Source organism: Primulina tabacum, chromosome 14 (genome assembly GCF_025594145.1).
Source record: "Primulina tabacum isolate GXHZ01 chromosome 14, ASM2559414v2, whole genome shotgun sequence".
Taxonomy (NCBI): domain Eukaryota; kingdom Viridiplantae; phylum Streptophyta; class Magnoliopsida; order Lamiales; family Gesneriaceae; genus Primulina; species Primulina tabacum.
The window spans coordinates 16,546,286-16,618,374 of NC_134563.1; the positions used below are offsets into that span (position 1 = coordinate 16,546,286).

At 38.8% G+C, this 72,089-nt stretch overlaps 1 protein-coding gene across 1 annotated transcript; it reads right to left on the reverse strand.

The window, feature by feature from the left end:
* Window positions 1-6,936: 6,936 nt before the first annotated feature.
* LOC142523809 (uncharacterized) lies at window positions 6,937-38,777 on the reverse strand. The gene is made up of 8 exons (XM_075627539.1): window positions 38,404-38,777; window positions 37,735-38,014; window positions 36,053-37,436; window positions 35,819-35,931; window positions 35,295-35,504; window positions 33,822-33,940; window positions 8,142-8,258; window positions 6,937-7,098 (listed from the first exon to the last, which is right to left on the reverse strand). Exons 3-8 carry the CDS (start codon window positions 36,058-36,060, stop codon window positions 6,937-6,939), a joined length of 729 nt encoding a protein of 242 aa, XP_075483654.1. The 5' UTR covers window positions 36,061-37,436; window positions 37,735-38,014; window positions 38,404-38,777.
* Between the last annotated feature and the right edge of the window lie 33,312 nt (window positions 38,778-72,089).

Genomic DNA, 72,089 nt, shown 5'->3' on the forward strand with positions numbered 1-72,089 from the left:
GATGAGCCATGGACCAAGCCACCAAAAGGACAACTTAGTCACGTCTTATACATGCTAGGGGAGTGATCCAACCATGGCTAAGAGCCCTTAGGGCAGCCAAGATCAGATCCAACCCCTTGACATAAAAACTGAAATTTTTCGAACTCAAAAAGGGACACAAATGGTGTTGCTGTCATTTCTGTTTTTCCAGCAAGCATGGGACTGAAATAAACGTTCTAACATGGCCCTAAAATGTCCTAGTACATGTCCATATGCAGCCTCGAGCCCCTGGAACGATCCATCCCTGAAATCGAAACAAAACATACCAATCGTGAAGCATGGAAGTCGATAAAAAAATCTGTGCAGAGTTTTCGTTTCTTGTCTACTGAAAATTTCGGTTTTTGAAATGATAAATCTTGATCATGTACTGAAAAATAAATGATAATATGACTTGATTGAGGTTTTGAAAGAATCTAGACATGCTTGGTTTCGTTTCGAAAGAAAACGAACGAAACGACGACGACGCGGCACGAAGGAGGTGGAGCGCTTCTCTTTTCTACCTTACCTTGCTCTCGATTTTTCTCTCTTCTTCTTGGCTAGGTACCTCACGATTTTTCTACTGAAAATGAGTGTGAATTCACTCTGATCTTTCTAAAAGGAGAGGGGGGGAAAAATGGTTATGAGGGGTGAGGAGAAGGGTGCACAATATAAGGAAGAATCAAGACCAAGTCCACTCCCATTTGAATTTTAAATTTTGAATTGATATCAAATGAGTTGGTAGATGCTTCTAGGAGGTAGTGGCCGAAATTTCTCTTGTTCTAGACTAGGATATGTCCATTTATTTAATTAAATTGTGCTCCCAAAAATCCTAGAATTATCCTACTAATTACATGCAAAGAATTGGTCAAAGTTGATGAGTTGGAAAATGAATCTTCTAGCACTTAGGGTGGCCGAAAAATGCATAATAAAACAAAGGGGAATGTTGATTATCTAGTCAACTAATAATCCTTGAAAGCCTTACTAATCCTTTAAATAATTTAGTGAGCTAACCCCTTAATTTAATAACTTAAATGAGTTCATTTCTTAATCACCTCAAATAATTAAATTAAATCCTCAAACCTCCCTTTCTAACTTAAATGAACTTGGTTGCTGGCTAAATTAACTTCTGAAATATTTCTCGAAATCTTAAATTCTATCTCAAAACTCCAACTCCGGTCCGGCCTCACTGAAAATACTGAAATGCTAAAAATCAATCTACTGAACTGAAATAATAAATAATTAACTTAAAATAAATGCATCATGCAATGAAGTCAATTAAATTTAAGAAAACCTAGAATTATGCATGGCTTATACGTCTACTAATTTACGGGTTCTACAGATATCAATCAAACCCTGGTCTTCCACACTGAAAAGCTGTGAAAGACATCCTCAAGTATTTTAGAAGGACCAATAATTTGTTCTTGGTTTATGGGGGTGGATAACTGAAATTGGAAGGCTATACCGCTCTAGATTTCAAAGCGATATCGATGACTCAAAGTCAACCTCTGGGTTCGTATTCATTCACAATGGTGATGTTGTCTATTGGAAGAGTTCCAAGCAAGACAGTACTGCAGATTCCACCACTGAGGCCAAATACATTGCTGCATCAGCTGCATCAAAGGAGGCTGTTTGGTTAAGGAATTTCGTCCAAAAGTTGGGCTTCATTCCTAATGGAGTTACTCGTGTCCCGGTTTTTTCTGACAACACGGGAGCCATTGCTCAGGCGAAGGAGCCAAGGTCTAATCAGAAATCAAAACATGTATTGAGAAAGTACCACATCCTCCTAGAGATTGTGGAAAGAGGAGAAGTGTCGATTGACAAAGTCGGCTCCGCAGATAATGTTGCTGATCCACTAACTAAGCCTTTACCTGGATCATTATTCGAGAAGCATCGCAAATCGATGAGTTTGAAGAATATGGGTAGTTGGCTCTAGTGCAAGTGGAAGATTGTTAGAGTAGGTGCCCGTCGAGCCAAGTGTTGGCCGAGGGTTAATGTTTAAACTCTATGTATAAAAAATATTTATTTTAATAATATTTGAAATTATTTCTTTGGCACATATTAATTTGTATACACATGCTAGTTGCATAGATAAAATCCTTGAAAATAAAAATAGTAGAAATAATATGAGATCCTCATATGATAAGTATCTTGAAACTCATATTTTGAATACTGTATATTCTAAACAGTTCCTAGTCGATTCAGCCGCCGTTAAGAGGGATAATGGCCGCTCGAGTTTGAGACTAGTATCTGCGATGTGAGTACCATGTTCCATTGGTAGGGGACATTGTGATGTCCAAGCATGCAGATAGGTGCTCGTCGTAGAGTGAACTGAACAACCCTCCATAAAGGACTTTCCAAGTGGTTCTCACTTATCGATTGGAAACGTCCTAGTTTATGACTGTGCACCATTAGTCCTTATGACCCAGGACAACATTGTGACTCTATATGCTAGCATTGCACTTTGACTTGTTTACCGACTCATATGGGGTCATCAGGTGGCAAGGTTGGGTGTTCTATCGAAACATATATGAGTCTATGTATTGTAGTCGGGGATTCACTGCTTACCTTCGAGTATGGATATCCTATGTGATCTCATGTGTATGCAGTTTGAAATCTTTGATCAGAGTGTTGGTGATAATTAAGAAAGGATCATCGATGCAACTACGACATGACACATAGTATCGATTCTTTGACAGCTCTCGATATACCAATAGTTGTCGAATCGGTCTGGATATATGAGATGAAGGGACCATACTGTACGCTAACAATAATAGAATGGTTCTTGCAGGCACTATCATTTGATACCTAAGGAATCATGTAAGCGATGCTTCATGCTAGGCGTTTAACATGATTAATTCGGTACGATCAGACTTGAGTTCTGACGTTCTTATTATCAAGGAGTTGACAAGTAAGAATGGAGCAACTGGTGTATTCTCATATAAGGACTTGTTTAATCCTGAATCACATTGATATGTGAACCCACGGCTAGTTGTATTATTGAACCATTGAGGGCCACACAAGTACTAGCTTTCTAGATCCCATTGAGAAGTAAAATAGTTCAATGTGTTGAACAACTTATAAAGGAGTTTATAAGCACAAGGAAAATTAGAAGTATGAGTTCTATGTGAGAATGTAGGTTTTAATTTGTTGAAGTGTCCCTAAATTAAAATTTGGTTCAAATAAATAATGTATTTGAAAATTGTGATTTTCATAAACATTATTATAGAGTAAATTAAGTTAATTCAAGTGGTAAATTAATTAAACACTAGTGGACCTAGTAGAGTCCAAATAATTAAATTAATTCAAGTGTTGGATTAATTAAATAACATTGGGTCTAGTAGAGCCCAATAGGATATAATTATTCAATTAATGGGCTTGAGTAAAATCAAGTAAAGTTTAAATGGTCTCAAATGTGTTTCAGATTTTTAAATAAAAGTCAACGGGCTTTGTAATTGTTATAAGCACAAATAAGATGCATGCTTGAAGGTGAAGGGTTGGAGGAAACGTTTTTAACAAACTACGCATGGCATGCACAAGCAACTTTTTACTTTTCACACAATCAAGAAAATTTCCTCCCCTTCTCTCCTCACATGCTATGGCCGAAATTTGTCCCTCATTTTTCTTCCAATTTTTGCTCCTTCAATAATTGAGAGCATTCACTTCTCAAAGAAAAATTCTCTAATTTTTCTAGTGCAAAATTAGAGCGGATCTTCATAGTTGGTGGTGGGATTGATTTTTGAGCAAGGAGTGCTCAAGGAAGGCTTGTAGATTTGTCTATCTCACAAGAGCTAAGTTTTTCACAACTTAGTTAGAACCATCGTCAATCCTTGTGATTGATAGGTAAAAATTTCTAAACACTCTATGTATGACATATTTTGTGTTTTTGTTATTTGCTACACAATATCTTGAGGTGCTCAGATTTTTCCTCGTGAAAACATTATTTTAAACTTCTGTTGCGCTTCTGGGCACCGTAACCTATCCCTTTTCAAGAAGGCCATAGAGGGAACCCATTTACAGGAGAAGGCCACAGAGGGAGCTCGACAATCGTATTTCTATCAAAATAATAAGATGATATGTAAGGCCAATGCTCAGTTGACGGGTGAGAGTGTCGCTGATGTCCCCGTCGCCTGGTACCATGATTATAAGTAGATGACTCCATTGACCTACAGCTGAAACGAAGTCACAATTGTTGGTTTGAATTAAATAAAAAGAAAAACGTATACATATATGATGAAAGAAAATATTTATGATGAAAGAAAAAAGTTTAAAGTTATGCATATTCATGAAAGCTATTTTTATTAAAAATATTTTATTGATGCATGTGATTGTATATATACTACTTGTTATCGTGATTAAGGTTTGTTGAGTCATTAGACATACTAGGAGTGATCGATGCAGGCGAGCCTGATGTTGATGGAGGAATTGATGGTTGAACTAGCTGGACTGATGGTGCACATAACCCGATGACTTTTGCTAGTTTTCCACATTATGTTTATGATTTAAGTTTAATTCAAAGATTTTATGATTTTTATGCTTTGAGTTTTTTTTTTTTTGAGAGGATTTAAGAGTTTATGCTTTATTTTGGAAAATGTTAGTTTAGGTTTGGTGACGTTTACGATTTTATGTTTCAAATTGAGTTCTTTTCGATTTTAATATAATAGGTTGGTTGGTTATATTAATAGAAAAAACAATTATATATATATATATATATATATATATATATATAAATATATGTATGTATGTACGGCCGAGAGTAGTAAAGAAAGTAAAAAAAATTTCTATTATATTTTAAAGAAAAACGGGTAGTGGAAATTTCAAATTTGAAGCTACCAAACAAACTGGTACATTAGATTGATTACTCCAACTGACCTTATATATGTTGCCACATCTATTGCGTGTCATAATAATGCAACTAGTTATGTTTTTAACAATGCAAGCATGTTTATTAAACTCAACTGAATATTTGTGATCACATAGATGACTAATTCTAATCAAGTTATATTTGAGGTTGTCAACAAGTAGAATATCATAAATAAAATTGTTACCGTTGATGATATTACCCTTAGCCCCGGTTCTACCTTGTGAAGCGCCTCCTGAACTTATTTTGGGACTTGAATACTTGACCAGTTGTGATATCAAATCTGCATATCCAGTCATATGTCTTGAACATCCACTGTTCAAATACCAGACTGAATCTTTGGTCAGTTTACCTGCAACCTGCAATCATAGATAATGAATATACTTGATACCCAAATTTATTTGGGTCCTGAACTGATTATTCCTTTAGGAACTTATGCTTGGATAACTCAAACTTAATTTCCAGTCGTTGTGTTCCAAATTGATTTACGTAATTTTTGTGTGTGTGGGGTGCGTTGTGTACAGTTGATCCAAGACACGTTTAAGCTTTGTTTGCCTTGTTGTTCATCCAATATCTTTTTTGAAGAAGAGTTTGAGCTCTTTGGCCTATAACCAATCCCATGTCTATTAGCCTTTTTCATCTTTTCCATCAGTTGGTCAACCGGCTAACTTATCTCAGGTTGTTCATGTATCATAACTGATTTGACAAAGTGAGTGTTTTTCCCTTTGCATATGTTCAGTTCTTGCTTTGTACCGCTTGATGATGGTTCACTCTGGCTGTTAAAGATTAAACAAGTTTTATCTCCAACTGATTTCTACAATCCTTGCATCTCAGTCAATGTAACTGATGATTTGTTCTAGACCTTGATCAGATCATATAGTCTCGAATTTTCAAATTTTAACTGTTGAATCACAGACTGGTTCTCATCCTTTTCAGCTATCAGCTCAGCAATTTCCTTTTTGAGATTTGATAAATCAATTGATTGTGAGCAATAAGTTTCAGTTTTGTCATCTTTAGAATTAATTTTCTTTGCTTTAGCTTCCTCAAAGGACAGAGCAAGCTCCTGGTACTCATTTACCATGTCATGCAATGTTGAAATAAGTTATTTTCATGCAAAGTCAGTTGAACTGAAGTCAAATACCTATCACTATTTGATTCCACCGCAGAATCATTAGCCATGAGAAATTTCACATCTTCTTCATCATTGGATCCGCTTGAGCTCTCAGAGCCGGATGCGTTACCATCGGTTTCTGCCCATTTGGACGTATTTTCTTCAGCCACTATAGCTTCATGCTTTTTTTTGAATGATTTCTTGTCATTCTTAGATTTATTTTTGTGTTCAAATGGCTTCTTTTCTTTTTCAACTGATATTTTGTTGTCCTTCTTCGGCTTGTGACAGTCAGCTATAAAGTGACCAGTTTCTCCAATGCTGTGGCAATCATTCGGTTCATCCTTGGATTCATTCATGTGATAGTTCTTCTAGAATGATCCTCGATCTCTCCTCATGAACCTCCCAAATGTTTTGACAAACAATGACGTCGCGTCACTGATTAGTTGTTCAATAGTCTTCTCAACTGAAATGGTTGGCTCCAGTTTTATAGCAATTAGGGCATTTGGGACTGGTGTAACGGGTTGTTCACCCTATATTGTCTACATCTCGAATTCATATGCTTTTATATCAGCAAACAAGTCATAAAGTTCCACTTTTTTCATATCTTTTGATTCTCGCATGGCCATTGTCTTGACATCCCACTCTATGGGAAGACCACACATCATTTTTAGTGCAATTTCTTTATTTGAATACACTTTTCCCAGTGCATTCAGTTCGCTGACAATGCTACTGATTTGTTCATCGAGTTCATTCATCGATTCACTAGATTTCAGTCTGATTTTGTCGAATTTCTATACAACAACTGAAAGTTAATTTTCCTTAGTCTGCTAGTTGCCTTTAAATAACTGAATCAGTTTCTCTCAAATTTCTTTGGCAGATTTACTCATCTTTATTTTGCTGAATGTATTCATTTCCAGCGTCTTGTTTAGTATGTCTTTGGCGACATTATCTAAGTTGGCTTTTCTCTTTTATTCATTTGTCCATTCATCACGTGGTTCTCAATGCGATGAGGTGCTCCATCAATTAGATCTACAGAATTTGCTTTCATGATTTTCGTTGGTCCACCTGTTATGACGTACCACATGTGATCATCTTGTGCTGCTAAGTGAGCCTGCATTATAATCTTTCAATCATCGAATTCTTATCTGGAGAACATAGGAATTTTATTGAAGCAAGTCATGGTTATCAGATATATGTATTTTGAAGTATTCAAAAACAAGATTTAACCTTTCTGATACCACTTGTTACGATTTATTAACTTAGGTAAAGTTTTTAAGAGGGGGTTGAATAAATACTTGGGCTTTTGAGTTCTTTTTAGAATGTGAGTCGGTTCTTCGAGGAACTGGTATTGAAATCTTGGATGTCAATATCAATCAGTTACCTAAAAATAGTGCGGAAATAAACTAATAAATATATTTGAATATTTTGTCTTGGATGCTATAAAACAGAAGGTTTGAAATAGTAAATAAGAGAAATGAGCACAATGATTTTTATAGAGGTTCAGAGACTTCAAATTCTCATACGTCACCATTCCTATCTCAAGAATATATTTTTACTAAAATACTTTGATTAATACAACAAGATGTAATATCACACTTCAATTTGCACTTAAACACTACATGTAAAGACCTGAAATCTTGCAACGGGAAGACTTGTTTATGTCATAGGAAATTTCAGCTCATTTTGGCACAATGTTTTCGAGTTCCATACAATCCTAATCTTGGAAATTTAAATAATAATTTTTCCCCTCATTATTGACCATTTATCACCATTTAATGACTAAATTAAACCACAATAAATCATTCATTAAACTACCTATATTAAGAGAAAAATAATGATAATTAAGAGGAGGTTAATGGCCATGAATAGATGTTTTAAATATGAGGATAATGGTAATGAATAAGAGTCATTAGGAGGTGGTTAATGACCATGAATAATGACATTTAAAGTGAGATAAATGACATTGAATGTGTGAAGGCCCTCGAACTACTTGCTTGGAAATTTTGCGGAAAATTAAAAAAATTTTCTTTTTAAAAGAACTTAAATGGCCTCATTCATAAAATCACTGGTGAATCAAGTTCAATATTTCAAAATATTGCAGCGGAAGAAAATCAAAGTTTTGCCAACAACAACGATTTAAAAATATCCAACAACTGATAAAAATTGTTTGCGAAGAAAATAACAACTGCTGCTCTGAGGTCCTCGGGTGCCACTACTGCCGACCCAAGCTGGCTCACTGGTCCCCGCCCTCGGCCCTGGCCTCATCAGTACCTACAACAATCAAGTCTAGTGAGCCTAAAGACTCAGCATGCATAAATCGCAGGTAACGAGTAAAAATCTGAATTTAAAATATGCATGTGATAAAATATCCTGTCCTGAGGCATACTGAAAATAATCTGTACTGAGCAATTATAATACGTGCATAACTGAACTGGAAATCACTGTAAAAATATTTGCTCCTTGGAGCCTGTACTGAAATATCTGGTAAAATTTTCTGTTGAGATTATGTTTTACGCCTGTGGCCACTGCACTAAGCTGAACTGATCGGTAACTGGCTACCGGGGAGGCTGAAACTGATCTGAGCTGGCCGGTCACTGGCGACCGGGTGGTACCATACTGAACTGATCGGTCACTGGCGACCGTATAAAATAACACTCCCACATAGTGAATGAACCACAAGCCATATCGCATAAATCTCAAAAATAATCATTTTCTATTTAATGCACGTAAAATAATTAACTGGCATAATGAAAATTCCTGTAATTTTACCAACTGGATTGGATTGGATCGTTCCCAGGCTCGCTGCAACCTAACTGTGCCATGAAAAATATGCAATAGCTTAAACATGACCAACTATGCAATTTACGTTCAAAAGATGCGACTATGACGCCTAATGACTTCGCATTTAATCATGACTCCGAGCCAACCTGAACCGACACTGAACCGACGTATAGTCATGATTAAAATACGCTGAAAAATCATAAAATAATGTTCCTAAAATGATAGGGTCGAAATCTAGGTGAAATGGAGGCCAAAACACGAAACGCTCTTTCGAGAGTCAATTTGGCACATTGCACCGTAAATTCTCGTACGACCTCAAAAATGATCCAAATGACGAACGGTCGAAAACATGACCTTCCCAACTCAATGAGGCACTGTCCAGTCCAAGCCATGGGCTAAAAGCCAACCAAGAACTCAAACGACGCTTCTGAACAGCAGCATACTTGCTGTCAAAAGATACAGCAGCTGCGCACTTGTTTTTCCTTGTGTCGTTTTCGAGGCTATCGGCCATTGGGGCGTGAACCACCGACGAGAGACTCTTACCAACATCCCAAGGAATTATTTGAACCATGGCTAAGGGCCATAGGCCAGCCACAATCCGCATCACACCATATCTTAACCGAAGGGTCCAACCGAGAGCAACATGCATGCGTGTGTGGTGTTTATGCTATGATCGATGTCTTGCGTCGTTCCAGTGGCCATTTGATTGACCATGGCACGATCTAGACATCTAGGAGCATGATATGAACCGTGGCTAAGGGCCATAGGCCAACCAAGATCCATACCAAGCAACAAAAGGGACGAACCAAAAGCTGAACAAATGAAGAAGCCGAATGGGGAAAGGGGCTGTTCTTGTTGATTATTTAAAAACCGATGAGCCATGGACCAAGCCACCAAAAGGGCGACTTAGTCACGTCTTAGACATGCTAGGGAAGTGATCCAACCATGGCTAAAGGCCCTTGGGGCAGCCAAGATCAGATCCACAACCCTTGACACAAAACTGAAATTTCGAATCACATTTCTGCACTTATGGGGAACTTGCTGTCATTCTGAATTTCCAGCAAGCATGGGGCTGGTTTGAATGGATCAACATGGTCCTAATGCATCCTACTACATGTATACAAGCCGCCTTGGGAGCCTGGAGTCGATCCAATACCTGAAACCATCAAAACTCAGAAAAACGTGAAGCTTGCCATGAAGAGCCGAAAATTCTGCATGTGTTTTCCCAAAATATTTTGACATGTATCTCGGTTTTTGCTTGCTAAAACATGATCATGTACTGAAAAATAAATGATAATATGACTTGATTGAGGTTTAAAAGAAATCTAGACATGCCTGGTTTCGTTTTGAAAGAAAACGAACGAAACAACGACGACTCGGCACGGAGGAGGTGGAGCGCTTCTTGTCTACCTTTCTTGAACTCGATTTCTCTCCCTTATTTTCCTACTAGGATTCCCACGGTTCTCAGCTTAAAATTTCACTCAGATTTCGAAAGAAAAGAGAGGGGGAAAAATGGTTAGGAAGGTGAGGAGAAAGGGTGCAAGATATAAGGAATGAATCAAGACTAAGTCCACCCTCCTTTTGAATTTGAATTGTTGTTTGATATCAAGTCTTCTTGGGGATAAGGTGGCCGAATATTGGCTTGATTCTAGTCTAGGATATGTCCATTTATTTAATTAAATTGTGCTCCCAAAAATCCTAGAATTATCCTACTAATTACATGCAAAGAATTGGTCAAAGTTGGTGAGTTGGAAAATGAATCTTCTAGCACTAAGGGTGGCCGAAAGATGCATGATAAAATAAAGGGAAATGTTGATTATCTAGTCAACTAATAATCCTTGAAAGCCTTACTAATCCTTTAAATAATTTAGTGAGCTAACCCCTTAATTTAATAACTTAAATGAGTTCATTTCTTAATCACCTCAAATAATTAAATTAAAATCCTCAACTAACTTAAATAATTCCTTAAACTTCCTTTTTTTTTTTTTTTTTTTTTAATGAACTTACTTGCTAGCTAAATTAACTTCTGGAAATATTTCTCAAATCTTAAATTCTATCTCAAAACTCCAACTCCGGTCCGGCCTCACTGAAAATACTGAAATGCTAAAAATCAAACTGCTGAACTGAAATAATAAATAATTAACTTCAAACAAATGCATTTAAAATAATCATGCAATGAAGTCAATTAAATTTAAAAATCTAGAATTATGCATGGCTTATACGTCTACTGATTTACGGGTTCTACAATCCTTCCCCCCTTAAATAAATTTCGTCCTCGAAATTAGAACTCACCGAATAACTCAGGGTATCGACTTCTCATCTCCGGCTCAAACTCCCACGTAGCTTCCTCCTCTGAATGGTTGAGCCATTTGACTTTGACTCGCTTAACCAACTTGTTCTGAAGTTTCTTCTCCTGTCTGTCTAGGATCTGCACGGGTCTCTCCTCATAAGATAAGTTCGGAGTAAGCTGCAACGGCTCGAAATTCAGCACATGCGAAGGATTTGCCATATACTTCCTCAGCATGGAGACGTGAAAGACATTGTGTACTCCGGCCAGATTTGGCGGAAGAGCCACACGATACGCTAGCGTCCCAACTCTGTCGAGGATCTCAAACGGTCCAATGAATCTCGGACTGAGCTTCCCTTTCTTGCCAAATCTCATGACACCCTTCATAGGTGCCACTTTCACGAAGACATGATCGCCCACTGCAAACTCTAACTCTCTCCTTCGCTGATCGGCATAACTCTTCTGTCGGCTCTGGGCAGTCCTCATCCTATCACGGATCTTGACTACTACATCTGCTGCCTGCTGAACAATCTCTGGACCCAACTCTGCTCTCTCTCCTACTTCATCCCAATGAACAGGAGATCTACACTTGCGACCATACAGCGCTTCATACGGAGCCATACCTATGGACGACTGGAAACTGTTGTTATAGGTGAACTCTACCAATGGTAAGTTCGACTCCCAACTCCCAGAGAAATCAATGACGCAAGCACGGAGAAGATCCTCTGAGATCTGAATAACTCGCTCCGACTGTCCATCTGTCTGCGGATGGAAAGCTGTGCTAAACAGCAACTTCGTACCCAAAGTCGAATGCAAACTCTTCCAAAACGAGGAAGTGAATCTGGGATCTCTGTCGGATACGATAGAAACTGGAATACCATGGAGTCGGACTATCTCTCGGATATACAGCTCTGCATACTGAACCATGGTGAAAGTCGTCTTAATAGGCAAGAAGTGCGCTGATTTGGTAAGACGATCTACAATCACCCAGATAGCATTCGATCCTCTGGCTGACCTCGGCAATCCGGTCACAAAGTCCATGGTAATGTTCTCCCACTTCCACTCGGGAATAGAAAGAGGCTTGAGCAAACCTGCTGGTCTCTGATGCTCGGCCTTCACTAACTGGCAAGTCAGGCACTCGGATACAAAACGCCTGATGTCCTTCTTCATTCCTGGCCAACAATACAGTAGCTGCAGATCTTTGTACATCTTCGTACTCCCAGGGTGAATAGAGTACGGGGACGTATGGGCCTCTGATAAGATGTCTGCTCGGATAGAATCACTGCTGGGAACCCATATCCTATCTCGGTATCTCACAATACCGTCGCTGACTGAATACAAAACACTGCCCTTAGCTTCATCTCTCTTCTTCCACTGTGCCAACTGCTCATCTGCTGCCTGACCGCTGCGAATACGGTCAATAAGAGAGGACTGGATAGTCAAGGTAGATAAACGAGGAACTCTACCTCGAGGGTAAGTCTCAAGATCAAACCTCTGCATCTCGATCTGAAGAGGTTTCTGAATCGTCAAATGAGTCATCACTGCGACTTTCCTGCTCAAAGCATCCGCAACTACATTAGCTTTACCCGGGTGGTAGCTAATGTCACAATCGTAGTCTTTCACAAGCTCCAACCAACGCCTCTGACGCATGTTCAGCTCCTTCTGCGTAAAGAAATACTTGAGGCTCTTATGGTCGGTAAAGATCTGGCACTTCTCTCCATACAGATAGTGCCTCCAAATCTTCAAAGCAAAAACTACGGCCGCTAACTCCAGATCATGGGTGGGGTAGTTCTTCTCATGGATTTTCAGCTGTCGAGAAGCATACGCTATCACTCTCCCATGCTGCATCAAAACTGCACCTAAACCAAGCTTCGAAGCATCGGTATAAAGGACAAACTCACCAGATCCTGACGGTACAGCCAAAACGGGTGCTGAGATAAGAGCTTGCTTCAAAGTATCGAAGCTCTTCTGACACTCCTCGCTCCACACAAACTTCACATTTTTCTTTGTCAGTGCTGTGAGTGGAACGGCAATAGAGGAAAATCCTTGGATGAATTTCCTGTAATATCCTGCTAGCCCAAGGAAACTGCGGATCTCGGATGCATTCTGAGGCACAACCCAATCTCTGACTGCTGCAACTTTTGCGGGGTCTACCTCAATGCCACTGCTAGAAACAATGTGGCCCAAGAACGCCACCTTCTCTAACCAGAATTCGCACTTACTGAACTTTGCGAATAATTTGTGCTTCTGCAATGTCTGCAATACTGTGGTCAGATGCCTGCTGTGCTCCTCCCGATTCTTGGAGTAGACGAGAATGTCATCTATGAACACTATCACAAACTGGTCGAGGTACGGCTGAAATACGCGATTCATTAGATCCATGAAGATCGCTGGCGCATTCGTCAGACCGAACGGCATCACTAGGAACTCGTAGTGGCCATAACGAGTCCTGAAAGCTGTCTTCGAGACATCAGCATCTCTCACCCTCAACTGGTGATAACCGGAACGCAAATCTATCTTGGAGAAAATCGAAGCTCCCTGCAACTGGTCAAACAGATCCTCAATCCTCGGCAGTGGGTATTTATTCTTCACTGTAACCCTGTTCAACTCCCGGTAGTCAATGCAAAGCCTCATCGAGCCATCCTTCTTTTTAACGAATAAGACTGGCGCGCCCCATGGAGAAAAGCTCGGACGAATGAACTCCTTGTCGAGAAGTTCCTGGATCTGCTTCTTAAGCTCTGCCATCTCTGTCGGTGCTAGTCGGTATGGCGCTTTGGATATCGGAGTCGTACCTGGCATAAGCTCAATGGAAAACTCCACCTCTCTCTCTGGTGGCATACCAGAGACGTCTTCGGGAAAAACGTCTAAGAAATCTCTAACAATCGGAACATCTGAGGCTGACAGGCTGGGTTCCTCGGGGACAGATAAAAGGGTTGCTAGAAATGCCCGACACCCTCTATGCATGAGCTTCCTAGCCTGAACATAAGGAATAATGCGCGGTAAGGAAAAGTACCTGTCCGGCTCAAATAAGAACTGCTCCATTCCAGGCGGTCGGACAAGAACGGATCTCCGCTGGAAGTCTATCAACACTCTGTTCCTCAATAGCCAGTCCATCCCTAGGATGATGTCAAATTCCGGCATCGGTAGCACAATCAGATCCGCATAAACAAGATTACCGTGCAGCTCAAGGTCTATATCTCGGATAACATTGGTGGCTGCCATCTCCTCGCCTGACGGCAACACTACTGAAAAGGCTGTATCTAGCCCAATGGTCTGGATCTTGAGAAAGTTTGCAAAGGTCTCCGAAATAAACGAGTGAGTGGCCCCTGAATCTATCAAGGCCTTGGTAGCGGAACCAGATATAAAAATTCTCCCTGAAAGAGCGGAGCTCTAAGTTGAATCCCACTACAAGATCTAAGCTTATAGACATGCAAAGGTCTAGGTTCCTCTAGCTTAATTTCCCCGAAATAAATCTGAGTAGAGCATGCAATCCTATAACAGTTCTAAGTTCAAAATCTAAATCCCGATTCCCAAAATGTTGAAATTCGAAGAATAACTTAAAGTTTAAAGGTACCTGTCAACAACATAGTCTCCGGGTTGGTTTCCGCGGCATGGAGAGCAAAAACTCTGCCTTGGGTAGGCAGATTCCTCTGAGGGCACTGCAGCAACATGTGGTCTGGACTGCCACACTTAAAACACTTTCCTGAGCCAGCCATACATGCTCCAGGATGGCGACGTGAGCACCTGGGACAGACTGGGTGCTCCTGAGTCCTCGGGGCTGGGCGTCCCGCTGCTGCTGCTGCTGCTGCTGCTGGCCTCTGTTCCTGGGCGGTCCATGAAAAGGCCTCTTATTCTGCTGCTGATGCTGAAGAGGAGGAGGGCGGTGCGGTGCCTGGACTGGGCGCTTGCCCTGGCGATCCCTCTCGATATCCCGCAGATCCTGCTCTGCGGCTAAGGCCTTGGAGACGGCAACCTCATAAGTAGCAGGGTCAGATACCCTAACATCCCGGCGCAAGATCGGCCGTAAACCCACCAGGAAGTGCATCAGCTTGGCTTTGGCATCATTCGCTATCAGGGGCACAAAGTGACAGCCCCTCTCGAACTTACGGATCAACTCCGTAACCGACATATCCCCCTGTCTCAGGCTCATGAACTCGGTGGTCAGCCTGGTGCGAACCTCCTCAGCAAAATACTTGGAGTAGAAAACCTCCGTAAAACGGGTCCAAGAAAGTGTAGCCAATGTAAGGGCTACCGAAGCTCCTTCCCACCATAAGCGGGCGTCTCCATTGAACAGGTAGGTGGCACATCGGACTCGGTCCGCGTCTCCCAGCTCCATAAAATCAAAGATAACCTCGAGGGATTTGATCCATCCCTCGGCAACCATGGGGTCAGATGCCCCAGAGAATTCCTTCGGGCGCATCTTCATGAATCGCTCATACACAGCCTCGGGCCCTGTCGGCCTGGCTGCGGCTGCGGCTACGGCTGCGGCATTGCCCCCCGCAAACTGTGCGAAGAACTGTGCCATCCCAGCTAACATCTGGGCACTCATGTCCGGTGGGGGCGGTGGAGGAGGTGGTAGGTCTCCCTCCGGTCTATGCTCCTCTCTGTCCTCTCGGCGAGGCTCCACCTCTCTGTTGCGCTCTAAAATGCGTCTAGGGGGCATACTGTTCCAACATAACCCATACGTAACTAACATGCATAATTCCATACTTTATTTTAAATGAACTCTGAAATACTGAAAATCTGGAAGCATACTGACAAAATAATTCATGCTATAACTGAAATGCTGAACAAAATGCTGAACTGAAAAAAACTTACAGACCAAAGGCGTGGCTTCGTGAGCTTCTCGCGGTCAGTAGTAGTGAAACCCTATACAGAACCACCGCTCTGATAAATTTCTTCCGCTGCTATTTCGAACATTAAACTTTATTTATCAGTTTATCTTATGAACGAGACATTTTAATTATTTAAAAAGAAAATTTTTAATTTTTCCGCAAATTTTCAAACACGAAATTAGAGGCCCTTATACTCGGTCCATGAGCAACCCCTAAAGATGATTGGGCTTGTGGACAAGTTCGTTGGCATGGATCTTATGTTGCCTTCGGAGCTGACCACCGACGTACTGCTCTTGTCACTACCTAGCTCATTTGATCCTTTTGTGCTGAATTTCAATATGAACAAGCTGGAGCCCACCCTTGAGGAGTTGGTGAACATGCTTTGTGGGGACCCGGACGCTAATCATCTTCTTAATCATCTTCGGGATTTAATTATCAATTAAAATAAACAGGGTCTAAAAATGTTTCTCTCTTTTTTTTTATGCAAGTGCGGAACGTAATGAAATTTAACTAATATACATATCAGTATAAAAGTACAATCATGTACAACAAGCATTCAAACTAGACTAAGGTTCGACTACTAGATGTCAAGTGTCAAAACCATATCTACAACAAGTCCGGAATCACCACGCTAACTTGTCCTCTCTCATCGTCTTCTTGACCCTGATCCTTTCCCACCTGTTGTCATGCACACATACAAACAAGACAACAGCCGGATAACTCCGGTGAGAATAAATCCCAGTATAAACAATGTATACATACAATTAACTGAACTAACATAAAAGCATGGAACATACATCACTACATGTATGTATCATAATCTGAAATTTGATTCAATATCAAATAGTAACTAAAACATGGATCGTAATCTACGAAACATAATCTATACAATTTGTAATTCAATTCTTGACTCGGCATCTTAGACTCGACTCATCTCTCTTCTAATCTAGGGATCCCGGTGAATAAGAACGTAACAAGTCTCCCACCTACAACTACCGTTCGCGGTGGAGGTACGTTCTTATTTCTGAACTTTGGTCTACTCTATATCGAATTATCTGCAATAAGGACAGCTCTGTCTCATAAGCATATCGATACACCAAACGTCCAGTGTCTTGGCATATCTGCCAAAGACTAAGCTTATTCTGACAATGTGCAATGGGTCAGTGACTATTCTGTCAAAATCTAACCCCTCTGTCAGTGACTCTCACTTAATAGCTATCTGCTCTCTACTGTCTAATTCAATAAAATAAACGTAATCATTTAAAAACACAAAGGTATAAAAGAAGCAATACCATACAAGTATGTGGTTTAAGGAAACTCGAGTTAAATCTCACTCAAGTCAATCTCCCAGTTAACATCGATTTATACCTTTCTCTTCTCGATCTGACGAAGTCGAAGTCTCAGTCTCAAATTCAAATCTGTCCATACCCAATCTGGCAATGACAATACCGAATAGTCATAATATCAATAAACATTCTCGAATCAATACTGGATATAATCAGAACGAAATCAAATTCTATTTCAACAGCATAACTGCACAAGAACGATATACCCATAAATATCATATCTATTATATATCAATCCCAACATCTCATAATCAATGATAATACAAATTTATTATCAAATCTTAATCAATCCTGCATCGGATTAATATCAATCTACTGATTCGACAGCATAACGGCGTAATCTCGCGATACCGGTCAACTCAAATATCAATAATCAATACAGAACTCATACTCCTCATCATAAACACATCTACCATGCTGAAATCTGCATATACCCAACTCAAGACATGCCGAACATAATAATAATAGCATACGATGTTCGTTCTTTGATCCGGTTTCGAATATACTTTCACAATAATCACAAGAACACGTAATAGAAACCAAAATCTGATTTCCCCAACATCTCAACTTCATAACATGCTGAAATGTAATAATACTTACCTTCTTTCGAAGCTGGTGATGAGAGGAACACGAATCTATTCTCGGATTGAAAATCGGTTGGCCGGATTGTTCAAAACCAACAATCTAAGCTAGGGTGTAACTTGAAGGAATTCTGACGCTTTCTTGTTTCTCTCTCGTTCACAGCATGCTGGAAATGAAGACAACACATTATATATGCATGTCAAGGACAAGTTTCTTATTCTTTGGTCTGCACGTCTCACCGCAGGTGCGCTCACTTTTCACCGCGGGTGCGCTGAGCCTACTGTAATACTTCCACCAATTCAGAAGACACGACCGCGGGTGCGGTGCACTTTTGACCGCGGGTGCGTTGCCCTCTCTGTCCCAACACCGCAAGTGCAGTAGCACTTCTGGCGCGGGTGCGGTGTGGGGTCTATTCTCTACAATATATCCTACTGCCCTACAACCGCGGGTGCGGTAGAAATGTCGGCGCGGGTGCGACCTCTCCCCCATGTCACACTTCATACTTTCGTTTTACCAACCTAAAATTCTCGGGCATTACATGCTTGTTATGTTTGAGTCCACCATCAAGAAAGAGAAGCTGGTTCTTTATGTGGGTTTTTCATCTGGTACGAAGATTGGTCCACCTGGGAAGGGAAAGAAGCATTCTTTCCAACAGTCCCAAAAAGAATGTTCCCTTGAAGATGCAAGCTCCGAATTTCTTTGTGGCAGCCACACCAGTTAAGGCTGACAAGACTGCTGAGGTATGTCATCTCTGCAAGAAGCCTGGACATTTGAGGCGTAACTGCAAAGAATATCTTGCCCAGAAGGGTTCTGGAAACTGTATGTTCTATATTGAAGTAAACATTTCAATTAACTCTATTTCTTGGGTATTGGATACCGGCTGTGTCTCACATCTCTGTAATGATTTGCCGGTGATGGGAAGAAGTAGAAGACTTAGGGAAGGTGAGACCTCCTTGAGGATGGGCAATGGGGCAAGATTTGCTGCCAAAGCTATTGGAGATGTTTACTTGCTTTTGAACAATGATTTTAAATTGATTTTAAGAGATGTTTTGTTTGTATCTGATTTGGTGAAAAACATTGTTTCCATTTCTATGCTTGATAAAGATCGATATTCTTGTTTTTTAGCAAATGTGTTTGCAACATTTAAAAGAATGAATGTTTAATTTGTACTGGAGAACTTGAAAACGATCTCTATAACTTAAAATTGAAAGATATTCCACTAAATAATTTCTAAGCAATAACAACAACAAACAAATGAAAACAAGATACTCTAAATTTGGCACAATTATAGCATGCTCGATTAGGACATATTTCTCTAAGAATGATGAACAAGCTCATGGGAGTAGGCGTGTTTGATATGTCTGATATTAATTCTCTCACGACTTGTGAATCATGTCTGAAAAGAAAGATGACCAAAATTCCCTTTAAGGGCCATGTGGAGCGAGCCAAAGGGTTATTGGATTTGATCCATACCGATGTGTGCGGTCCGCGTAGCATTACCACTAAGCATGAACATGCCTACTTCATCACCTTTACCGATGACTTTTCGAGGTATGGGTATATGTATTTGATGAAATACAAATCTGAAACCTTTGAAAGGATCCAAGAATTCAGAAGTGAAGTAGAGAAACAGTTATGACGAAGCATCAAGTCACTTCGATCGGATCGAGGTGGTGAGTATTTGAGTGCCGAGTTAAAAGAGTATCTTATGGAGAATGAGATTCTCTCGCAGTGGACTCCTCATGCTACACCGCAGTTGAATGGTGTTTTGGAGCGTCGTAACCGGACTTTGATGGTTCGGTCTATGATGGGGTTCACGGAATTGCCGCCATCTTTTTGGGGATATGCACTTGAGACAGCGGCACTGTTGTTGAACAAAGTCCATTCAAAGTCAGCTGATAAGACACCATATGAGATATGGATGGGTAAGCCTCCCAAATATTCTTATGTTAGAATATGGGGATGCCCTGCTTATGTGAAGTAGATAGTGGGAGATAAATTAGATAGTTGATCCATTTTATGTTACTTTGTGGGATATCCAAGGAATTTAGTTGGATACTATTTCTATCATTCTCAAGAAACAAAGGTGTTTGTTTCTAGGAATGCAACTTTTTTGTACAAGAAATTTCTATTGGATAGAAAAGGGGAGATGATAGAGCTCGAAGAGGTTCGAGAGACACCTACAATTGAAGAACCCACATTCAAAGAGCCTAGAGAGGAGATACAAGCTCCGAGAAGATCCGATAGAGTCTCGAGACCACCTATGAGGTATGGTGGTCTACTTCTTGAAGAGGGGCATGATGAGCCTAACCATGGATGTGATTCATTAACCTTCAAGGAAGCGTTATCTGATGCCGATTCATCCAAGTGGCTTGAAGCAATATAATCTGAGATGAATTCCATGCGTTCAAACCAATTGTGGAATCTTGTGGATCTACCTAAGGGAACTCTTCCAATAGGGTGTAAATGGATTTACAAGAGGAAACTTGGAGAGGATGGGAAGGTATTGACCTTCAAAGCGCGATTGGTAGCAAAAGGATATACTCAAAGACAATGAATTGACATTGAGGAAACTTTGTCTCCAGTTGTAATGTTCAAGTCTATAAGGATATTGCTAGCCATAGCTGCATGGTATGACTATGAGATATGGTAGATGGATGTCAAGACAGCCTTTCTTAATGAGGATATTAAGGAAGAGATTTACATGTCTAAACCTGAAGGGTTTACATCTGTCGAAAGTGGGCATATGGTATGCAAACTTCAGAGATCTATTTATGGTATAAAGCAAGCAAATAGGAGTTGGATCCTCATATTCGATAGTACAATCAAAGAGTTTGGTTTTACTAAGAATCCTGAGCAACCCTGTGTGTATAAGAAGGTCAGTGGGAATGCTGTGACATTCCTAATGCTTTATGTTGATGGCATGCTACTCATTGGGAATGATGTAGAGATGTTGCAATCAACTAAAATATGGTTAGTGAGTAAGTTCTCGATGCAGGACTTGGGTGAAGCATCTTTTGTATTGGGAATACAGATCTATAGATATAGATCGAGAAGATTTCTTGGTCTCACCCAGTCCACATACATTGATACCATCATTAAGCGGTTCTCGATAGATGAGTCCAAGAGAGGACATCTACCAATGTGTCATGGTGTGTCCCTATCCAAGTCTATGTCTACCAAGACTGATGCAGAGATAGCGGCGATGATACGCATTCCGTATGCATCCGCAATTGGTAGTATCATATATGGGATGACATCTACACGTCCTGACGTGGCTTATGCACTAAGTGTAGTGAGTAGATATCAATCGAACCTTGGTCTTCCACACTGGAAAGCTGTGAAAGACATCCTAAAGTATTTGAGAATGACCAATAAGTTGTTCTTGGTCTATGGGGGTGGAGAACTGAAATTGGAAGGCTATACCGACTCTAGCTTCCAAAGCGATATCGATGACTCAAACTCAACCTCTGGGTTCGTATTCATGCTCAATGGTGTTGCTGTCTGTTGGGAGAGTTCCAAGCAAGGCAGTACTGCGGATTCCACCACTGAGGCCGAATACATTGTTGCATCAGCTGCAGCAAAGGAGGCTGTTTGGTTAAGGAATTTCGTCCAAGAGTTGAGCATCATTCCTAATGGAGTTGCTCCAGTCACGGTGTTTTGTGACAACACGGGAGATATTGCTCAGGCGAAGGAGCCAAGGTCTCATCAGAAATCCAAACATGTATTGAGAAAGTACCACATCCTCTGAGAGATTGTGGAAAGAGGAGAAGTGTCGATTGTCAAAGTCGGCTCCGTAGATAATGTTGTTGATCCACTAACTAAGCCGTTACCTGGACCATTATTCGAGAAGCATCGCGAATCAATGGGTTTGAAGCATATGGGTAGTTGGCTCTAATGCAAGTGGAAGATTGTTAGAGTAGATGCCCGTCGAGCTAAGTGTTGGCCGATGGTTCATGTTGAAACTCTCTATGTATAAACAATCTTTATTTTAATAATATTTAAAATTGTTGTTATTGAATTGTTGTTTTGGCACATCTTTATCTGTGTACACATTCTTGTTACATAGATAAAGTCCTTGAATATACAAATAGTTGAAAGAATATGAGTTGCTCATATGATAAGTATCATGAAACTCATATTTGGAATACTGTATATTCTAAACAGTTCCTAGTTGATTCGGCCACCATTAAGAAGGATAAAAGGCCGCTTGAGTTTGAGACTAGTATCTGCGATGTGAGTACCATGTTTCATTGGTAGGAGACATTGTGATGCTCGAGCATGCAGATAGGTACTCCTTGTAGAGTGCATTGGACAACCCTCCATAAAGTATTTCCAAGTGGTTCTCATTTATCGAGTGAAAACTTCCTAGTTTATGGTTGTACACTATTAGTCCTTATAACCCGGGACAACATTGAGACTCTATATGCTAGCATTGCACTTTGACTTGTTTACCGACTTCAAATGGGGTCATCAGGTGGCAAAGTTGGATGTTTTGTCGAAACATATAGGAGTCGATGGATCGTAGTCGGGGATTCACCACTTACCTTCGGGTATGGATATCCTATGTGATCTCAAGTATATGTAGTTTGAAATCTATGATCAGAGTGTTGGTGGTAATTATAAAAGGAGTTTCATAGATTACATCATCGATGCAACTACGACATGACACATAGTATCGATTCATTGACAGCTCTCGATATACCAATAGTTGTTGAATCGGTCGGGATATATGAGATGAAGGGTCCGTACTGTACGCTAACCATAATAGATTGGTTCTTGCAGGCACTATCATTTGATACCTAGGGTGAAACAACCCACTCCCATGACATTTAAATTTAAAGAGATAACATATACGGAAGCCTTAGCATGTTGAAAGGAAACATAACAATTTAATACTCATAATAACAAAAGTTTACTAACCATTACTTTAAAACATTCACAAATCTTTCGAACAAGTATTTCTTATGTTTATCATCAAAATAAAATTCAACACTCCCCACCAAAAGACATAATTCATTTGTTACCAAATACAAGATACCCATAACTATCAATGTTCATCACCCCCAAAAAAAGTGATACAAGTAAAAGTTTTGCCCTTTATCATGCCATATGACTTCTCCCGTCTCGGACAATCCGTTTCATTCTTTCTTGCCACCTGCATCACATGACATTAACTGGAATGAGATAAAACTCAGTAAATAGAAAGCTATACATAACAAATACATATACATATACTTGGCTTGGAACATGGCTATGACAATGGCAATGAAAACTGAAAAATAGCATCTTCAATAAACAATAGATATCAAAGCAATACAGATGGTATCTCGTGGCATGAATTAAAGTAAGGAATTTATAGTTATGTGACATGTGACCTGTGGTAAGTATCTCTTTGATATATAAATATCAAAACTGTGAGAGATACTCTTAATCATGAAATTGGCCAATGACATGCGTGAATTACTATCAATCCTTGGCTTTAATCATAGGGACTTCATTGAAGCAATTGAACAAACACATGGTAGGCACAATGAATTACTAGATCCTTTATCAATGAATTCAATGGAAACTCTTGATCAATGAATACATAAAAACAACTATATCAAGAACATAGCAATGAAAGGAGCTATGCATCAATCAACAATGGCTTTTATACATATATGTATCACGTGAGCACAAGGGATAGCCACTACTCACAACCCAAAAAGCAAAAGATGGTTAAGGTGATCTTGAATGATTCCTACAACAATAAACACAATAATAACCATAAATCATCACCACTACTCATAGGAATCAAACAATTCAACTTAAAACTTCAACTTCTCAAACCTTCTATCAACTCAAGAAAATAGAATTCTTACCTTGAAATTATCTAAGAAATAAACTAAAATCCTTGAGCTTGAGGTAGAAGATGAGGGAAAGAAAACCTTGGAGAGAAAATGCTAGAACCAATGGAATAGAAAGGGAAAGAGTAGGAAGTGAGTAGAATATTCTAGACAATATAATAAAAAGCCTCTCCAAAGCTTAAAATCTCATTTCCAAGAAGCAACTTCGCCCAGACTAGCGCGGGATGGCGTTGCGGCGCCTGATCCATTTAACTCCATCCTTTCAATGTCATACAATACCAATGAAATTTAACATCCAAAAGATCCTCAAATCAACAATAAAACCATTACAACAAGAACTCATCTATTTCCATAACCATCAACAACTATGAAACATGACACCAAAAACAATAACCATACTTTTACCAACATAACCATAACCATTTCCCATAAACTCAATCACCAATACTATTCCACAATATCACAACCATCAAACAATAAAAAAATGTCCATTACCTTAATAAACCATAATCTTTAAACACCCAATCCAAATAATAACATTATAAACAATAACATGATAAAAGGTTGGGATATTACATAGGGAATCATGTAAGAGATGCTGCTAGGCGTTTAACATGATTGGTTGGGTACTATCAGACTTGAGTTCTGACGTTCTTATTATCAAGGAGTTGATAAGTAAGAATGGAGCATTTGGGGTATGCTCATATAAGGACATGTTTAGTCCCGAATCACATTGAAATGTGAACCCACGACTAGTCGTATCATTGAACCATTGAGGACCACACAAGCACTAGCTTTCTAGATCCCGTTGAGAAGAAAAATAGTTCAATGTGTTGAACGGCTTATAAAGGAGTTTATAAGCGCTAACAAATATAGAAGTATGACAGAGGATTATGGGGAATGTGACTTTTAATTTGTTGAAGTGTTCCTAAATTAAAAATTGTCCAAATAAATAATGCATTTGAAAATTGTGATTTTCATAAACATTATTATGGACTAAATTAAATTAATTCAAGTGTTGAATTAATTAAACACTAGTGGACCTAGTAGAGTCAAAATAATTAAATTAATTCAAGTGTTGAATTAATTAAATAACACTTGGCCTTGTAGAGCCCAATTAGAAATAATTATTCAACTAGTGGGCTTGAGTAAAATCAAGTAAATTTTAAATGGTCTCAAATGTGTTTGATATATTTAAATAAAAGTCCATGGGCCTTGTAATTGTTACAAGCCCAAACAAATTGCATGCTTGGATGGTGAAGGGTTGGAGGCAACTTTTGAGTTAATGGCATGGCATGCACATGCAACTTTACACCTTTAACTTTTTACACGACCAAAAAAAAAGCTTTGCCTTCTCTCCTTGCACCAAGTTGGCCGAAATTTCCCTTGTTTTTTCTCTCATTTTTGTTTCTTCAATTGTTGAAGATAGCACAACCATCTCAAAGAAAAATCCTCTAATTTTTCTAGTGCAAAATTAGAGGGGATCTTCCTAGTTGGTGTTGGGCTTGATTTTTGAGCAAAGATTGCTCAAAAGAGGCTTATAGATTTGTCTACCTTTCAAGAGCCAAAGTTGTTTACAACTTGGTTGGAGCCATCATCAATCTTTTGTGATTGATAGGTAAATTTTTAAACATCATATGTATGACATTTTATGTTTTATGTTATTTGCTACACATCATTGTGAGGTGCTCGGTTTTCTTCATGAAAAATATTTTTGAAACTTCCGTTGCGTATCCGAGCACCGTAACCGATCCGCTTTCACGATCGACTGACCAAATCGGCACTCTTTTTACCGGTGCGAATGAACTACAACCTATATAAATTAGGCACCTTGTACATGGACAACATAATAAGATTACACGGAGTTCCAGCAAGTATACTATCTGATAGGGATCCAAGGTTTTTGTCCCGATTCTGGAAAGGTTTCCAACAAGCCACGGGAACCAAAGTCACCCTCAGCACAGCCTATCACCCGCAAACATATGGCCAAACCGAAAGAACAATTCAAACCTTAGAGGACATGTTAAGGGTGTGTGCTCTAGATTTTAAAGAAAATTGGAGTGAGCATCTACCTCTAATAGAGTTCGCATATAATAACAGCTACCACAGTAGCATAGAGATGACCCCTTATGAAGCACTCTATGGAAGAAAATGTAGATCGCACCTATATTGGGATGAAATCGGGGAGAAATCCATCACCCGGCCTATATTTGAGGTAGCCAGACATCAGTAGATGCCTCACATCATGTCTTGCATCTGTGCGAGGAAGCTCGTGAGGGGAGGCTGCCAGGCATTTTTGGCCAGTTTCATGACATAGCCAGCCAGTCAGAGTCTAGAGGAGGTCGAAGTGGTCAGGGACTTCCCCAGTGTTTTCCCAGACGATGTTTCAGACATTTCACCAGACAGAGAGGTGGAATTTTCTATCGAGCTTATGCCAGGCACCGTGTCGATTTCTAAGGCACCCTATCGTCTAGAACCTGTAGAGATGAAGGAAGTGAATGATCAGATACAGGACTTGCTAGAAAAATGTTTTATTCGCCCTAAATTTTCTTCATGGGGCACACTGGTACTGTTTGTTAAGAAGAAAGATGGCAGCATGCGGCTCTGCATTGATTACAGAGAACTGAACAGGGTCACAATCAAGAACAAGTATCAACTGCCTAGGATCGAGGATCTATTTGATCAGCTTCAGGGAGCATAAATATTCTCGAAGATAGATCTTCGATCAGGATACGACCAGCTGAAGGTGAGAGAGTCTGACGTGCATAAGACGGCATTCAAGACACGATATGGGCACTATGAGTTTATGATAATGACCTTTGGTTTGACGAGCGCGCCAGCGATCTTCATGGATCTCATGAATAGCGTGTTTCAGCCGTATTTGGATCAGTTCATCATAGTTTTCATAGATGACATCTTGATCTATTCGAAGAGTAGAGAGGAGCACAGTCAGCATTTGAGAACCGTACTACAGACTTTACAGGACAGACGATTGTATGCCATGTTCAGTAAGTGCTAGTTCTGGCTAGACAGAGTGGCATTCTTGGGCCACTTTGTATCCCGAGAGGGAGTGGAGGTTAATCCCAATAAAGTTGAGGCAGTCCGAGATTGGCCAGCACCTAAGAGTGTTTCAGAGATCAGCAGTTTCTTGGGGTTGGCTGGGTAATATCGGAAGTTCATTCAGGGCTTCTCTTCTATTGCGTTTCCTATGACCGCCTAGCGAAGAAGAATGCCAAATTCATATGGGGATCAGAGTGCCAGGAGAGTTTTGACAGGCTGAAGCAGACGTTGACCACAACACCAGTTCTAGTTATGCCATCAGGGCAAGGAGAGTTCGTGGTTTTTACAGATGCTTCGAAACTCGGTTTGGGCGCGGTTCTGATGCAGCATGAAAGAGTTATAGCCTACGCGTCCAAACAGTTGAACGTCCATGAGAAGAATTTTATGACTCGTGACCTTAAGCTAGCTGCAGTGGTATTTGCCCTGAAGCTATGGAGGCATTATCTGTATGGGGAGAAGTGCAAGATTTTCACTGATCACAAGAGCCTGAAGTACTTATTCACACAGAAAGAGCTGAACATGAGATAGCGGAGGTAGCTAGAGCTAGTGAAGGATTATGACTGCGACATTAACTATCATCCGGGTAAGGCTAATGTAGTTGCGGATGCCCTGAGCAGGAAGAATGCGGTGATCACTCAGTTGTCGGTACAAAGACCGTTGCAGGAAGACATTCAGCGGCTTGAGCTTGCAGTTTATGGCAGGGGCGGTGCCTCTAGTCTTTCTACCCTGACAGTACAAACGGCATTGAGGGACAGGATTCGAGCACGGAAGACTTCTGACGAGAGCAGTAACAGAAATGGAGACAGAGGGATGAAGCTAAGGGCCGGAGGTTGTATATAGTTGTGGAAGACATAGTTAGATATCGTAACTGACTGTGGGTTCCTAGCAGTGGTTCCGTGAGAGAAGATATCTTGAGTGAGATTCACAGCACCCCGTACTCCATCCATCCAAGGAGTACGAAGACGTATAAGAATCTTCAGTCTCCTTATTGGTGGCCGGGCATGGAGCGAGATATTCTGTGTTTCATCTCCGAGTGTTTGACATGTCAGTAGTTTAAGGCCGAGCATCAGAGACTCGCAGAGAAGCTGAGACCACTCCATATTCCCGAGTGAAAATGGGAGAACATTACCGTGGACTTTGTGATGGGACTAGTTGAGGATATAATGCCATTTGGGTGATATTTGATCGGCTCACCAAGTCAGCACACTTTCTACCGATCAGGAAGACTTTCACCATGACTCAGTACACAGAGCTATATATCAGAGAGATAGTCAGACTGCATGGGATTTCCAATGTCCATCGTGTCAGACAGGGATCCGAGGTTCACGTCTTCATTCTGGAAAAGTCTGCATCAGTCATTGGGTACCAAGCTGCTATTCAGTACTGCATTCTACCCTCTGACCGACAGACGGTTACAGAGGGTGATTCAGATCTTGGAAGACCTACTTAGAGCTTGTGTGATCGACTTCCAGGACAGCTGGGAGCCGAAATTACATCTCGTGGAGTTCACGTACAATAACAGCTACCAGAAATCTATCAGCATGGCTCCATAAGAGGCACATTACGCGACGAAGTGTGGGTCTCTAGTGTATTGGGACGGGGCAGGAGAGAGAGCTGAGTTGGGGCCAGATATTGTCAGACAGACTGCAGAATTAGTGGTCAAGATTCGGGACAAGATGCAGACTGCGCAGAGCCAACAAAAAAGTTATGTATATTAGCGGCGCAGGGATCTTGAGTTTGCAGTAGGGGATCATGTGTTCGTGAAAGTCGCACCGATGAAGGGTGTGATGAGATTTGGGAAGAAGGGCAAGCTCAGTCCTAGATTCATAGGACCGTTCGAGATCTTAGAGAGAGTTGAGACGCTCGCATATAGAGTTGCATTACCGCCGAATCTGACAGAAGTTCATAAACTCTTCCACTTCTCTATGTTGCGAAAGTACATGTCGAATCCTTCGCATGTGATGAACTATGAGTCACTGCAGCTGATGCCGCACTTGTCCTTCGAGGAAAGACTCACTAAGATTTTGGACAGGCAGAAGAGGAGGCTCAGGAACAAGTTGATCCACATGGTCAAAATCAAGTTGTTGAATCATTCCGAGGAGGAGGCTACTTGGGAGATGGAGGCCGAGATGAAGAGTCGCTACCCGGAGTTTTTCAGTATGTTTTAAATTTCGAAGACGAAATTCTATTTAAGGGGAGAGAATTGTAAGGTCCAGGAAATTTGAATTACGTAACCTGAATGCATGTAATATAGGGGTTTTATTTAAAATATGTGTTTAATGATTTTTATGCATTTAATGCATGATTATTGCAATGATAGGTGTTTATTTCATTGTTTGTTAAGATTTCATGTATTAGGGCTTTAAGTTGCATTTCGCGCTCGAACGAGAAACGTAGACCGGGAATAATTAGAAAAAAAATTTATTAAGTAATTTTTTTTAATTATTTAAATATGGTATATTTAGGTGAGATTTTCGAAAATGGACCTTGGTTGGATATTTTTATCCGTCGGGTCATATTTGTAACCGGTACGAAAAATTTAGCGAGTCGGAGGACTTTTTGAGGGTTCGAGCAATATTTTCAAAAACGTACCAAAAAGAAAAAATTTTTTCAAGAGTATTATTGGGCTCGATGGGTTTATTTTATTGCTTGATGGGCCCAAAACCCTTCTAATCCCTTTAATTTTTATTTAAGGGATCTTTAGTGCTTAAGTATACCATTTAAACACTCCACACTCTAACCCTAACCTACCTCTCGGCCGCCCTCCCCATAGCAACAACATCAGTTTTTCGAAAATTATTCAACATCCACCTCGGTTTTCCCTCATGTTTTCAAGAATAATTCTTCTCCGCCTCTCCGGTACTCGTTCTACGCAAAGATTTCCAAGTTTTCGAGTGGTTAAACGCTTAGGCAGCCCATGTATCCTTTTTTCTCATCATTCACGCAATTTATATGCTGGTGTATATGTGTATTTGCATGAGACATGTGTGCATCTTTTATATTGAATCGTTTATGCAATGTTTTGTCACAAAATATGCTTTTGTTTATCATGTAATTCACGTTTTTCATGATCTCGTGTAAGGGGCTGCCATGGCTAAAGACTTAAGGGCTGTATACGTTGGGAATGAAGGTGTCGAGGGGCTGGAGTTTCGAGTTGTCCACAATTTGAGTGAGGCCGATCGGTTTTCTTGAGTGGCTAGGGTTTGGGGTTGGTCTAGTGAAAAGAAAGGGGAGGCACGGCCAAGGGGGATTGAACCAGACCATGGTGCAATCCAGGAGGGTCCAAACCGAGGCCTAGGGTGAAAGGGGATCAATTACGGTTGCCCGAATGCGCAACAAAAGTTTTAAAATCATTTTAAAAAGAAAAAAACGAGCACCTCACTTAGTGTGTAGCAAATAACAAAAAAAAACGCAAACATAGTGTGTTTAGATTTTTACCTATCAATCACAAGGATTGATTATTGGCTCGAACTTATCTCTTGAATGGTTGACCCAGTCTACAGGCTTCCAAGAGCACACCTTGTTCAAGAGGATTCTTTCCTTCAAATTAGGTCCACAACTAACTTCAAAGATCCACTCTACAATTACACTAGAAAAGGTAGAGTAATTTTTTTTTTTTTTGAGAAGTTTACGCTCTATCATCAAAATGAAGGAGCAAAAATTCTAAGAAAAATGGGAAGTAGTTACGCCCAAAACGGGGAGAAAAATGGAGCGGAAGTCTTTTCTTGGTTCTTGAAAAATTTCAAGTGCATGTGCAAGACATGCCTTTTTTATTGAAAAAATTGTCTCCCAACTGTTCACCTCCCTTGCATGCAATTTGGATTTGTAACATGTACCAAGCCCATTGACTATTATTTAAATATCTCAAACACATTTTAGATCAATTAAATCTTTACTTGAATTTACTCAAACCCACTAGTTGAATAATTATTTTCAATTGGGCTCTACAAGACCGAATGATATTTAATTAATTCAACATTTGAATTAATGTAATTATTTGGACTCTACTAGGTCCACTAGTGATTAATTAATTCAACACTTGAACTAATTTAATTTAGTTCATAACAATCTTATGAAAATCACAATTTCTAAATACATTATTTATTTGGGCCAACTTTTAATTTAGGAACACTTCGACAAATTAAAATGTACATTACCTATAATTCTCTTATGGAAGTCATACTTCTATTTTTCTTTACGCTTATAAACTCTTTTATAAACCGTTAACACATTGAACTATTTTTCTTCTCAACAGGATTTAAAAATTAGCACTTGTGTGACCCTCAATAGTTCAATGATACAACTAGTAGTTGGTTCATATATCAATATGATTCAGGACTAAATATATCCTTCTATGAGCATACCTCAGTTGTTCCATTCTTATTTATCAACTCCTTGATAATAAGAACGCCAGAACTCAAGTATGTTAAACACCAAGTAGCATTGCTTACATAATTCCCTAGGTATCAAATGATAGTGACTGCAAGAACCATTCAATTATGGTTAACATACAGTACGGTCCATTCATCTCATATATCCCGACAGATTCGACGACTATTGGTGTATCGAAAGTTGTCAAAGAATCGATACTATGTGTCATGTCGTAGTTGCATCGATGGTGTAATCTAAGAAACCCCTTTCTTAATTATCATCAACACTCTGATCAGAAATTTAAAACTACATGCACATTAGATCACATAAGATATCCATACCCGAAGGTATGCGGTGATTCCCCGACTACAATGCATCGACTCTTATATGTTTCGACAAAACACCCAACCTTGCCACCTGATGACCCCATATGACTCGGTAAACAAGTCAAAGTGCAATGCTAGTATATAGAGTCACAATGTTGTCCCGGATCATAAGGACAAATGATGTACAAACATAAACTAGGATTTTTCCACTCGATAAGTGAGAACCGCTTGGAAAGTCTTTTATGAAGCGTTGTTCATTGCACTCTACAAAGAACACCTATCTGTATGCTCGGACATCACAATGTCCCCTACCAATGAAACATGGTACTCACATCGCAGATACTAGTCTCAAACTCGAGCGGCCTTTATCCTTCTTAGTGGCGACTGAATTGACTAGGAACTGTTTAGAATATACAGTATTCCAAATATGAGTTTCATGATACTCATCGTATGAGCATCTCACATTCTTTTTACTATTTGTATATTCGAGGACTTTATCTATGCAAAAAGCATGGGTCTGCAGATAAAGATGTGCCAAAACAATAATTTCAAATAATATTAAAATAAAGATTGTTTATAAATAGAGTTTCAATGTGAACCCTCGAGCAACACTTGGCTCGACGGGCACCTACTCTAAGATAGGGGAGGTCCATACATGTCTGGAGATCGAGGGCAACTAGGGTTCGGTTTTTGGTATTTTCGGGGAAGAGGCATGCAACCGATTGCATGGGGGCTAAGGGCATGGTTAAGTCGGTCCAATAGGGCGCCTTGGCTTGATCTTGGTCCTAGGTAGCACTGGTTCAAGGTTGGCTCGAGTCGGTTAGGGCTAGGATCGAAATATTGGGGGCTTGGTGCATTTAAGGTTTGTAGGAAAACTAAGTGCCGAAAATTCAAGCAACCTTCAGCCATTGTTCGAAGATCTTAAGGGGCTGGTCCAGGTGGTTTGAGGGCTGGTAGGGTGTGTACAAGGTGTGGTAAAAAGTTGAGAAAGTTTGTTTAGGTTTCGGGTTAAAACCGGGAGCCGGTCTAAGTTTTAAAACGAATCGTATAAGTTATCAAACAGGCTCGAGTTTATATCTAGGAAACGATTATAAATATGTTTTGAGGTGTTTTAAAGAGTTTGGTTGGCTTCGGGTTGAAATTTTGAGGTCCATGGATAAAACGGTCAATTAGGGTTTCTAGGAGCAAGATGGTCATTTTGCGCCCGGGTCGGGTTAGCAGTTCTGGCAGCGCCCTGATCACGATTTTTTATGTTTTAAATGTTTATGTTATCACGAACATTACTTTTATGGAAATATGAAAAATAATTTGCATGCTTGGTTTTAAGAAAATTTACGCATATGCATGATTTTTATAATTGATGAATACGATGACATGTTTTTAGAGGAAGGGAGTTGGTTGTGACTAATATGATGATACGCTAATACGATGACATGTAAGGCCAAGGCTCAGTGGATGAATAATATTGTCGCTGATGTCTCCGTCGCCGAGTATTGCGGTTATACGTAGAGAGATCCATCGACTAATACGATGATACGAAAGTCACAACTAATGAACGGAATTCAAACTAGGGAAAAGAACATGTATATGTTGATATGATGAGATACATTATGAAAATGTTTATGCTTCGATATGTTATGATTATGCATACGACTTTTTAAGATCATGAAATATATTTTTATTACTGTACTTTTCACTGTTGCATGTTATGTATATGTACTTGCTATAACGTTACAGGTGTGTTGAGTTTTTTGACTCACTATGTGTGAATAATGCAGGTGAGCATGTTGAGGAGTTAGGAGAGATCGTGGATATTTTCCGCACATCATGTTTAGGAGTTAGGAGAGATCGTGGATATTTTCATACTCTTTCATTTTATTATGTTGATGGTTGTCAGGATTTTAGCATGGTTCTTATTTGATTTATTTTAAACGACTGGCTAGTGTTTGATGACTTGACATTTTTAATTGCAGTATTTTCACAAGTATTGGAACATTCTTATTTTAAAATGTGTGATTTACAGTTGATATTGCATGCATTCATTTAAATATATTTTCGAGAATTATCTTACAAAAACAAAAGTTCTAATAGCATTTTAAGTAGTAGACGTTTCAGTAATAGTGTCTAGACTATTCTCATGCTCAGCATCAGAATCAGAGCTTGAGATCCGCAAAATTTACTATCTTAGAAGATGACTCTGTGATGATGTAATGGAGGATCAAATGAACATGATTGAAGAATGTCAAAGATAATGACCAAAAAGGGAGAATAATTAAAAAGCTAATACTGGATAATACATAGAGAAATTGTTGCTTAATGCATCACTTGAGTTAGATGCTGAAACAGAAAATAATGTTTAAAAGAAATAATCAACATTGAAGGTAAAGAAAGTCTTGCCTCGATATAAGATGTTCTCCTGCTTAACACCGTATGAGTCAAAGTTGTAGCAAGGGTTGGCCAATATCCGTTTAATTCTTGTCGTAATAGAGATACAAATAAAATTTGTTGAGCTTCGCCTTTAAAAATCATAAAACCCAAGCTTAGAAAGGAAAAAAAAAAACAATAATAATACAACACCTATAAGTTCTAAAAATAAAACAATCATAACCAATAAATAATTGTTTTTAAAAAAATCTGAACAAATACTTATTGTCTGTATCACACGCCAAGTAGACTCAAGTGGATAAGACTCCAAGGACCCAGTTAGAGGCTTGTGTTGCTGCAACACAAGCTTGGGCTGAATTTGTCAATGAATTCAGATTATATCCTCTTTCAATTGCCATGACAATTTTCCCTCCCGCAAACTCCAAATCTACTGCAGAAGGCATCTCAAAATATACTAAATAATCCTTTTTAAAGTAAATAACCAATATTTTTAATCTTAAGTTACAATTATATGAAATGACATTATGGGGAAATTGAGAAAAAGAAAACAATGGACCTCATATCCAATTGTGGTAATACTCGGAAAGTTGCCAATACAAAGAGTGTGAAAGAACTATTTATTGATTGATTCAGATGACAACTGTTTCAAGTGCTAACCATGTCAAGCATGATCAAGAACCCCCAAGAGGATCACCTATGGCTGTACGATCACCATTACAAGCACAAAATCATGAAATCACCAATATTTTATGAAAAGAACGCACAACATATCAAGGAACTCTGATGTAAAAGTGAGCAAGAAAAGAATACGACTCTGGTCAGGTGGCATGAGCTGCATGACCAAAGGAAAGCGAACAAGAACCTAAGTAATCTATGCCTATAGACGTTTAACCAGGAAATTTTCAGAATTCGAGCTTAGACCAAGTGTAGCTTCATATTTCAAATACATTAGTATGTGTCGGTGTATTCACTCAAAAACGTCAAGGAAAGAAAATTTCTGCTCCTTGAAGTTTTTTATGTGCAATGGAGATCATGTCAAATTGTCATAGCTCAAAGTCAAAATGAAAAACAACTGAAGATTAATGTTACCACCCCAAAGTTGAAAAAAAAGGTAGTTTTATCCATGCGTAAGGTTGAACGTCGCCTTTTTGCCGTACGCTTTTACTGAGTTGACGATAAATATGAACTTCAGTAATCTAAAATAAGAATTTTAACATATAAAAAAAAGTAACAATAAATCACATCCAAAGCCCATTTTGTTCAAATTCAAATTGCATAATTCCATGATTCTTTCAAGAAAATTCCAAGAACATTGTATACTTCTTTTATGTCATAGAACAGAAGATACATTCAAGATGACAGACAAATCTGATGAAATCAATTTATTGAGCATGGTGTTTCAAAACACGAAAGCAGCTCGGAAATGGAGTAAGAAGTGTTACAAGAGATCATTAATTGAATGGGACAGTCAATTGTTTAGTTAACCTGCATCGAAACCAGCTGCGATAATTATCATTTCGGGATTGAATTCCTTGACAACATGAATCAATATATGATCCCAAACAGCAAGATAGTAAGCATCTCCACACCTCCCATTCTCCCATGGAACATTAATGTTGTATCCGGAACTTGGTCCTCCTCCAATAATGAAATATGACGTCATCACCGGCTGGATAGAAACTTCCAAATTCATGCCTAATTTAGATAGAAATTCAGATACTATCACCATTATGAGAAACAACATTTAAGCCATATTAAATGTCCAACTCTGATCGGCCGAGTGTATTGGTCCAAAAAGAAGATGCATATGAATATATTGCCAAGTGCGAAGATCAACAATGAGATCAGACTAGGGCTTCCAACAGGACAAGCCGTCACTTTTTGTGAAATATAATTAATTGGATTATAATGAAAAGTAAGTATCCAGTGCAGCATATAGTATATCATTTCCACATCTATGCTTTTGAGAAGAACTATATAAATTGAGAGTGAAATTTCAGCGTACAGACCTATGTACAGGGAAGAAAAGTACTCGAGGATCATAGTAGAACGTCTTTTGAGTTCCGTTTCCATGATGTACATCCCAATCAACAATAAGAATTTTGCTGATACCCAACTCCGGCTGCAATATTTAATAAATGACTCAAATGAGTTGAATCTACCGATTAAAAATATCGGAAGCAGTAATTCTCAAAAAATCTGCAAATACAGAATAATCCATTAAAAACTAGACCAGGTCTCACTTTGTCATTCAATAGATAACTTGTAGCAACGGCCAACATTGTTGTAAAGACAAAATCCCATCGGTCCAGTTTTTTCTGCATGATGTCCAGGAGGCCTAACAATAGCGAATCCAGATCTTCGAGTTTTCAAGCATCTAAACGTCAAGGCACGCTTTGTATCATCCTTTTCTCATCATTCATGTAGTATTTATGCTGATGCATGTGCCATGTATGTAGATTTCATAGAACTAGCATGATAAAAACGTTGTTGCTTCGGTTCTCATGAAAACGCAAATTCTTGCATGTAACTCACGTTTTCTTGCATTATTGTGTAAGAAGGCTGCTTATCTTCATGCTTGGGGCTGTACACGTTGAGTAAAATGATGTCAAGATGCTGGAGCCAAGGTTTAGTCGGGATATGTTGAGGGCCGTTCGGTACTAGGTGTTCGGTTGATCGGATTTGGCTAGATCGAGAGTTTTGTGCGTGTAGCCTTGCATGGCTCGATCCCAGCTGAGGAGCCGACCCCCTTGGGTCCGTGACAAGGCTAGGAGAGGGCTGTGAGTGGCTGGTCATGGTCCATAGGCTGTTCGAAGGGTGTGGAGCTATGGTGGTGCTTGATTTGGTTCGGTGTAGGGTATTGAGAGTCGCGCACGTCCGCGAGTTTGGAGGGCTAAGGACGTGGTCAAGTCAGTCTAGGAAGAGGTCCACGGGTTGGTTATGGTCCTAAGGTGGTCTAGTTTCGGGCTGGTCGAGGGTGGTGCGACTAATAGCTTCGTTGGTGGAAAAAGGAAATTCTGGACGCAATTTAGCGCCGCAGTGCTTAGGCTTCGTACATGGCAGCACATAGGAGCTGGGATGCAGCGCCTAGGCCCTACACTACTGGCGCCTAGGCACTGGTACCGAGCTTAGAGGTTAGCGATTTGGTGAGCATGTCTCGTTTTGGTTGTCTCCAACAATTTAGATCGGGTTGGCTATTCCAATAAGCTAGGCCGGGTGTTCCAAGATTATGGGAGGCGTAAGATGGGTTGTATGTTACGGTTAAGAATCATTGAACTATGGTTAAGGATTAGATCAAGTCGCGGGTTAACGAGACCCCGGTCCGAGTTTAAGACGAATTGCAAAGTTTACGAGACGGGCTCAAGTTTACGTCTATGAAATGTTTTTAAATATGTTTAGGGGTGTTTTAAGGAGTTTGGTAAGTTTCGGGTCGAAATTTAGAGGTCCAGGGGTAAAATGGTCATTTTGAGTTTCCAGAGGCAAAATGGTCATTTTGCACCTGAATTGAGATTTTTGTCCAGGCAGCGCCCTGAGCACAATTTGACATGCTTTATTTAGAAGTCCAAGATTCTGACTCGGAGAAAAGAAAAGAAGTTCAAGATTCTGACTCGGAGCCCTGGCAGCGCCCTGAGCACAATAAAAAAAAAAGAAAAAATCAAACAACTGAGCCCACGTTGATAAAGAAGTTCAAGATTCTGACTCGGAGATTTGATGCACTATAAAATTTCAAACAACTAATCCCATGTTGAGTACAAAACCCAGATTTGATGCACTATAAAATTTCAAACATCACAGACTGTAACATAATTGAAGGTCCAAATATATTGATAACTGATTTGTCTCGTGCTTTGTTTGAACAATATATGAGCTACACAATAAAGGAGTCTTGGATTATTTCTTTTAAGATTAATGCCAAGAGGCATACCTCTATAACAGAACCGGCAGCAAGGCAAGCAGCCTCCGATGAGCAATCATTGAAATAAATGGAGTTAAATTTTGCCGCCATTCTTTTTCTCCTCGAGCCTGAGTATTTAGAACGAACATTCTTGATCAACTCAATGTGACTTTTGGAGTGAACCAAAGCTAAAGAGTTATCGTCAACTTCCTTTGCTTTGAAAATGACACATCTGGAATCAGCAAGCATTGATACAATAGTTCTTTATAGAGCATAGAAACATTAACTTCATTGTCGCGACCAAATATAGCTTCACAAAAAAAAAAAAAAAACAATAAACAAATTCTGCCAAAGAGAAAGCAATTTTGCATCTTCGATAAAGTAAATGACCAAATCTTGGACACGGACTAAAAATCGAAAGAAAAAAAAAAGCAATCAACATTATGTTTCAAGCAACATAATTTATGTTGCATCACAAAGCCGCATCTAATTCACAGTGTAAGAAACGCTCTACTTTGGAGAAATACTAAGAATCAATTTCCAGAAAATGCCATAAATCACTCTTTCAATACCATTTCGGATAAATAGTCAACTACCCAAAAAAAATACCATCGGAAACTTGATCACTCAGAAACATGCAAATAAAAATAAATAAATTTATCCAAAACAAACGGGTTACAAAAATCACATTTGACAAACCCCAGAGGAATTGAGCTTGTCCCAAATGACACGAATGCGATTTGGGTTTTCGGGATGGTACTCGTCATCTGGGTTCTCGTGTTTGCACATTCTGTCATCGTAGAGGAGCCCCACACGACGCCGTATTGGAGGGTCATTGTTGTTTCTTCAGTTCGAACTACTCAGTCCCTATTGCGTTTGACTCCATTTTCTCCCCGCTAAATCTAGTTTCGTACTTTACTGGTACGCTCAGAGGTTTCAAGTTTGCATTTTTGAATCCGAAAAGTGTCCACGGGAGAGAGGAGAGTGAGTTTGATGATACTCGAATCTCATGCTCTTATTTTGTAAAAGAAGTACGGATTTCATTGGCGAATTTGAACGGACATACCCTACAGTATACATACATAATGAAATAGTACCAAGTAGAACCTGATTATATCTGAATATAGAATTAATTATTTATTAAAATGTATAAACTGTATACAATATTACGAGTTTTAATATGATTTTAAATACATATATTATCTGTGAGATTCGAAGATTGTTAAAATATTAACATAAAAAAGTTCATTAACTACTCATATTTTCAAATCTTAAAGACATAAGTTATTATATTTTTAAATTTTGAATATACGATGAATTACTAGTGATTGAATTTTTCGATAAAACATATGAGTAACCTTTTAATTTTGTATATCATATCATGTGAAACAATGAAATTATAGATATTTTTTTAAAAAGAAAATATTCTAATAAATTTGGGCTCCGTTAACCTTTTTTTTCCTTGTTATTAGCAGAATATGAGTTATTAATAAATGATTGACTTCACACATACACACCTACCCCACTGTATAAATAGCTTGGCACACTCTCGTTATTTCTTTAATTCAATTCATAATTTTTGTTCTTTAGTTCAGAGCCTCAAGCTCTGTTTGTTCATCAATAGAAGTTACTTTGTTCTTCTAATATGGTATCAGAGCAATAAAGGAGAAAATTCCGATCGATATTTTTTTTCCTGATCAATCCTCATCGATCTTCGATATTCGATTTGCTATCGATATTCAGCTTGCTTTCGCATCACTTGCCCTACTTCACGTTCTTTTTGACAATGGTGAAAGGCGGTGGTCAAGCAGTTAACAATAATGCAAATCAAGCTCTTGTCAATCGCACCTTTGCTGAGGATTCGAGCAATCCATATTTTCTGCAGAATGGTGATCATCTAGGACTCATTATCGTATCTCATCAGCTTTCTGGCTTGAATTATAATACTTGGAGTAGAGCTATGGCCATGGCATTGACTGCTAAAAATAAATTAGGTTTTGTGGATAATACTATCACTCGTCCCTCACCCGATGATCTGCTATACGGTGCTTGGAATCGATGTAACAGTATGGTCACTTCTTGGATTTTAAATGATGTTGTTCGTGAGATTGCCGATAGCTTGATGTACATGTCGACTTGCCATGAGGTCTGGCTCGATCTACCTGATCGCTTTCAACAGAGCAATGCTCCAAGGATTTATCAAATTAAAAAGTTACTTAGTGCACTTAATCAAGGTTCAATGAGTGTCAGTTCCTATTATACAAAATTGCGTACGCTTTGGGATGAATTGAAAGACTATCAACCTGGTTCACTCTGCCACTGCGGGTCGATGAAAGATTGGGTGAATTTTCATAATCAGGAATGTGTTATGCAGTTCCTCATGGGGTTAAATGAGTCCTATGGGCAGATTCGTGCACAGATATTGCTGGTTGATCCTCTTCCTGTCATTACTAAAGTGTTTTCCCTCGTAGTCCAGGAGGAGAGGCAACGGTCTATCACCACTGGAACTACCACATCAGATATTAACACCTCCTTCGTGCCGAGTGCATCTACTGCTGTGGGTACTGTCAAGAAATTTCTGAATCCCAGAGGTAAAAGTGATAAAGTCTGTTCTCATTGCAACTACACTAACCATACAGTTGATAAGTGTTACAAATTGCATGGTTTTCCTCCTGGTCATCCTAAGTTTGGGACAAAATCATTCTTTGGAAAGGCACACGCACAAGCATGTCACACATATGCTACTCCAGAGCCTACTTCAAATGTCTCTGTCGACTCCCTCACACAAGGACAATGTAATCAGCTTATTGAGTTTTTAAGCTCGAAAATTCAGACATTGAATACCTCTACCATGGAACAACAACAGCAAGAGTCATCAGTGTCCTGCTTCAATGGTATTTTTTCCTTATTTGACTCTATTCCTGCAATACAGCGCCTGGATTGGGTAATAGACACGGGAGCCACACATCACATTTGTTGCTCCATGTCTCTCTTTACCATAATTAGGCAAATCAGTTCCAGAGTGACTCTTCCAAATAATTTCTCCATTCATGTTACTCATGTTGGCACAATGCGGTTAACCAGTGAACTTGTTCTTCATGATGTCTTATATGTGCCACAATTCAAGTTCAATTTACTTTCAATCACTTCCCTTACTAATTCTCTTTCGTGTTTCGTTTGTTTCTTCTCTAACGTCTGTCATATTCAGGATATCAATCAATCCAAGATGATTGGGATGGGTAGACGTGTTGGAAATCTCTATGTGCTGAGCAAGTTCGGGAAAACCTCCTCTCCGGTCATTTGTAATACTTCTGTTGATCCTTCGCACTTGTGGCATTTTCGCACGGGGCATCCTTCTTCTGTTAAGCTTTCTATTTTAGATAAACATTTGGGTTCTACCTTTGTAAAACAGAGTCATATACCTTGTCCCATTTGTCACTTATCAAAACAGAAGCGCTTGCCATTTATTTCTCAACATAATATGTGTACTGCATCTTTTGAACTTCTGCATGTTGACATTTGGGGCCCCTTTAGTTCAGTTTCAGTTGAGGGATATAAATATTTCATGACCATAGTAGATGATCACTCTCGTTTTACTTGGGCATACATGTTGAAAGATAAATGTGATGTTCAACACATTTTCCCAGCATTCTACCAAATGATACACACTCAATTCAGTGCCAAGATTAAAGGGGTTCGGAGTGATAATGCTCCAGAACTCAATTTTACCAACTTTTTCCTTCAAAAAGGAATTGTTCATTTTCATTCTTGTGTTGAAAGGCCACAACAAAACTCTGTTGTTGAACGCAAACATCAGCACATCCTTAATGTGGCTCGGGCACTTCTTTTCCAATCCAATATCCCTCGAGTTTATTGGCCCGACTGCATTCTCACTTCTGTTTACTTGATTAACCGAACTCCATCAGTTTTACTTGCTCACAAGTCACCCTTTGAGTTGCTTCACTGCAAACAGCCTTCCTATGCGCATTTAAGAGTTTTTGGGTGTTTGTGTTTTGCTTCCACCCTTGCCTCAACTTGAGACAAATTTTCATCTCGAGCAATCAAGTCTGTATTCATGGGGTACCCGCCAGGCTACAAAGGCTATAAATTGTTGAATGTTGAAACAAATGAGTTGTTTATATCACGGGATGTCGTTTTTCATGAGCATTCTTTTCCTTTCAAAGATATCTCTCCTTCTCATCTTTCTTCGGGCATATTCTATAATTTTAAGGCTCGAGATTTATTAGTCTTCATTGATGTGATATTCGGAAGATATGAGTATGCATGACATGTAATGAGAGGCACTGAATGAGATTATGAAGGGTTGCATAAAGTCTAGACCGCACCCGCGCTACGAACAAGATCGCACCCGCGGTTGATGGACAAATTGGAATACAAGACTTCGTCTTCATCAGACCGAGAAGAGAAAGGTATAAATGGATGTTAATTGGGAGATCGACTTGAGTTAGATTTAACTCGAGTTTCCCTAAACCACATACTTGTATGGTATTGTTTTTATACCTTTGTGTTTTAATGAGTATGTTTATTCTATTGAATTAGAAGTAGAAAGTAGAGAGCTATTAAGTAAGAGTCACTGACAAAGGGGTTAGATTTTGACAGACTTGTCACTGACCCATTGCACATTGTCAGAATAGGCTTAGTCTTGGTAGATACGCCAAGGCACTGGACGTTTGGTGTATCGATGTGCTTAAGATACAGATATTGTTCTTATTGTAGATTATTCGATACAGCTAGACCAAAGTCCAGAAATAAGAACGTACCGCCACTGCGACTGGTAGTAGTAGGTGGGAGACTTGTTACGTTCTTATTCACCGGGATCCCTAGACTAGAGTAGAATGAGAGATGAGTCGAGTCTTAGATATCGAGACTAGAACTTGAATTACAGATTCGTATTGATTTATGTTTCGTAGATTACGATTCATGTTTTATTTACAGACTGGTATTGATATATGTTGTTTGATTATGCTACATGTGATAAGATATAATTCATGCTTTAATGTTAATTCAGTTAACTGCATGTATACATTATTTATACTGGGATTTATTCTCACCGGAGTATCCGGCTGTTGTCTTGTTTGTATGTGTGCATGACAACAGGTGGGACAAGATCGGGGTCAAGAAGATGATGAGAGATCGAGATTAGAGTGGTGATTCCGGACTTGGATGTAGACTTGGTTTAATACTTGAAATTTAGTAGTTAAACTTTAGATTAGTTTGAACTAGAAGCATGTTGTACAAGATTTGTATCATTATACTGGTTTGTATAATAGATTGATTCCATTACCTTCCGCATTTTAAAAAAAAAAAATTTAGACCCTGTTCATCTTAATTGATAATTAAATCCCAAAGATGATTAAGATGATGATTAGCGTCCGGGTCCCCACAACAGGTGGTATCAGAGCGATAGATCCTTTAGACTGAGATAGAAGAGAATGAGCGGGGTAGAGTGCGTTTTCTTTCCTTGCATGTGATTGCTAGCATGAGATTTATTTTAATGTTGATTTACATTATGTATGCTAGCATGATACTATGATTTACTACTTTGAAATACATGTTTACTTGATTATCTGATTTGAGTTGGTATTATGTATTATTGAGTATGAATCAGATCTGATTCATGATCAGCAGTAAGATGATCCGAGAAAGATTGGAACAGATTTGTAGTATTTGAGTACTGATGTTTTGATAAGTAGATATACCTCCACGGAGAATTCCAGAAAGGGGTAGTACTTCGACTGAACAGATAGATGTATCAGAAACTCAGATGGAAATACAGTTGGAAGAATTTCAGTTATTTCAGCCGCCGATTCTGAGTGGGGTCGAGACGTCTGAAGATTGTGAGAACTGGTTTGATGACATAGAAATACTGTTTGATTTACTTGATTATTCAGATGAGCAGAGAATTAAACTGATATTCCACCAGTTACGAGAGACTGCCAGAAGTTGGTGGATTACAAGTAAAAGAATGCTAGAACAGAGAGGTACAGTGATTTCGTGGGAAATATTCAGAACTGAATTTTATCGAAGATTTTTCTCAGTTTCGTACCGGGAAGATAAAAGAGTAGAGTTTGAGAATTTGAGACAAGGTCAACTGAATATTGAAAAATATGTTGCTAAATTCTCTACTCTACTGCGTTTTGCTCCTAATATAATTGGGAATGAGGAAGTTGTAGCGGATTAGTTCATCAGAGGATTGAACTCGGAGATAGTTGCATTGATGAATATGCAGCGACCTTACCATTTTGTTGATGCCTTGAGTAGAGCGAAGAGAGCGGAGGCGAGTCTGATTAGACAACTAAAAAGGGTGTGTGAGATGCAACCCTAGACACAGCAATCCCCTCTCCGATTTGATCGCGGCAGTACGAGTGGAAAGCAAGATTTGCTGAAAGCTCGAAAGAAGCCATTCAAGAAGTTAGGGAGCGGACTGAGTGGTTCGTCTAGCTCCAGTGGTTCCAGCCCGAGTTGTACTGGAGTATATTGCAGAACTTGCGGAGGGAGACATTCCACAGAGCAATGCCAGGGAGTGACTGGTAGTTGCCATATTTGTAGGCAGCCGGGACACTTTGCTAGAGTTTGTCCTCAGAGAAATTCCCGAAGATTTTAGGGAGCAGAATACCGAGGAACAGACATAGGACACACCTGATGATAGAGTGGCAGGTATTGTTCTTTTATGATTATATTGCATAGGTATTGATATATACTAATGCATTCCCTACGATCATCTTTGACTGAGTTGCATTGAGATATGCTGTATCTGTCGAGTCTGATTGTACTGTAGTACTGATTCCCTTACTTGTTGGGAAAGAAAGATTGATATCAGGGATTTCTGTGAAATATTGTATACTACAGTAAGATGAGAATAAGATTAAGTTAGATTATGATGTACTTGTGTTTTCTAAGTTGACTGCATTAGTGATATTAATATGCTGAACAAGTACAGAACTATTATAGATTCCTTTCAGGAGAGTATAAAATTCAGACCAGATATGGCTGATGAGAAAAGATTTCACGGTAAGGATTCTAGATTTAGAATTCATTTGATATCTGTATTGTCTATGACTCGATTGATACAGGAAGGAGCAAATGGTATCCTTATGTATTCAATAGATGTACTGAAATCGAGCCTAGCATTAGCAGATTGCCAGTGATCTACGAGTTGGCTGATAATTGCCAGATAAGATTTCAGATTTGCTTTATATCAGAAAGATGGATTTCAGAATTGAATTAATACCAGGTACTGGTTGTGTTTTAGAATTCAGTACAGAATGATATTGAATGTACAGAATGACACTGAAAGAATTGAAAGATCAGTAGAAGAGTACCGACCAGGAGTTACATCTGATTTAATGTTTCTCTTTGACATGTTTCAGTATGTTCAGAGATATTATGATGATTTCATGCTTGTTGTATCTATGATAGCTTGATATACTTACAGCATCTGATTGACTGAATCGAATATTTGAAGATTGTATTGAATACTCTGAGAACTGTGATTATTGTATACAGAAATTATTCAGATATGAATCCTGCTTGAAACAGATTGTATTCAGAATATGCGATATCTGAAGTTAGTATACCGATTGATGTTGACACAGTTGAGATCATGATCAATAGATAAGAATAATACCGATATCAGACAGCGCAGAAATGTCAAAAATTTATGTTTGGTCTGAATTGACAGATTTTTGTATACGATTGTTATTTTTGTGTCTGCCTGAGTATTGTTATATTTCTACAGCCGTATTTGATACAGATCAATGTGAACCGTTGAGATTATATACAGTTCAATCCGAATCAGAGTTGAATTTGAGAATTTCAGTAGATCAGAAATATAATCAGAATGTTCAGAGCTTAATTTCACTAATCAGAACAGAGCATCAATCAGAGTGACAGATATGTGATTTTACGGTATGAGGATAATTATCTTGTGATGTCAAATGTTTCAGAATTGTACAACAGAATTTGATATCGATAGTCAAAACCGAATACCAGGTATGTATTTTTTTTTAATTTATATTATTAACTGATTGTTTATACCAAATAGTTCGAATTGGAAATGACAGATAGGGTCAGAAGCGCACAGCAATGGATTCAGTAGTCGTTCAGGTAACAGAAAGTGTATGATAATTCGAACATATAGTTTTGATATAGACAGATTAAATCAGTTATGGCAGAATTTATGCTGAAATGTTGGCAGAATTGTACTGAAATGTCTAAACCGCCAATAAATGAAGATAGAAATATAGAGATCAGAAGATTTATTACAAAATTTGTATATTCTGACTAGACATGGGGAGTATAATTCGATGAATTTTGTAATGAGATCACTATAATACTTTCTAGATTGTGATATGATATGATGGTGATTGACAGATTGTTCAATATATATCTATTAGTTTGTACAAGATGACGTACAAATATGACTAGATGACAAAGATTGATGTCAAAGAAATAGTCAGATTGATCAGAATGTAGAATTAGACTATATCAGATTGTGATTTTGATTGAGTTTGTAATTGTGGCAGAACGTACCATGAACTCATTCCTATATTATCCACCGACTGACAGATAGCCAGAGCGTACTATCCGGATATTGAGAGATATCCAGAGAGCTGCAGTGCTGGATGCTAGCACCAGTTAATATGACATATTGTCATCCTATGAATTATAGTATGATAATAGCCATCAGAAGAGTAATGAGATAGTTACAGACGATATATTGTACAGTGAGTACTGCAGATTTCTTTGGTCTAAGAATAATGTCTCGAAGATACCTGAGATAAGATTTGATATGGTCAGAGATATGACAAAGGAAATGTAGCTAATTCAGAAGAGAATGAAGATAGCTCAGACCAGACAGACTTAATACGCCAACGTCGGATGATGACGATCGGTATTTGGGGCCGAAGATTTAATATATCCTTGACTGGGATAAACAGATCTGATATGAGCGAATGATATTGATTTGGTATGAGCTGTTGATTGGTATATACAGATGTTGTATAGCCAGTATTGGGAGATTGATTCGGTCAGAGTTATTTCGAAGGGTAGTATGATATTATTCTCTTGATTTATTATTCCAATTTAGAATCACAGATCCGTACAAGAAAGATATTTCAGAATGAAGACTATTCTATTATTGAAAATACAGTAAGTTGACAGGGCCTCAAAGAGACTATCTGAAAGACAGAATTTGTCATGAGATTAAGATTTCAGAATGGATTCATTGAGATGAGTTTCTGATTTAAACTCTGTTATACATTTCTTCTGATATAGTGCTTTTCATATATGAATTGATAGATTGTTTGCGATTTCGAGGACGAAATCCTTTCTTAGAGGGGGAGAAATGTAAGGCTCGAGATTTATTAGTCTTCATTGATGTGATATTCGGAAGATATGAGTATGCATGACATGTAATGAGAGGCACTGAATGAGATTATGAAGGGTTGCATAAAGTCTAGACCGCACCCGCGCTACGAACAAGACCGCACCCGCGGTTGATGGACAGAGAGTTGGAGATTATTTACAGAAGTGACACCGCACCCGCGGTGAAGAAGTACCTCACCCGCGGTGATGGCCAGTAGGGTATGAAAGTTGCTACTGGAGATTGAGCGCACCCGCGGTGCTAGAGAGATCGCACCCGCGGTTCTACTACAGTAGAGGCAGCGCACCCGCGGTGCAAGACAGAGCGCACCCGCGGTCGCTGTTTCTGAAATTTTGGATGATGATCAGTATGCCTAGCGCACCCGCGGTGAAACGTGCAATAAGCACATTCAGCCGTGTGCCTTACATGCAATGTGATCTATATATATATATATATCTACCTACATGCAATCCAGGAGAATGAAGGAAAGAGCCAAGGGAAGTGCAAGAAAAAATTGAAATATTCTTACGCCTTTTGTGAGAAATCCGTCCGTCTGTTTTTGAATCCGACTTCAGTACTGTGTTCTTATCGACGCAGGCTACAACTGGACGTAAGTTTCGTTACGTTTAGACATGATTTGAATTTATGATATTGTCAGAATTGAATATGAATCAGATATGATGTTTCTCCTACAGTAGACATTGTATAACTGAAGTCAGATTAAAGAATAGACTGTTTATGAAATTGTTATGAATTTCAGAGTTGATTTAGTTGAGATTCTATATCAGAGTTGTGTTATTATTCAAATTATGAGTTTTACTGGTACTGGTTATGAATTCTGGTATTATATCTGTGATGTTGAGATAGACGGGGTTATCGTGACTGTATTGCTATGCCGTCGAAACATCAGTATATTGATATTGATCAGATTCAGTAATGATTTCGATTGTATCGTGATATCATTGATATGAATTAAATTGTACCTTGTTCAGATATGGATCAGATTATATACCAATTTGAGTATTGATCAGAACAGGTCTTGAATTGAGTTATATACTGATATGGTATTTATATGATTGTCATTATCAGATTTGGATATGGACAGATTGGAATACAAGACTTCGTCTTCATCAGACCGAGAAGAGAAAGGTATAAATGGATGTTAATTGGGAGATCGACTTGAGTTAGATTTAACTCGAGTTTCCCTAAACCACATACTTGTATGGTATTGTTTTTATACCTTTGTGTTTTAATGAGTATGTTTATTCTATTGAATTAGAAGTAGAAAGCAGAGAGCTATTAAGTAAGAGTCACTGACAAAGGGGTTAGATTTTGACAGACTTGTCACTGACCCATTGCACATTGTCAGAATAGGCTTAGTCTTGGTAGATACGCCAAGGCACTGGACGTTTGGTGTATCGATGTGCTTAAGATACAGATATTGTTCTTATTGTAGATTATTCGATACAGCTAGACCAAAGTCCAAAAATAAGAACGTACCGCCACTGCGACTGGTAGTAGTAGGTGGGAGACTTGTTACGTTCTTATTCACCGGGATCCCTAGACTAGAGTAGAATGAGAGATGAGTCGAGTCTTAGATATCGAGACTAGAACTTGAATTACATATTCGTATTGATTTATGTTTCGTAGATTACGATTCATGTTTTATTTACAGACTGGTATTGATACATGTTGTTTGATTATGCTACATGTGATAAGATATAATTCATGCTTTTATGTTAATTCAATTAACTGCATGTATACATTATTTATACTGAGATTTATTCTCACTGGAGTATCCGGATGTTGTCTTGTTTGTATGTGTGCATGACAACAGGTGGGACAAGATCGGGGTCAAGAAGATGATGAGAGATCGAGATTAGAGTGGTGATTCCGGACTTGGATGTAGACTTGGTTTAATACTTGAAATTTAGTAGTTAAACCTTAGATTAATTTGAACTAGAAGCATGTTGTACAAGATTTGTATCATTATACTGGTTTGTATAATAGATTGATTCCATTACCTTCCGCATTTTAAAGAAAAAAAATTTTAGACCCTGTTTATCTTAATTGATAATTAAATCCCAAAGATGATTAAGATGATGATTAGCGTCCGGGTCCCCACAATAATACTATCATACCGACCACTGATACATCATCTCTCATTCCCAATACGTTGCAAAGGCATAGTAGATCCAGTCGGCCCATTTATGCTCCATCTCATCTTCGTGACTACCATTGTTTTACAACTAGCTCCACTCTTCCTTGCACAACCACTCATCCCTTGTCCAACTATCTTACTTCTAATGGACTCTCGCCTACTTTTTCTGCTCTTGTCAACAATATATCTTCCATCCTTGAACTAGAACATTACTCTCAAGCTGTTGTTCTTCCTGAATGGAGACAAGCAATGACTGATGAACTCAAGGCTTTGGAAGCTAATAACACTTGGTCCATTGTTTCCTTGCCACACAGTAAATCTTCAATTGGCTGCCGATGGGTTTACAAGGCCAAATTTTCTGCTGATGGTTCCCTTCAGTGCTATAAGGCACGTCTCGTTGCCAAAGGTTACACACAGCAGGAAGGCATTGACTACCTTGAAACGTTTTCTCTAGTGGCTAAACTTGTGACTGTCAAAGTTCTGTTGGCTTTAGCTGCTGCCAAGGGTTGGTTCTTAATTCAACTTGATATAAATAATGCTTTCATTCATGGTGATCTCTTGGAAGAAGTCTATATGTCTCTGCCCCAAGGGTATTGCAGAGAGGGGGAGATTTTACCTTCAAATGCTGTGTGTAAACTTCACAAATCCATATATGGTTTAAAACAAGCTTCCCGCCAGTGGTTTGCTAAGTTTTCTGCCGCATTATTAGACATAGGTTTCTCTCAATCCCATGCAGATAATTCCTTATTTCTTCGGACAAAAGAAAGTGCTTTTGTTGCTCTATTGGTTTACGTTGATGATATTGTTATTGCCACCAATTGTGAGAAAAAGGCTAGTGATCTAAAGTGTATCTTGACAGCAAGTTTCGGTTGAAGGACTTGGGAGAGTTAAAGTACTTCTTGGGGATAGAGGTTGCTAGATCACAATATGTTGTTTCGATTTGTCAACGAAACTATGCTTTGAAACTACTTACAGAAGCTGGTCTTCTTGGTTGCAAACCGAGGTCCACACCCATGGATGTAAACACCAAACTTTCTCTTGATGATCGGGAGTTGGTTTCTAATCCCATGACATATAGAAGATTGATTGGACAATTGATATATCTCACAATTACTCGTCCTGACTTGACTTATGCTGTGAACAAACTGAGTCAGTATGTTTCAAAACCACGTACATCTCACATGGCAGCAGCTTTGAATGTCTTGAGATATATAAAAGGCACTATTGGACAAGGCTTGATATACAAAAGTGCTTCTGATTTGAAGCTCAAGTTCTTCTCAGACGCAGATTGGGGTTCATGTCCGGACACACGAAGGTCAGTCACAGGTTTTTGTGTATTCCTTGGTGAGTCTATGGTGTCTTGGAGATCAAAGAAGCAACAAACAATTTCGAGAACTTCTGCTGCAGCTGAGTACAGATCTATGGCAGCAGCAACTTGTGAAGTTATGTGGCTCAGAACATTGCTTAAAGATTTGGGTGTTAAAGACAATGAACCTTCTGTGTTGTTTTGTGATAGCCAAGCTGCTATACACATTGGGTCCAATCCAGTGTTTCACGAACGAACGAAACACATTGTTATTGATTGTCATATTGTTCGTGAACAAGTGCAGGCAAAAATCATCAAATTGATGCATGTATCTTCAGAATTACAGCTAGCCGATTTATACACAAAGCCATTGTTTTGTTCACGTTTTAAGGAGCTTCTTATCAAGATGGGAGTGCACAACATCCACTCACATCTTGAGGGGGAGTATTAGTAGAATATGAGTTATTAATAAGTGATTGACTTCATGAAAGGGAATCGGTTACGGTGACCGTATGCGCAACGGAAGTTAAAAATTTTAAATTTTACAAGAAAATTTCGGCTACCATGCATTGTGTGTAGCAAATACAATAAAACACCAAAATATCATACATAGGGTGTTTAGAAATAGTTACCTATCAATCTCAAGAGATTGATGATGGCACCAACCAAGTTGTAAACAACTTGGCTTTTGAATGGATGACAAATCTTCAAGCTTCCAACCTCCAAAATTAGGCCCACCACCAACTAGGTAAATCCCCTCTTAATTTGCACTAGAAAACTAAGAGGATTTTTCAAAGAGAAGAATTTTCTTTCCTCAACACTTGAAGAAGAAAATGAGAGAAAAATGAGGTAGAAAATCAAGTCAAGTTTCGGCCAACTCAATGTCTAGACAAGGGAGGATGAGTTGCCTTGGTTGTGGGAAAAGTTGGTTCAAAAAGTTGCATGCCATGCAATATTTTAATTAAAAGTATTCAACAACCCTTCACCTCTCAAGCATGCATATCAAGTGGGCTTGTAACAATTACAAGGCCCATGAACTTTTATTTAAATGTCCCAAACATATTTGAGCCCATTTATAGTTTACTTGATTTTACTCAAGCCCACTAGTTAAATAATTATTTCCAATTGTGCTCTACAAGTCCCAATGTTATTTAATTAATTCAACACTTGAATTAATTTAATTATTTGGACTCTACTAGGCCCACTAGTGTTTAATTAATTCAATACTTGAATTAATTTAATTTAGTCATAATAATGTTTATAAAAATCACAATTTTCAAATACATTATTCATTTGGCTTACTTTTAATTTAGGAACGCATTCATAAATTAAAAGTTACATTTCTCTCATAGAAGTCATACTTCTATTTTTCCTTACGCTTATAAACTCATTTATAAGCCGTTCAACACTTTGAACTATTTTACTTCTCAACGGGATCTAGAAAGCTAGTACTTGTGTGGCCCTCAATGGTTCATTGATACAACTAGCCGTGGGTTCACATCTCCATGTGATTCGGACTAAAATTGTCCTTATATGAGCATACCCCAATTGCTCCATTCTTATTTATCAACTCCTTGATAATAAGAACGTCAGAACTCAAGTCTGATAGTACCCAACCAATCATGTTAAACGCCTAGCAGCATCGCTTACATGATTCCCTAGGTATCAAATGATAGTGCCTGCAAGAACCATTCAATTATAGTTAGCGTACAATACGGTCCCTTCAACTCATATATCCCGACCGATTCGACAACCATTGGTTTATCGAGAGTTGTCAATGAATCGATACTATGTGTCATGTCGTAGTTGCATCGATGGTGTAATCTATGAAACCCCTTTCATAATTACCACCACACTCTGATCAGAGATTTCAACTTACATACACATGAGAACACATAGGATATCCATACCCGAAGGTAAGCGGTGAATCCCCGACTACAATGCATCGACTCCTATATGTTTCGACAGAACACCCAACCTTGCCACCTGATGACCCCATGAGAGTCGGTAAACAAGTCAAAGTGTAATTCTAGCACATAGAGTCTCAATGTTGTCCCGGGTCATAAGGACTAATGGTGTACAACCATAAACTAGGACGTTTTCACTCGATAAGTGAGAACCACTTGGAAAGTCCTTTATGGAGGGTTGTTCAGTGCACTCTACCAGGAGCACCTATCTGCATGCTCGGACATCACAATGTCCCCTACCAATGAAACATGGTACTCACATCGCAGATACTAGTCTCGAACTCTAGCGGCCTATATCCTTCTTAGCGGCGGCTGAATCGACTAGGAACTGTTTAGAATATACAGTATTCCAAATATGAGTTTCATGATACTCATCATATGAGCATCTCATATTCTTTCTACTATTTGTATATTCAAGGGCTTTATCTATGCAACTAGCATGGGTATACAGATAAAGATTTGCCAAAACAATAATTTCAAATATCATTAAAATAAAGATTGCTTAAACATAGAGTTTCATTGTGAACAATCGGCCAACACTTGGCTCGACGGGCACCTACTCTAACAATCTCCCACTTGCACTAGAGCCAACTACCCATATGCTTCAAACCCATTGATTCGCGATGCATCTCGAATAATGGTCCAGGTAAAGGCTTAGCTAGTGGATCAGCCAACATTATCTGCGAAGCCGACTATGTCAATCGACACTTCTCCTCTTTCCACAATCTCTCGGAGGATGTGGTACTTTCTCAATACATGTTTGGACTTCTGATGAGACCTTGGCTCCTTTGCTTGAGCTAAAGCTCCCGTGTTGTCACACAACACCGGGAGAGGAGCAACTCCATTAGGAATGACGTCCAACTCTTAGACGAAATTCCTTATCCAAACAGCCTCCCTTCCTGCATCTGATGCAGCAATGTATTCGGCCTCTGTGCTGGAATCCGCAGTATTGTCTTGCTTGGAACTCTTCCAAGAGACAGTAGAACCATTGAGCATGAATACAAACCCAGAGGTTGACTTCGAGTCATCGATATCGCTTTGGAAGCTAGAGTCGGTATAGCCTTCCAATTTCAGTTCTCCACCCCATAGACCAAGAACAATTTATTGGTCCTTCTCAACTACTTGAGGATGTCTTTCACAGCTTTCCAGTGTGGAAGACCAGGGTTCGATTGATATCTACTCACTACACTTAGTGCGAAAGCCACGTCAGGACGTGTAGATATCATCACATACATGATGCTACCAATCGCAGATGCATAAGGAATGCTTGTCATCGCCGCTATCTCTGCATCAGTCTTGGGAGACATAGACTTGGATAGGGACACGCCATGACATATTGGTAGATGTCCTCTCTTGGACTCATCCATCGAGAACCGCTTCACGATGGTATCAATGTATGTGGATTGGGTGAGACCAAGCAATCTTCTTGATCTATCTCTATAGATCTGTATTCCCAATACAAAAGATGCTTCACCCAAGTCATGTATCGAGAACTTACTTGCTAACCATATCTTAGTTGATTGCAACATTCCTACATCATTCCCAATGATTAGAATGTCATCAACAAAAAACATCATGAATGTCACAACACTCCCACTGACCTTCTTATACACACAGGGTTCCTCAGAATTTTTAGCAAAACCAAACTCTTTGATTGTACTGTCGAATCTGAGGTTCCAACTCCTAGATGCTTGCTTTAGACCATAAATAGATCTTTGAAGTTTGCATACCATATGCTCACTTCCGATAGATGTAAACCCTCCAGGTTTGAGACATGTAAATCTCTTCCTTAATATCCCCATTAAGAAAGGCTGTCTTGACATCCATCTGCCATATCTCATAGTCATACCATGCAGCTATGGCTAGCAAAATCCTTATGGACTTGAACATTGCAACTGGAGAAAAGGTTTCCTCAAAGTCAATTCCTTGTCTTTGAGTATATCTTTTTGCCACCAATCGCGCCTTGAAGGTCAATACCTTCTCATCCGCCCCAAGTTTCCTCTTGTAAATCCATTTACACCCTATGGAAAAAATTCCCTCAAGTGGATCCACGAGATTCCAAACTTGGTTCGAATGCATGGAATTCATCTCAGATTCCATTGCTTCAAGCCATTTGGATGAATCGGCATCAGATAACGCTTCCTTGAAGGTCCTTGGATCACATTCAAGGTTAGGCTCAACATGGCCCTCTTCAAGAAGCAGACCATACCTCATAGGTGGTCTCTAGACTCTCTCGGATCTTCTAGGAGCTTGTATCTCCTCTCTTGGCTCCTCGGGTGTGGGTTCTACAACTGTGGGTGTCTCTCGAACCTCTTCGAGTTCTATCATCTCGCCTTTTCTATCTAATAGAAATTCTTTTTCCAAAAAGGTTGCATTCCTAGAAACAAACACATTTGTTTCTTGGGGATGATAGAAATGATATCCAACTGAATTCCTTGGATATCCCACAAAGTAACATAAAATGGATCGACAATCCAATTTATCTCTCACTACCTGTTTCACATAAGCAGGGCACCCCTATATTCTAAGACAAGAATATTTGGGTGGCTTACCCATCCATATCTCATATGGTGTCTGCCTTTGAATGGACATTTAATGGAATATCTTTCAATTTTAAGTTATAGAGATCGTTTTCAAGTTCACCAGTACCAATCAAACATTCATTCATGTACATGTTGCAAACAGCTTTGCAAAATAAACAAGAATATCCATTTTTATCAGCATAGAAATGAAACAATGTTTTTCACAAAATTAGGTACAAACAAAACATCTCATAAAATTAACTTAAAACTATTGTTCAACAATAAGTAAACATCTTCAACAGCCTTGGCAGCAATTCTTGCCCCATTGCTCATCCTTAAGAAGGTCACACCTTCCCTAAGCTTTCTACTTCTTCCCATCGCCTGCAAATCATTACAGAGATGTGAGCCACATCCGGTATCCAATACCGAAGAAGTAGAGTTAATTGAAATGTTTACTTCGATATAGAACATACCGTTTCTAGAACTCTTCTGGGCCAGATATTCCTTGCAATTTCGCCTCCAATGTCCAGGCTTTTTGCAGTGATGACAAACATCACTAGTCTTGTCAGCCTTAACTGGTGTGGCTGCCACAACGGGATTCGGAGATTGCCTCAACAAGGGCACGTTCTTCTTGGGACGTTGGAAAGAACGCTTCTTTCCCTTCCCATGTGGAACAATCTTCGTACCAGATGAAGAACCCACATAAAGAACCAACTTCTCTTTCTTGATGGTTGATTCAAACGTAACAAGCATATTCACCAACTCCTCAAGGGTCGGCTCCATCTTGTTCATGTTGAAGTTCACCAAAAAAGGATCAAATGAGCTAGGCAATGATAACAGCAACACGTCGGTGGTCAACTCCGAAGGCAAGATCAGATCCATGCCAACGAGCTTGTCCACGAGCCCAATCAACTTCAGGCCATGCTCATGGACCGAGGCCCCATCTCGCATGCGCAAAGTGATCAGCTCCTTGACGGTAGCATGCCTAAGAGGCCGTGTTTGCTCACCAAAGAGCTCCTTGAGATGCAAATGAATGTCAGCAGCACTCTTTGCATCCTCAAAACGCCTCTGCAGCTCATCATTCATAGAAGTCAGCATATAACACCTGGCTATCAAGTCATGGTCACACCATTCCTTGTAAGCCTGCAATTCCTCAGAAGTGCAGTCAGTCGGAGCCTCAATAGGGGCGACTCAGTCAGTGTATATGCTACCCTTTCCGAATTCAAGACGATTTTCAGGTTTCTTAGCCAAGTGAGGTAATTAGGTCCAATTAATATGTGTTTGTCGAGTATTGCAGATATCGGATTGTGAATCGAAGACATTGTCAATTTGTACTGAAAAGCAAAAACAGATAAATGTTGATGACTATTTTAAAATATTTAGTAAGATATGAAGTTTGGACTTTTACTTCATAAATATTTGCTCCCACTGTTTTGACATCTTTCACTACCCTCTAGTGAAAACGGAAAACTCCTTTCCTCAGTAGGTACGTAAGGTCCAATTAGCGAATTATGATCCCGAATAATATCAGCAAATCACAATTCCTAAAAGGTAGTTTCCAATTGCATCACAATGCAACCCTGTACGTAAACTTTTGTCTCACGTTTGATTAGGACCCAATAATATGACGTCGTTCATCTTCACGTGTCAAGCCTTACCCATCGATGTTGAACCTTAATGGACGGTCGCCATGATTTCTCCCAATAATATGAGCCGAAATCATGGGAATTCCACTTAGTTCACATCACCATGTCAATGGATGTCACAGCTTTTCGGCACCCAGGGCCCCCCCAATAATATGAGCGGAGCCCCGAGTACGGGTAGCGTTCATCATGCACCCTTTGTCGATGGAAGACATGGAAATTATAAACAAATTTATAATTCCCCTTTTCGGGCTTGATATTAATTTTGAATCTTATTCAAAATGAGGGTTTTAATTTTGAAAAGTCTCATCATTAATTTTATTTAAAAGCTCGTCATGTTTGATCGTATGTTTGCCGGATTCATGCAACTTTGTTATTATCATAATAATAACGCACATACTCATTATTTATAACATATCATGCATATATTATAAACAGTAAACAAAACAAGGATGATCAATCGCCCCAATACTAATGGCCCGTGTGAGCTAAACACGGGCCTAGGTCCAATCCTAGGGAAATGCATGGGATGCAAATGCAACTATTACATTAGCTTCCAATATTTACATATCTTCGATCTTCATAATCATCATGACCACCATCTTCCAATCTTGATCATCCACTATACTAATATTTACAAATAAATATACATGGCAAATAGGGATACATCTCATGGGGTGGGAACGGGCCATAAACCAAGCCCACTTTATAAATTGATAATTATTACAATCATTCAACACAAAATATCCTAGCATACACCTAGCAAATTGGGCTTGGGCTTTTGATCATCCTTCATGCACAATATCACATATCATACACCATCAATTAATTATCACAATAATTAATTGATCCAATATTATATATCTTGATCCAATCACTAACCGCCACGATTATAAACTAAATTAACAAAGTATACAAACACCTTTTGTCTACTTTCAAATTAATTTATTTATAACTGAATTTCTTGTAAATCACCATTTACTATAAATATTTAAAGTCCAACTTAAAATATTTATTTCATGAGAAAATATTTGCAACTTTTGTAATTTTAAACTTAAGGGCCCAAAAACTTATTTTTCACCAAAAACATCTTGGCTCATTTAAAATTCACAAATATGTTAGCCATCCAATGGCCCAACAACTCAAGGCCCATGACACTTTGATAATCCAAAACACTTTTGAAAACCCTAGTCGTCATCGCCGTCGCCGGATTCCGGCAACAAAAATTTTTTTTATTTATTTATTTTTAAAGGGGGTTCTTGGGCTGCCCTTTCTGCCCGTTTCGGGCAGCCCCTCGGGCAGCTTGGGCTGCCCGAAATGGGCAGCAACAAGCTGCCGAAATATGCCCCAAAAAGGCCTTGATATTGTTGCAAAATTTTGTTCTCATGCGGTTAGAAATCAATCTCAATATAATATCTTGTAATTGCTACACAAAATCGTAACCTTAGCTCTGATACCACTTGAAAAAGGATCGGTTACGGTGACCGTATGCGCAACGGAAGTTAAAAATTTTAAATTTTACAAGAAAATTTCGGCCACCATGCATTGTGTGTAGCAAATACAATAAAACACCAAAATGTCATACATAGAGTGTTTAGAAATAGTTACCTATCAATCTCAAGAGATTGATGATGACACCAACCAAGTTGTAAATCCCCACTTAATTTGCACTAGAAAACTAAGAGGATTTTTCAAAGAGAAGAATTTTCTTTCCTCAACACTTGAAGAAGAAAATGAGAGAAAAATGAGGTAGAAAATCAAGTCAAGTTTCGGCCAACTCAATGTCTAGACAAGGGAGGATGAGATGCCTTGGTTGTGGGAAAAGTTGGTTCAAAAAGTTGCATGCCATGCAATATTTTAATTAAAAGTATTCAACAACCCTTCACCTCTCAAGCATGCATATCAAGTGGGCTTGTAACAATTACAAGGCCCGTGTACTTTTATTTAAATGTCCCAAACATATTTGAGCTCATTTATAGTTTACTTGATTTTACTCAAGCCCACTAGTTAAATAATTATTTCCAATTGGGTTCTACAAGGCTCAATGTTATTTAATTAATTCAACACTTGAATTAATTTAATTATTTGGACTCTACTAGGCCCACTAGTGTTTAATTAATTCAACACTTGAATTAATTTAATTTAGTCCATAATAATGTTTATGAAAATCACAATTTTCAAATACATTATTCACTTGGCCTACTTTTAATTTAGGAACACATTCATAAATTAAAAGTTACATTTCTCTCATAGAAGTCATACTTCTATTTTTCCTTACGCTTATAAACTCATTTATAAGCCGTTCAACACTTTGAACTATTTTACATCTCAACAGGATCTAGAAAGCTAGTACTCGTGTGGCCCTCAATGGTTCATTGATACAACTAGCCGTGGATTCACATCTCCATGTGATTCGGACTAAAAATGTCCTTATATGAGCATACTCCAATTGCTCCATTCTTATTTATCAACTCCTTGATAATAAGAACGTCAGAACTCAAGTCTGATAGTACCCAACCAATCATGTTAAACGCCTAGCAGCATCGCTTACATGATTCCCTAGGTATCAAATGATAGTGCCTACAAGAACCATTCAATTATGGTTAGCGTACAGTACGGTCCCTTCAACTCATATATCCCGACCGATTCGACAACCATTGGTTTATCGAGAGTTGTCAATGAATCGATACTATGTGTCATGTCGTAGTTGCATCGATGGTGTAATCTATGAAACCCCTTTCATAATTACCACCACACTCTGATCAGAGATTTCAACCTACATACACATGAGAACACATATGATATCCATACCCGAAGGTAAGCGGTGAATCCCCGACTACAATGCATCGACTCCTATTTGTTTCGACAGAACACCCAACCTTGCCACCTGATGACCCCATGAGAGTCGGTAAACAAGTCAAAGTGTAATTCTAGCACATAGAGTCTCAATGTTGTCCCGGGTCATAAGGACTAATGGTGTACAACCATAAACTAGGACGTTTCCACTCGATAAGTGAGAACCACTTGGAAAGTCCTTTATGGAGGGTTGTTCAGTGCATTCTACCAGGAGCACCTATCTGCATGCTCGGACATCACAATGTCCCCTACCAATGAAACATGGTACTCACATCGCAGATACTAGTCTCGAACTCTAGCGGCCTATATCCTTCTTAGCGGCGGCTGAATCGACTAGGAACTGTTTAGAATATACAGTATTCCAAATATGAGTTTCATGATACTCATCATATGAGCATCTCATATTCTTTCTACTATTTGTATATTCAAAGGCTTTATCTATGCAACTAGCATGGGTATACAGATAAAGATTTGCCAAAACAATAATTTCAAATATCATTAAAATAAATATTGTTTATACATAGAGTTTCATTGTGAACACTCGGCCAACACTTGGCTTGACGGGCACCTACTCTAACACTTCACACATACACACCTACCCCACTGTATAAATAGCTTGGCACACTCTCGTTATTTCTTTAATTCAATTCATAACTTTTGTTCTTTAGTTCAGAGCCTCAAGCTCTGTTTGTTCATCAATGGAAGTTACTTTGTTCTTCTAATACTTGTCAAAGGTCCAAAAAAAATTACATGATTAGCTCTTTTTCCCTCTGATCTTTATGCTCGAAAATTTTTTTAAAAAAATTATTAAAATGATTCTTTTGAAAAAATCAACGGATAAAAGATGATTGAGCGGGACATAAAATTTTCTGAATTCAGTTGTTTGAAAATTATTAAAATGATTCTTTTGAAAAAATCAACAGATAAAAGATGATTGAGCGGGACATAAAATTTTCTGAATTCAGTTGTTTGGTCGAAGTGAGGGAGTAGAACCTGATGACGTGGTTTCTCTTCCCAGATCAAACGATCCAGTCCATTAAATGAATTTGGGCTTTTTAGTAGTGGAAATGAGAAATAACTTTGGTGGAGAAGCTTATAAACAGACATTTTGGCTCATTGAGTTAATGTCTGTCGGAGGTATTTGTTTGAATCAAAAAAATAAAATTAGCTCAATATTTATTAAACTTAAACCCAAGAAAGTGTGAATGAAAGCCCAATAAGTAGGGATGTAAACGAACCAAACCGTTTGTGAGCTATTCGAAGCTCGATTCGATAAAAGCTCGTTTGAGCTCGTTTAATGAGGCTCGTTAAGATAAACAAACCAAACTTTACAGTATTCGGCTCGTTAGCTCGTGAACATGTTCGTTTGTAAGTTCATGAGTAATCTTTTAGATGAAAAAATAATAGTTTTGATATTTGATTTATTGATTTTGCGTATTATTTATGAAATATATAGAAAAATTTATTAAATTTATTTATATATAATTTACTTTTTAATTAATTTAATGAAAATTTAAATGTATAATTCATATTTATTAAGTTTGTTTAGGTTCGATAAATGCTTGAATAAGCTCGTGAGCCATGCATATATTCGTTAAATAAAGCTCGAGCTCGGCTCGATTATAAACGAACCAAGCTCAAATATTCAAGAGTTCTGCTCGACTCGATTACATCCCTACGAATAAGTTAGGAAATATTTTCGACGAATTAGGGTAAAAGATTTTGAGTTGTTTAACTGGTTGAAATGATCCATCAAATCTATGGACCCACACAAATAATCATGAAGTCTACGTACAACGATCTGAAATATTGGAAATTGTGGGAAGAAATCGTAGGAGATAACTAAGAGATTAGAGAGAACCGCTCAAATCGAGAACAATGTGAGATAAATCAGCATAAACATGACAACTAACACATCAAACTCAAAATATTGAAGCAGCGACTCTACAAACTTAGTCACACTAGTTTAATTATTTTTATCTTTTTTTTCCCAGATTTTAGCAATTGTAATCTATTCTCATTCCAATTTCCAGCAAACTTTATTATATTTTTCATATTTTGTGAATTTATTGTGATTTGTAAATACATAATCATGATTAGAACTAACAATCAATTAGAAAATTAATAGTCGTTTTTTGTTTATAAGTTAGTTGTTTTACGTTTTTACTCAATTTGGTGCGCTTGCATCTGGCATGACCTCATCTACAAAAAGATACAAACTCGTCCGAAAAAGTATTGTTGCGGGAAATCTAACTCCTTTAGAGTGATCAAGCCCTCACATACTTCTCAAATTCAATTACCCAATTAATTTATATTATATAAATGAACCTTGTCACACACTAGTTTTTCCCATAAAAATATAAAATCTTATAATTAACCCACTGATATGTTCTTGAGCTAGAAATTGTGTCACAAATATATTTACTCCCAAATATATGTTTATCTATTTTTCTCATATGAATTAAGAACATTATTGGAAAAACCAATTATATAAACAAGTTTTTTTTATCATTATTTAATAAGTTTTAATAACATGAACAAAATTTTTGTAAATAGCTCATGTGTCCAACTAAATTAGGGTATATCAGTAAAAGAATATAAGAAATATTAATATATATATATATATAATATATATATATATGCATGAATCTATAATTTTTCCTATAAGGCAAAATATCTTTATTATTTAACAATCTAATAACAATTTCATTATTATGAAGTGGTACTGATGATTCTGTAGTTTTAACTACCTGTTTAAAACCAATTTTTTCAAAAGTTCCTAACTTATAGATCATTATAGATTCTATTTTAGGGATAGTCCATTTGTAGAATCCGAAAATCAGATTACGTATAAGCCATGCATAATTGTTACTATTTAAATTAAGAATGAATTTTTAATTAAATATATGAAGTGTTTAAGTCATTTTAATAATTTTAAATCACGATGAATTATTTTAAAAGTAGATGTTTAGTTTTATCTTTTCAAGATAAATACGCGAGGTCGGACCGGAGTTTTGAGATTTGAGATAAGATTAATAATAAGAAAATATTCCTAAATTTAATTTAAGTCAAAGAATAATTTAATTTAAAGAAAAAGAATGTCTTTGAGATTTAATAAATTAATTGGAGCTAAGTAATTAACTAAGTTCTTTTAGGTTCAATATTTAATTAAAGCTTAAATTAAAATATGTGAACAAATGTGGATGAATTAATCTAGGTATAAAATATTCAAGAAATTAAATATAACATTTAAATACTTAAATTGTTAACCATGCAATGCCATACAAGAGTTCATTTTAAATTAAGGTGTAAATTCACTAAAATGTATAATGGGTATTTAAAACCTTAAGAATTTAAAATACAAGATTTAATCAATGTTATACCATGTAAAATTGTTGATCACTTTCGGTTCAATCTTCCTATTTTACATGTGTGGTAAACCTCATTCAAATCACCTCATTAGCCTTTAACGTGAATACAATTCCTCACATTTAATTCATTAGTTATTAGTGAATTCAAACACAATAATATACCTTAATTCTTCCTTAACCCATCATGCTAGTAAATAAACGAAAACATGCAGCAAAAATGAGGAAAAGAATCGGCTAACAAGGAGAGAAGAAACAATTTGAATCCATTCAACTCCTTCACTTGTAACTCCCATTTTAATGTATATTATGACCCTTTAACACCACCTATAACATTCCTCTTCCTTACCCACATGTCCTACACTAATATGCTCGAAAAATCAGAAGGGAACAGCTAAGAAAAATCGTGAAAAACAGCAACAATATAACAAGAGAAGAAGAAGTCATTCAAATCCATTCAACTTCTTGACTTGTAACCTCCCAACTTAATGTATATTATGGCACCTTTAACACCTCCTATAGCGCTCCTCTTCATTGTCTAGCAAACCTACACTCTCCACCTTCGAAATATATCAGAAACAGCAGCTAAGGTTATCGTGCACAGCAGCAGTAACACAAGAAAGAAGAAAACCAACTCCGACTCCGCCGCTCGTCTTCGTTGTATTGATTTGTTTTTGTGTCAAAACAAATTCCAGGCATGTATATATTATTCCTTTGCTTTGCAATAAAGTTATATTAGCTATTTTAAATCAGTATATGTTCATAAATCAAGTGGCAAAACACAATTTGACAGCAAAAATCTTGAAAGAAATCTGTACAGCTTCTCGACCCTATGATATGCACTTCACGGTTGTGTTGTCTTTGTTGATTACAGGGAGTTGCTCGATTCCAGGCATTCATGGCTGCTTCTAGGCATAATTTAGAATGTGTTAGGGTGTTTTTGGTTCAATGGTTCAAGTCCATACACGCACAAAAAAGGAAATGACAGCAACATTTCCCTCAAGTGCATAAATGGAGTCACGGTTTTTGTCATTGAATGGTTTAAGGGGGTCTTCGAAACTTGGCTGTCCTAATCACTGTAGCCATGGTTAGAACCATTCCTTATCATGTCTAGAACGTGACCAAATCATCTTTTCAAATCTTGTTTCATAGATCCCTCAGATTTTTACAGAAACATAACAAGTGCTCTTCGGTTTTCAAAATCTAATTTTTGGTGTGAGTAACTTTCGGTTTTTCTGTGTTGTTTGGATTATGGTTGGCTTCTAGCCCATAACCATGGTTCATACCACACTTCATCATGTCAAGATCGAGCCAAGGTTAGTTATATAGCCACTGGAACGAAGATTGACAGCAAAACAATTCAATATATACACCACTGCACAGAATATGCATTCTCGGCTAGCATGTTGCATTGTCCTATGTGTTGGCTCGGTTTGTGGTTGGCTTTTAGCCCTTAGCCATGGTCCAAGCCATACCTTAGGATGTTGGTAAGAGTCCTTGGACGGTGGTTCAAGCCCATAGTCATTTATTTCATGATTTTCACTACAAACACACAAGCTGCTACTGCTGTAATTTGACAGCAACTTGCAGTTCGGTTTTGGTGCTTGTTTGACTTCTTAGTTGGCTTTTAGCCCATGGACTTGGACTGGACAGTACCTTAATGAGTTAGGAAAGTCGTGTTTTTGGCCTTTTGTGATTTGGTCAAGTTTAGAGGTCGTACGAGAATTTACGGTGAAAGGTGCCAAAATGACTCTCGAAAGAGTGTTTTATGTTTTTGTGTTCCATTCACCTATTTTCGTGTTTTACAGTCCTTGTGCATATTTTTCAGTATGTTTGGGGTATTTTTAATCATGGTTAAACGTCGGTTTAATGTTGGTTCGGGTTGGTACGATACCATGATAAAAAAATCAAGTGGTTGGTCCTAATAGTCTCATTTTTGGTTCTATTGTTGAGTTTTGGTTCTCTTGTCATGTTTAAATCAGGATAATATTATTTGCATGTGTCACATATTAGAATTAGGTCGCAGCAAGCCTGGGAGCGATCCAACTCATCCGGTAAAAATAAGGTTATAATTATATTACGTGCATAAAAATATAAAATATTTATTTTTGAGATATATGCTATATGTCTTGTGGCCACCTTATGTTTATGGGTTTGGAAGTCGGTAGGCGCAACCGAGGACCTCTCCGTCCGGTGACTTACGACCGGTTTACGATTATGTATGGGTACAGATATCCAGTCCAAGGGCTGTGGTGATCTCTACCGCCCAGTATACTGTGGTTTAGTCTGATCAGACACTCACGTTATGTTATGGGCCACTTGCTTAGAAACATTATATCTACCAGAAAATTATGATATGATATGACAGAGCTCTATTGAGCAAAGCTTTTACGTATGATTTTCAGATATGCACGTAGATATAATTATTCATGATACGATTTGTAAAAGGGCCAAGAACTCCTTGCTTGAAAATTTGCGGAAAATTAAAAATTTTTCTTTTTAAAAGAACTTAAATGGCCTCATTCATAAAATCGACTGATGAATCAAGTTCAATGTTTAAAATAATAGCAGCAGAAGAAAATAAAGTTTTGCCAACAAAAACAATTTAAAAATTATCCAACGACTGATAAAAATTGTTTGCGGAATAAAATAACAACTGCTGCACTGAGGTCCTCGGGTGCCACTACTGCCGACCCAAGCTGGCTCACTGGTCCCCGCCCTCGGCCCTGGCCTCATCAGTACCTACAACAATCAAGTCTAGTGAGCCTAAAAACTCAGCATGCATATATCACAGGTAACGAGTAAAAATCTGAATTAAAATATGCATGAGTTAACATATCCTGTCCTGAGGCATGCTGAAAATAATCTGTGCTGAGCAATTATAATACGTGCATAACTGAACAGATAATCACAGTAAAAAAAATGTTTGCTCCTTGGAGCCTGTACTGAAATAACTGATAAAATTTTCTGTTGAGATTATGTTTTACGCCTGTGGCCACTGCACTAAGCTGAACTGATCGGTAACTGGCTACCGGGGAGGCTGAAACTGAACTGAGCTGGCCGGTCACTGGCGACCGGGTGGTACCATACTGAACTGATCGGTCACTGGCGACCGTATAAAATAACACTCCCACATAGTGAATGAACCACAAGCCATATCGCATAAATCTCAAAAATAATCATTTTCTGTTTAATGCACGTAATATAATTAACTGACGTAATGAAAAATCCTGTAATTTTACCAACTGGATTGGATTGGATCGTCCCCAGGCTCGCTGCAACTTAAATGTGCCATGAAAAACATGCAAATGCTAAAACTTGACCAACTATGCAATTTACGTTCAAAAGATGCGACTATGACGCCTAATGACTTCGCATTTAATCATGACTCCGAGCCAACCTGAACCGACACCAACCGACGTATAGTCACGATTAAAATACGCTGAAAAATCATAAAATAATGCTCCTAAAATGATAGGGTCGAAATCTAGGTGAAATGGAGGCCAAAACACGAAACGCTCTTTCGAGAGTCAATTTGGCACATTGCACTGTAAATTCTCGTACGACCTCGAAAATGATCCGAATGACGAACAGTCAAAAACATGACCTTCCCAACTCAATGAGGCACTGTCCAGTCCAAGGCCATGGGCTAAAAGCCAACCAAGAACTCAAACAAGCCTTCTAAACGACACAGCAACTTGCTGTAAATTTCCAGCAGCTGCACACCCGTGTAACTTGTGTTGTTTTCGAGACTACCGGCCATTGGGGCGTGAACCACCGACCAGAGACTCTTACCAACATCCCAAGGAATGATTTTAACCATGGCTAAGGGCCCTAGGCCAGCCACAATCCGCGTCACACCAAAACTCAACCGAAACTCCAACCGAGAACCAACGTGCATGCGTGTGTAGTGTTTTGCTTAGATCGATGTCTTGCGTCGTTCCAGTGGCCATTTGATTGACCATGGCACGATCTAGACATACAAGGGCATGTTATGAACCGTGGCTATGGGCCATAGGCCAACCAAGATCCATACCAAGCAACCAAAATAAACGAAACCATATGCTGAAAAATGGAAGGGGCCGAATGGGGAAAGGGGCTGTTCTTGTTGATTATTTAAAAACCGATGAGCCATGGACCAAGCCACCAAAAGGGCAACTTAGTCACGTCTTAGACATGCTAGGGAAGTGATATAACCATGGCTAAGAGCCCTTAGGGCAGCCAAGATCAGATCCAACGCCTTGACACAAAAACTGAAATTTCGAACACCAATCTGCGCCTATGGGAAACTTGCTGTCATTTCGGTTTTCCAGCAAGCATGGGGGCTGAATGAATGGGCCAACATGGTCCTAATGCATCCTATTACGTGTCTAGGAGTCGCCTTGGGATCCTGGAGTCGAACCAATCACCTGAAACTCACAAACCAAAAGAAACCGTGAAGCTTGCCTAGGAAAAACGAAAATTCTGCATGTGTTGTTTCAAAATGTTTTGACATGTATCTCGGTTTTTGCTTGAATAAACATGATCATGTACTGAAAAATAAATGATAATATGACTTGATTGAGGTTTGAAAGAAATCTAGACATGCCTGGTTTCGTTTCGAAAGAAAACGAACGAAACGACGACGACGCGGCACGGAGGAGGTGGAGCGCTTCTCTTGTTTCTTGCTCTCGATTTTTCTTCCCTTGCTTCCTACTGAATTCCCACGGTTTTCCTCTCTCAAAAACACTCTGAATTTCGTGACTAAGGGAGGGGGAATGATGGTTAGGAGAGTGAGGGGGATAGGTGCAAGATATAAGGAAAGATATCAAGACTAAGTCTCCTAAATTTGAATTTTGAATTATGGTTTGATATCAAATGAGTTGGTGGATGCTTCTAGGAGGTAGTGGCCGATTTTTTGCTTGTTTTCTAGTCTAGGATATGTCCATTAATTAATTAAATTTTGCTCCCCAAAAATCCTAGAATTATCCTACTAATTACATGCAAAGAATTGGTCAAAGTTGATGAGTTGGCAAATGAATCTTCTAGCAATTAAGGGTGGCCGAAAATGCATGATAAATGGTAGGGGGAAATTGATTATCTAGTAAATTAATAACCCTTAAAAAAAACTTTACTAATCCTTTAATTAATTTGGTGAGCTAACCCCTTAAATAAGTAACTTAAATGAGCTCATTTCTTAATCACCTCAAATAATTAAATTAAATCCTCAAACCTCCCTTTCTAACTTAAATGAACTTACTTCCTAGCTAAATTAACTTCTGGAAGTATTTCTCCAATCTTAAATTCTATCTCAAAACTCCAACTCCGGTCCGGCCTCACTGAAATAACTGAAATGCTAAAAAATCAAACTACTGAACTGAAATAATAAATAATTAACTTCAAATAAATGCATTTAAAATAATTATGCAATGAAGTCAATTAAATTTAAAAAATCTAGAATTATGCATGGCTTATACGTAAACTGATTTACGGGTTCTACACGATTTTCACCGTACGCTTTACGATACTTTATTTTTACGTTGCATGCGATTTTATGATATATTTATTTGTTATTCACGATATATACATGTTGAGTCTTTAGACTCACTAGACTTGATTGTTATAGGTACTGATGAAGTCGAGACGGAGGGCGTAAACTAGTGGGCGATCTTGTGGCAGCAGTAGAAAACCCGAGGACCTCATGTTTTAGTTTATGCATCTTTTATTATTCAAACTCAGTTTTAATACGTTGGATTATTTTTAAATTGTTGGTTGAAAACAATATTTGCTTCCGCTGTTATTTTAAAGTTAAAATTATTTACATGTTTATTTTATAAATGAGGCAAGATGATTATTTATTTAGAAAAATTTTTATAATTTCGCAAAAATACGAATACGAAATACGGGCCTTTACAGTTGGTATCAGAGCCTATGATCTTGTAAAGGGTTGTACTAATACTGCTCTCGAGAAGCTCATGAAGTCACGTCTTCGGTCTGTAAGTTTTACGATTACGCATTTATTTTAAAGCCTGAAATATTTTTACATCATGATTGCATGGAAGATTTTATGTCAAGATTACGATTATGCATTATTTATTTAAATTTAAAGAAATAGTGGAATTATGCATGTTGGTTACGTATGGGTTATAATTATGGAACAGCATGCCTCCTAGACGCATTATTGATCGCACGGGAGGTGATGAGCATCGTCATGAGAACGAGGAGAGAGATTTACCACCACCCCCTCCACCAGACATGAATGCCTAGATGCTAGCTGGGATGACTCAGTTCTTCGCACAGTTTGCGGGGAACAATGCAGTGGGAGCCAGGCAGACGGGGCCGGAGGCTATCTATGAGCGGTTCATGAAGATGCGACCGAAAGAGTTCTTAGGGACGTCAGATCCTATGGCCGCCGAGGGCTGGATTAAGTCCCTTGAGGTTATTTTCGAGTTCATGGGGCTTGAAGATGGAGACAGGGTTCGATGTGCGACCTATCTGTTCGGAGGAGACGCTCGCCTATGGTGGGAAGGAGCATTAGTGGCTTTGGATTTGACTACTTTGAGCTGGGCGCGCTTCACAGAGGTATTCTACTCTAAATATTTTACTGAAGAGGTGCGTTCGAGGTTGACCACGGAGTTCATGACCCTGAGGCAAGGAGATTTGATTGTTACGGAGTTTATCCGTAAGTTCGAGAGGGGATCTCATTTTGTACCCCTAATTGCTAATGATGCTGGAGCCAAATTGAGGCATTTTCTGAATGGTCTGCGACCGATACTACGCCGTGATGTTAGGGTGGCTGACCCTACTACCTATGATGTTGTTGTTTCCAGAGCTCTAGCAGCAGAGCAAGACCAGAATGATATTGAGCGCGATCGCCAGGGTAAACGACCATTTCAGGCACCACACCGTCCTCCTCAGCAGCAGCATCAGAATAAGAGACCTTTCCACGGTCCACCCAGGAATAGAGGGCCGCAGCAGCAACAGCAGGGACGAGCAGTCCCGAGGACAGTGGAGTATCCAGTTTGTGCCAAGTGCTCACGTCGTCATGCTGGGACTTGTATGTATGGTTCGGGAAAGTGTTACAAATGTGGTAGTACTGACCACATATTGAAGAATTGACCTCAGAAGAATCTGCCTACCCAAGGCAGAGTTTTTGCTCTCCATGCTGCGGAGACTAACCCGGAGACGATGCTCATGACGGGTATCCTAAATCTTTAAATTTTATTTGAAGTATAATGTTTTGGGTTAAGATTTTGAACTTAGAATTTATGATAGGATTGCATGTTCTAATCAATGTTAACTACGGGAATTTAGGTTAGAAGAACTTTGACCTTTGCATATCTATAAGCATAGTTCTTGTAAAACTATTGGGTTTAGCATGATATTCCAATCTTTCAGGGAGAATCTTTATAGCCGGTTCAGCTACGAAAGCCTTGATAGATTCAGGGGCTACTCATTCGTTCATTTTAGAAACCTTTGCAAATTCTCTCCAGATCAAGACAATTGGGCTAGACATAGCGTATTCAGTAGCATTTCCTTCTGGAGAAGAGATGGCAACTCCTAATGTGATCCGAGATATAGACCTTGAACTTCATGGTAATCTCGTGTAAGCGGATCTTATCGTTCTGACGATGCCAGAATTTGATATCATTCTGGGGATGGACTGGCTATTGAGGAATAGAGTTTTGATTGATTTCCAGCGGAGATCTGTTCTCGTCCGACCGCCTGGGATGGAACAATTCTTATTCGAACCAGACAGGTATTTTAATTTACCGCGTATAATACCTTATGTCCAGGCTAGGAAACTCATGCATCGAGGGTGCCGAGCATTTTTAGCTACTCTTGTATCTGTTCCCGAGACGCCCAAACAGTCAGCATCCGATGTTCCTATTGTCCGGGACTTTCTAGACGTTTTTCTTGATGACGTCTCTGGTTTACCACTTGTGCGAGAGGTGGAATTTTCTATTGAGCTTATGCCAGGTACCACACCGATATCGAAAGCACCATACTGATTAGCACCGACAGAGATGGCGGAACTCAAGAAACAGATTCAGGAACTTCTTGACAAGGAGTTCATTCGCCCGAGCTTTTCGCCATGGGGCGCACCGGTCTTGTTTGTGAAGAAAAAGGATGGTTCAATGAGGCTCTGCATTGATTACCGGGAGTTGAACAGAGTTACAGTGAAGAACAAATACCCACTCCCGAGGATTGAAGATTTATTTGATCAGTTGCAGGGAGCTTCAGTATTCTCCAAGATTGATCTGCGTTCTGGTTATCATCAGCTGAGAGTGAAAGATGCCGATGTTCTCAAGACTACTTTCAGGACTCGTTATGGACACTTCGAGTTCCTTGTGATGCCGTTCGGTTTGACGAATGCGCCAGCGATCTTCATGGATCTCATGAATCGCGTATTTCAGCCATATCTTGATCAGTTCGTGATAGTATTCATAGATGATATTCTCATCTACTCAAAGAATCAAGAGGATCACAGTAGACATCTGACCACAGTATTGCAGACCTTACAAAAGCACAAGCTATTCGCGAAGTTCAGCAAGTGCGAGTTCTGGTTAGAAAAAGTGGCGTTCTTAGGCCACGTCGTTTCTAGCAGTGGCATTGAAGTGGACCCGACGAAAGTTGCAGTAGTCAGAGATTGGATTGTGCCGCAAAATGCTTCAGAGATCCGTAATTTCCTTGGGCTAGCAGGATACTATCGGAAGTTTATTCGGGGATTCTCCTCCATCGCAGTTCCACTCACATCATTGACGAAGAAGAATGTTAAGTATGTGTGGAGCGAGGAATGTCAGAAGAGCTTCGATACATTGAAGCAAGCTCTTATTTCAGCACCAGTGTTGGCCATGCCTTCAGGACCCGGAGACTTTGTTCTGTACACCGATGCTTCAAAACTCGGTTTAGGCACAGTATTGATGCAGCATGGGAAGGTGATAGCATATGCTTCTCGTTAGTTGAAGATTCACGAGAAGAATTATCCTACCCATGATCTAGAGTTGGCAGCCGTAGTATTTGCATTGAAGATTTGGAGGCATTATTTGTACGGAGAGAAGTGTCAGATCTTTACCGACCACAAAAGTCTCAAATACTTCTTTACACAGAAAGAGTTGAATATGCGGCAGAGGCGTTGGTTGGAGCTAGTGAAGAACTATGACTGTGACATTAGCTATCATCCTGGCAAAGCTAATG

Bases quoted from the DNA above. Each gene is read 5' to 3' on its own strand.
- LOC142523809 (XM_075627539.1), bottom strand. The intron at 35,505-35,818 runs GTCTGTACGCTG...TATCTAAATTAG, and splicing joins CTTTTCTTCCCTGTACATAG to GCATGAATTTGGAAGTTTCT. The intron at 33,941-35,294 runs GTTAACTAAACA...TGATTTTTAAAG, and splicing joins CGCAGCTGGTTTCGATGCAG to GCGAAGCTCAACAAATTTTA.